Raw genomic sequence first — 72,089 nt, 5'->3', positions numbered from 1 at the left:
ATATGGTTTATTAGGTGAAATTCAGTAAGGTGAATGTTTTAAAGCACATTTTAAGGCTGTTTTTCCAGCTGGATAATCTATCACATTCAGCTTTTCCCACTTCAACCAGTGCTTGTTATAGCTTCTCATTTTGTGTCCAAGTGTTAAGATGATGGACAGCATTTGCTGATTCAAATTTATCTAGGACTTAAAGAGGAAAAAAAATATTGGCTATCAACTTGCAGAATCCCAATTCCTTGCACTTGTAGGTGTGCTTGTCATGCTGGTTTTGGCATGGCACTCTAGTTCTTCAAATGAATTACAATGTACAATTTTAATCTGTGAAATATTTGAAAAAGGATGAAAATGCCTTTCAAGGACAATTCACATAATTTGAAAGAAATGTTTCCAAATAGGGATCATAAAGCAAAGTTTAGCAAGATAGTCCTACGAACGCTCAATAGGAGCAACAATAAGTTGAGAGGGCGGGCTGACTGAATAGTGTTAGCGATTCTGGGGCCCTGGCCAAAAGCCAAAGAAGGGCCTATCACAAAACTTTAATTCCCACCCAATCCATTCTGAACAAGAATAAAGTGCTGCATTTTTGCAATGCATATTCCTTCCAAAAGCTGTTTTTACTCATTTCCCACCACCCTTTTCTACTACCTTGTTAAAACATGACAAGGTCAGAAATGTGAGGGAAAATATATAAATCTCATTCCTCCTCCCCTCCCCCATCATATAACTCAAGGCAGCTTCCATAAGAATTTTGGGAGGTCTTCTCTAACTATGTGCTTGTATCTTATGGAGCATTTCCACTTACTGGAGGATCCCCAAAGAACTTCCTTGGTTCCCACAGCAGAACTTCCAACCACCCGTTATTTTATTCCTTTGTGGGGGGCTCCCCCAGCAGCATAGTGGGCATCTGGAGCTGCAGTAAGAGGGGGAAAGCCAAAAAAGTCATGCTCTGCTGGCAGAAATCCTTCCATCAGTGGAAATGCTCCATGGGATTCAAGCCATTGTCCTCAGCCAGCCATACTCAGAGCATAATAGCGCAACCTTACTGCAGCTATCAGATCATTATCTGGATCCCAATAGAAATGAATTAGCTAAAACATGGGTTACCGGAATGATGCAGGGAGTCACATTAGTTCTATATAAAAAGAACAGCAGAAGGAAACAGAGCACAAGAATCTTATTACCACATTCAGTCACTGTGTTTGTACAATATGACCTGATGGCATCAGGCCTTCCAGTTTCTCAACCACTGAGAAGCAGGCAGGCATTGGCTAAATGTGTGTTAATATCTACAAGTGCAGCCTGGGTGTAGAAATACAAAGGCCTGGCCAGACAAGTAGGATCAGTTATTTCAGTGCTCTGAGCCCTAAGGCACACCTTCCTTCTCACTTCTCAGGTTTGCAATCAGAAGGGATGGTTCGCTCTGTGTCATGAACATTAAATGAACTCTCTATCCTAACAAGCAATGGTACCTCAGTGGTTAATAATGCATACAAGTGCTCTGTTAATAATCAGTTTAAGTTATAGAAGTGGAAAGTGCTATCCAGTTGGAGCTGACTGTCAAGAGCTGGGGCCAGGCCAGGCGAAGTCCAGGGGCAGTCCAAGGTCTGTAGCTGGTGAGCAAAGAGGGTTCAAAGTGCCAAAACCAAATCACAGTCCAGGTATCGCAGGTCAGAGGTTCAGAAGCCGAAGTCAGGGGGTCCAGACGTCAAAGCCAACATCAAGGGGCCAGGAAGCCAAAGTGGATGCTAGAACGTCAGGTAAGTGACTAGTTGCTTCCACAAAGCCTTCTCCCAAAGCCCACAGCTATATAGTCCTCTGCTGTCTGTTGCCCATTTGGACTAATTGCTGACTCAGAGGGCGGCCAGGATCCTGCTGAGACTCAAGCATCCTCACTCCTAGAAGGGCTAGAATCCTTTCAAAACTCAGGGCTCAGGGAGCGTCTTGCTCGTGAGCGTGCCGCCCTCCTCCGATCCCTGAGGTCCTGACGAAGGCGGTCACGCACACGAGCCACCCGAGAGGGTGAGGCAGGAAGGCTTGGATCTTCTCCAGTAGGAGGCAGGGGCACTGGTGCTGGTGGCAGGGGCACTGGTGCAGGTGGCAGGGGCTCAGCTTCTTCTGCAGGCTCAGCTTCTTCTGCAGGGTCCCCAGCACCCATGACACTGACATGGTGAGCATGTAGCGCTTTCAAGGCAAGAGACAAACCGAGGTGGTTTGCCACTGCCTTCCTCTGCATAGCAACTGTAGACTTCCTTTGTGGTCTCCCACTCAAAGTACACAGAGGAAAGCAACAGCAAATCACATCTATTCATCTTTTGTCTTGAAAACTCTATGGAGTCACCATAACCCCAACATCCTCTATGTTCCCAGGGGAAATCAGCTCCCTGGAGAAGAGCTCCGGGGGATGAAACAGGAGCTTTGACAACTAGAGCAAGTTTGGTAGTGTACTTGTGACAAGGTGGCAAGAACATCTCATAGGACATTGGTGAAATCCTATGAGATGGCAGTGAAGGCTGTGGAGGGGGAGATTTACTCAGCCTCCATTGTATCCACATGCTCACACCAAACTAAATTGTTTAGGATAATTTGGTCTTTAACATCCCTCACGACACAAGGTTCAAAGAGAGGTAACAATTCAGCTATTGATTCTGAGGCATTTATGAGCTTTTCTATGGATAAAGTCTTGTCACTCCATCACAGCCTGCCTGCCAACGTTGATACGAGTGAACTGGAGGCCCCTTGGCCATCTTTGAGTTCAGTCTGTGACTCTTTCACTTTGCTCTCTTCGGCCAATGTTGACAGGGTCATCAGGTTTGTAATTTGTTTTTAGCTAATTGGTTTTAATGATTATTGTATGTATTTTATTGTTGTACATCGTTTAGAGCCCAGCTTCGACTGGGATGAGGCAATTAATCAATAATAATAATAAGAGACGAAGAAGGCTGTTTTTATTGCCATTTTCCATGGCTGGACTGTGGCCTTTAGTGTTTGGTGAACTGTGGTTTTGTGAGGAAAACATTCAGCTAGATCATATGCTCAACTAAATATACTCTTCCCAACCACAAACTTACAGAAAGCGTAGTCTGGAGGAAATATACTGGCATAGGGAAGGGAAATGCAAAGAGAATTGTACTCCAGCATATGAAGTGGAAGAGCCTTTCTGTACTGGGGAATAGAAAATGAGCAAATTAATTCTTTTAATACATTTTAAAAGTCTTTGATGTTATTGTGCATGGAAAAAGGGCTGTTTTCCCCATGGGCTTCAGATAGTTGACTGCCACAGGGGTGGAGTGGGTGATAAGTTCTAAAAACCTAGTTAAAATCTTTTTTTCCTTCTTAAGAGATTTCTTGGCTTCATAAACATTTCCAGCTTCTTCTGTTATGCATGTTTTTCCTCAGTGCCTGTAGATAAGAGCAAACTGAATAGAAGTGATTGTGCAAAGCTTTCTGTTTTATGTTGTAAAGGAAGTTCTCAGTGCATCTTTGAATATTCCCTTTGGTGACAAAATGTAGTCAGCATATATCCCTGTAAAAAAAAGATAAGATGAAGGTATACCAATCTGATCTATGTAAATACCGTCCAAACTGGCACAAATAATTTGCCATAAATATTTTTCAAGTTGTCACCTTTTGTTACTTCCCAGATTTTTCAATAAATTTAAAATAAAATAAAAAATTGTTCTTTGCTGTAGATATATGCATCACAGGGACATAAAATATAGGAATTACAGAGATTACAGTAAAAAGAATTAAAATGAGATTAAAATACTATAGAAAGCCATTGCTCAAAGGCAAAAAAACCCGTATGATAAACTAGTGTGTCAGATTTTAAGGGTGGCTGCTAGCTCTGATTCTCATGGTGACCGGGGCATACAGTGATACCTGGTAAAGGATGGATTTATATAAACTAGCAGAAAAAACTATTTTCTCCACTATTGTACACAAGTTTAGACTGGTTAAAATGGCCACCAGGAATTTAGGTCAGGACTTCAAGTTGAGGGAATCAATATAATGGAGACGATCCACCAGTTCTAAGGCTCCACAGACACATACTCTGGACAGTATTCAGATACAGCCTATTAACACAGCAGTTGATATAAAGTGAAAGCTGACAGCTGTGGCAGGTATTGTCCTGGCAACCCCCAATGCTGACACAAGACAAGTGTTCAACTAATTTTCTGTTTTATTTAAATATGGAAATGGCTGGTTTATGTCACTGCTTATTCAGATAAGCTGATGATTTTGAGGGCAGACTGTGCCAGGCATCCACCATGGATTCCATTTGGACAAGTCTCTATGACTCCAGACGTGGCCAGCACTTCCACCACCCTTGCTTATCACAGCCTGCACAATCATTATATGTCAAGAGGTGCCAAGCTTCATCTTGTCCCCTGATGTGCCCGAAAGTTCCTCCCAGATTTGAAATATGTTGCTCAGCACTAAGGGCTCAGCACTAAGGGCATGTCTTACAGCACACTTAGTTTCAAGACATGTGATAGGCTGTTCAGGGCACTTCCCCCATCACACCTGATGCCTCAGGGTGTTTGCCAATTGACCCTATCTACCCTATCTACCCTGAACAATCTGCCCTATTCCTGCCAATCAGTTGTGGCTTTACCAGTTTATAACCAGGCCTGTTTAATTTCAACACCCTGCCCATTTTGACAGCATGGAGTACGTGAAAAAGGGCTTTGCATCATCAGTCCCTGGTATCTACAGTTAAAAAATCTGGCAGTAGGTGATGTGAAAAACCTCTGCCTGAAACCCTGGAGAACCACTGCCAGTCTGAGTGGATGATACTAACCTGAATGGACCAAGGGTCTGATTCAGTATAAGGCCGTTTCATGTATTCATGTGCACTCTGGTAAACCCCCTCAAAATCCCTTTTCAGCCATGGAATAGCAACAAGCTAACTGCATGCTGTCACAGCCAAATGCCTGCCTGTGAGAGGGTGCAACTAACACAGAGAATCATGTCAAAAATAGGCAGGGGAATACAAAGCAATGAGCTTCCATGAAAACCAGCCTCCCAATAAACAAACGAAACAAACTGAATATATATAAAAATTCAAAGTAGAAAACTCAGTCCTCTATGCAAAGCAAGGAACGTATTCACCGGAATCCGGTCCAACTTATTTCTTCAGCAAATTAATGCCAAATTCATACAGGCCAATCCAGGTGAAGTAAAATTCATAACGAGACTGTTCAATATTTCTTAATATGTGCAGCCAGCAGTCCATAAAAGCAACAAGATCGTACTGGTGCCCTTGTTTCACATTAGCTTCTTTCAGCTTCTCACATCATTTTCATACATTGGGTAAGAATGCCAAATTGTTACAGCATTGTTCAGGGTAGATAGGGTCAATTGGCAAACACCCTGAGGCACCTGAATAGTCTATCACATCTTGAAGTGCTATTCAATGCTGTAACAGTTTGGCACTCTTACCCAATGTATGAAAATGATGTGAGAAGCTCGAAGAAACTAATCAATGCACATTAGATCTAGGGGCTTGGCACCAGTTACTTCAAGCCATAAGTCATAGGCCTTCCCCAGCCTATACATTAGCTGCGGGTAGGAAACCTTGGGTTCAAGTTTCACTTCCTTGAACCTCTTGCAGGCTCCTTCATTGGAGAACCCCACCCTCTCACGCACTCTCTGTTTAAACAGCTTGTAGTCTGACCTCTCTTCACCTTCCATCTGCCCAGACACTGAAGCCAGAACTCCACTCAACTTCTCCATATACACTTCTGGGGGAAGCTTGTAGTCCATGCAAACTTGCTCAGAGTTTTGCAGGAATGCTTCAGTGTCCTCCCCTTCCTTGTATAAAGGGTACTTCCGTCTATCCCCTTGCACAGCAACATCTGGAGGAAGCAGTCCCTTTTCAATTTTTGCCAATTCAAGCTCATGAGCCAGCCTCATTTTCTCTCTTTCCAGCTCCATCCTGGCTGCACTTTCCTTCTCCTCTCTTAGCATCCTGGCTTCATTTTCCTTCTCCTCTCTCAGCATCCTTCTTTCTCTAATTCTATTTTGGCTGAGTTCTCTTTCTCCTCTTTCAGCATCCTGGCTGCATTTTTCTCTTTTAGCATCCTTTCTTTCTCTAATTCTATCCTGGCTGCATTCTCTTTCTCCTTTTGCAGCTCTATCTCAAGCCTGGTCTTCTTGAGGTCTGCCTGCTTAATTTGCAGTTGAAGATGCAAGGCCTCCTCACTTGGGCATGTCCTCTCTCTGTCTGGCATTTTCTTCCTGCTTGGGTCTTTGTTCTAGGGACAGGTGTGCCCTCTAGCTTCTCTTTCCCAGACCAGAGGGGCATATACTAACTATCTAGCCTCACTATCCAGTTGACCCAAGAGCTAGAAAATAAACAAAATACCCTTTCAGCACCTTTACCAGACCTTACTTGGTCCTGCCAGCACCTTCAGAAACTGTGATTTCCTTAAGCCAGCAGCAAAAAAAAATCTATCAAGGCCAAATGGCACCCTGCCTCACCAGGGTCCAAAACCAGTCCACCCCATCGCTGAAGCCACCATGTCACGACTCAGGGGGGTCTTACCAATTGCTGCCACCACTCTGGGTTAAGGGTCTCCCTTAAGAAAGCCCAGAGTACCCTCCCAAGCCCTTCCATAGCTTAGGCCAAATAATGGGAGTGAGGACCAGGCAGAGTTAACAAGGGGTGGTGGGAGAAGGTTTATTTAAAAGGTCAGTGCAATATAACAAACAAGGTGTATACAACTGTAAAAGGGGTAAAAGGAAAAATGACTAAATGCCTTAACACATCTAAACTTACTGTCCCTAACTTTCTCAGTCAGACCTGGGCCTACTCACCCTACCTCACAGGGTGAGAGTCTCTTACTGGCAGCAGCTCTTCCTCAGCTCTGCCTCCTAGGAAAAGAACACCCACTTCCTGGGCTTGACCTTTATGCATTCTCTTCCCAGGCCCCACCCCTCTCTAGGCCTGTTTCCCTTCAAAACCCTTGCTACCCAATCAGAGGGACAGAGGGGATCCTGGGAGATGTAGGCTTTTCCCAGTAACTCCTAAGCAGGCTTTCCTGGGGCCTGCAGGCCTTGCTAGGCCCAGGATCATGACAATCGCCATAAGATACCCATCACAGAGTTGATTGGCAGTTACATTGGCTCCTATGGATGGAGAAAAATTTTTATTGTATTTTTTCTTTGTTATTCTGGCCAACCTCCATATGATATGGTACTTGACAGAATAACCAGGATATATCATTTCAAAAACTTACTGAGCACAATGTTTTATTGAATTTTAATTAATGATGTGTGATTCTTATATGTTTTAATGAATTTACGTTAAATTGAAGTTCCAATTTTTTTTAGTACATGTGCTGCTGGAGCACCGATTGAAGTTAAATAAGAGGGTTTTTTGGAACAACTGTCTCTCTTTCTCGATGCAATTGGGAAACCAGTTTCTCTCCCTCGCCAAATGAACACAATGGAAATGGGGAGTGCCTGCAACTGTTCCTGCACTCCTCATTTCCGCAACAGAGGGAAAACTTGCCCAGTGGAGCCCAGAAGGGTAGAACCTGAATGGAAGGAAATTAAAGGCCAAGTTAGAGAGGGGAAGTGTTCTCTCTGGAAAGGTTGCAGCAGGAGGGTTTCCTCACCCAAGGGGTGATGAGTCTGTTGGCATTAGAGGAAGGGAACATTTAGTTAGTCACATCATCTTTACTGTTTCAACCTTTCATTGTTGTACTAATCATGAAAACTCACTTGTTTATTCTTGAGCACTTACAATAAAATTGGTTGTTTCCGGGCTGTGTGGCCATAGTCTTGGCACACGTCAAGACCATGGCCACACAGCCTGGAAAATCTACAACAACCAATGGACTCTGACTGTGAAAGCCTTTGGCAGCATACTGTTGTTATTGTTTTAATTTTTTTTATTTTTATTTCATTCGATTTTTAGTCTGCCCTATCCATAGGACAGGCTCAGGGTGGGTTACATCATAAAAACAATCAACAATAAAAACAATAAAATATTTTTGTTATACTGCCTGGTCTATAAAAGACTGTTATGACGTCTTTTTGGTGACAGATAAAGGTACTTGCTGAGAAGGAAGACAAAGGGCTTGGGTGGGTGCTCTGTGTCCTCCCAGGCTGACCTGTACCAGAGTGGTGATAGCCAGAAGAAGGCTGTGCCCGCTCCCCTACTTGGGAAACCTGGTGAGAGAGGTAAATGTGATAGCACCAGTTGGGACCATAATTCTATTAGGTTTATGAAAGTGGGGAGTTGCCTCAAAAGACCAACAAAATCACATTTAACTTTAGAAGAAGAAATTTCTCTTAAATGAGGGAGCTTGTAAAGAAGAACTGAAAGGAAAGGTAAAGAGGGTCAAAACCCTTTGGAAGTATGGGGACTATTTATAAGTATAATCTTGGAAGCACATATACTATATATACCACATGATAGCAAGGGTACAAAAAAGGCTTGCTTGGTTAACAAAGTAATGGAAGCAGTAAAAGGCAAGAAGGATTCCTTTAAGTGGTGGAAGCCTAGTCCAAGTGGGGTAAATAAAAGGGAACAAAGGTTTTGGCAAATAAAATACAAAAAGACTATGAGGAACATTTTGCACACAAAAAAATAGACCAATAATTAAAAAAAATTCTTCAAATATTTTAGAAGCAGAAAAACAGTTGGGGAAGCTCTGGAGTCCTTGGATGACCAAGGGGTAAAAGGATTAATAAGGGATGATAGGGAAATGGAAGCGAAGCTGAATGTATTTTTTCCTCTGTTTTCGCTGTGGAAGGTGGGAAGTGCTTCCCAATTCAAGAACCACAAATTTCATGAGGACTATTGAAAGACCTGAGTCAGATTGAGGTGATAAGAAAGAAGGTCCTCTGACTAATGGGCTAATGGACAAATTTAAAATTCACAAATCACCAGGTCCAGATGGCATACAGAGAACTCAGAATTCATACAAAGAACTCAGATGAGTCATAGAACAAGCTGGTCATAGCAAACACCCTTTTCCAACAACCTAAAAAGCAACTCTACCCGTAGACATCACCTGATGGGCAACACAGAAATCAGACTGATTATATACTCTGCAGTCAAAGATGGAGAAGCTCCTTACAGTCAGCAAAAACAAGACATGGAGCTGACTGCAGCTCAGATCATGAGCTACTCATTGCAAAATTCAGGCTTAAACTGAAGAAAACTGGGGAAGCCATTAGGCCATTCAGATTTGACCTTGATCACATCCCTTATGAATATAGAGTGGAGGTGAAGAATAGGTTTAAGAAACTAGAGTTGATAGAGTGCCTGAAGAACTATGGACGGAGGTTCGTGACATTGTACAGAAGGCAGCAATCAGCACCATCCCAAAGAAAAAGAAATGCAAAAAAGCAAAGTGGCTATCTGATGAGGCTTTACAAATAGCTGAGGAAAGAAGGAAAGCGAAACGCAAAGGTGAAAACGAAAAATTCACCCAACTGAATGCAGATTTCCAGAGAACAGCAAGGAGAGATAAGGAGGCCTTTCTGAAGGAAGAATGCAAAGCAATAGAGGAAAATAATAGAATCAGAAGGACAAGAGATCTCTTCAAGAAAATTGGAGAAATCAAGAGAACGTTTCATGCAAAGATGGTCATGACAAAGGACAAAAACGGTAGGGATCTAACAGAAGCAGACGAGATTAGGAAGAGGAGGCAAGAATACACAGAAGAATTATACAAGAAGGATCTCAATGTCCTTGACTACCATAACAGTGAAATCACTGACCTTGAGCCAGACATCCTGGAGTGTGAAGTCAAATGGGCCTTAGAAAGCATTACTAACAACAACGCAAGTGGAGATGTTAGTATCCCAGTTGAGCTATTCAAAGCTCTAAAAGATGCTGCTGTTAAAGTGATGCACACATTATATCAGCAAATTTGGAAAATGCAACAGTGGCCACAGGATTGGAAAAGGTCAGTTTATATTCCAATCCCAAAGAAGGGTAGTGCCAAGGAGTGTTCAAACTATCGCACCGTTGCATTCATTTCACATCCCAGCAAGGTCATTTTAAAGGTCATGTTAGGCTTCAGCAGTATGTAGATCGGGAACTACCAGAAGTTCAAGCTGGGTTTCGGAGAGGTAGTGGAACTAGAGATCAAAGTGCCAATATTTGCTGGATTATGGAGAAAGCATGGGAATATCAGAAAAACATCTATTTCTGCTTCATTGACTATGCTAAAGACTTTGATTGTGTGCAGGGCTGGCGCGTGGGAGTAGGCGAAGTAGGCAGCAGCCTCGGGTGCCACTTGGCCTAGGGGTGCCATGAGGCACCCCCGTGCCTCCTGCCCTCCATCTCCCTGCGCCCACTGCCGTCCGTCTCCCCCAACCTCCCCCTGCCTGCCTCCCCATGCCCAAAGACGCTTCCCGTCTCCCCGCGTCATGTACATATCTGCGTCACATCATTCCCCATGTCCACTGCTTTCCACCTCCCTGTGCCTGCCTCCCCGTGCCCAAAGATGCTTCTGGTGAGCACTCAAGCTGGTCCGCTCCCTTTGAAGCAGGGGAGGGCCGGGCTGAGAGTTCGCAGCCCGATGACATCACTTATGGTGATGTCATCGGGTCATGCGTGCTTTGCAGGTGTGAGAAGACACGGGAGGGAAACAGGCCTTGGCCTAGGGGCACCAGAATCCCTAGCACCGAGCCTGATTGTGTGGATCACAACAAACTGTGGCAAGTCCTTCAAGAGATGAGAGTACCAGCCCACCTCACATGTCTCTTGAGAAACCTGTATAAGGGTTAAGAAGCAACTGTCAGAATGGGATATGGAACTACTGATTGGTTTAGAATAGGAAAAGGAGTTTGACGATGTATATTGTCACCCTGCTTATTTAATTTATATGCAGAGTACATCATGTGGAATGCTGGCCTGGATGAAGCACAATCCGGAATTAAGATTGCCAAGAAAAACATCAGCGACCTCAGATATGTAGATGATACCACTCTAGTGGCAGAAAGTGAGGAGGACCTAAAGAACCTCTTGTTGAGGGTGAAAGAGGAGAGCACAAAAGTAGGCTTGAAACTCAACATCAAAAAAAACTAAGATCATGGCATCTGGCCCCATCACACCTTGGCAAATAGAAGGGGAAGACATGGAAGGAGTGACAGACTTCACATTTCTGGGATTCAAGATCACTGCAGATGGTGACTGTAGCCATGAAATTAAAAGACGTTTGTTCCTTGAGAGGACAGCTATGGCGAACCTGGGCAGTATAATAAAAAGTAGAGACATCATCCTGCCAACAAAAGTCTGTATAGTCAAAGCGATGGTATTCCCAGTAGTAATGTATGGCTGTGAAATTTGGACCACAAGGAAGGCCGAGTGCAGAAGAATAGATGCTTTCGAGCTGTGGTGCTGGTGGAGAATCTTGAGAGTCCCTTGTACTGCAAGAAGATCAAATCAGTGAGTCCTAAGGGAAATGAACCCTGACTGTTCCCTGGAAGGTAAGATGCTGAAGCTCAAATACTTTGGCCACCAAATGAGAAGGGAGCACTCCCTGGAGAAGATCCTGATGCTGGGAAAGACAGAATGCAAAAGAAGAAGGGAACGGCAAAAGATGATGTAACTAACACGAATTTGAGCAGATTTCAGAGGATGGTGGAAGACAGGAGGATCTGGCATGATTTGGTCCATGGGGTCTCAAAGAGTCAGACTCAACTGCGCAACTGAACAACAAAGTGGGAACCACAACAAATAGCTGCCGGGGGCGAGGACGCAAGTCAGGCATCATCCTATGACAAAAGCAACTGTTTACAAATGGGTACCTCCAGTAGACAAAATGGTAACGCTTCTTGGGTTTTTCTGAAACACCTCCTGCCCCAATTACATAGAGAAAGCTGGACTGGCTAATTGCTTTGGGGAAGCAATGGTTTCAAGAAACAAAAAGGTGCCAGGAAGCCCACTGTTAGGCACCATTGGGACCCACAGGTGCCACATAAGGGGTCTAATTTATGCAACCTCTAGCATCTTTCAAAAGCAAAAGTGAACTGATGTTGTCTTTTTTTATCTTAAGTGCCCTTCCCCTAGCATTCAGCCACTGCCACTGACATTGACAAAAATTGCATTGTCAGCATGGCCTCATCTGTTCAGAGTTTCAGATATTACTGTGGCAACTGAACTAAAAAAAATTGGTTTTCAATGGCCATCATGTTGCCACAAAAGTATATGTATTAGGCCTATAATACTGACACAAATCTGAATGTGGGGTGACATGCATACTGCAGTTTGCAAGTAGCTCACCTGCCTACTTGGTGATGATTTACCTTAACTGCTGAAAATAGGTTAGCATCTGTCTTTAAAGACATTGAGTGCTGTATTGTGAACTAGAGCGCAAAACAATATAGTACATTTGTGAATGAGAATTTCTTTTAGGATATTTTCAATTTGTGTGATATCTGACTAATGCCTACACATGCGATTGTATCCCACCTAAAAATGTTTCTAAGGGGGGCAATTTTGCCATTGCCCCCTTCTGCCACAGACTGGCTCCCTCCAAGTTATTCCTAAGGGGTGCTTCATTCCCCAAGAATAGCATTTTAGGGGGCAATTTGGACTGTTCTGTCCACAGAAGTTTTAGAGGAGATCCAAGCAATGGCATCTTTTGTGGGTCCAAATGTGAGATCTGAGACTGCTCAGATGATGTTTGGGTATAGATAGAAAGAGCTATGGGGAGGGGAGGGATTGATATGGTAGGTCCTGCTTTTCATCAATGTGCCTTGATTTGGAAGGCCTTCCAAAAGGCGATGTGTGTATATTTGAATGCACACAGGGCTCTTTTCAGACTATGAACTGAACTGGCATGAGCTGGAGGAGAGGCTGCAGCCATGATCTTCCTCCTCTCTATCAAAAATCAAATATATACTCACTGCAGGGCTTTTTTTGAGCAGGAACACACAGTAATACAGTTCCAGCTGACATGGCCAGGGCTCCAGCTCAAAAAAAGGGTTTCCAGTAAAGGGAAGGTACTAAGCAGCCACAGGCTCCCAGACCACATGCTCCATCCTCTCTGCCACTTCCAGCCTCCAATGAGCTTGCGAAGAGAGCAAGAGATGCGGAGCAGCCCATGAGTGCCCCCTCCCAGGAGAAGCTGGGCCCTACCACTACCCGCTCCACCACACATGGCTCTCTCTTTCCGGTCATGTTCGGGAGGGGCAAAACAAGGCCTCTCATTGGGCTGTGTGAGAACATACATCCATGAAATGCAGCTGATGGCACTGAACTGTTCTGTGTCAATATGTGGGAAGTAATCCACTGAACGGGTGATATCAGGGGTGTATGGCCTAATATGCAAATGAGTTCCTGCTAAGCTTTTTCTACAAAAAAAGCTCTGACTCTGTATTCAACATCTCAGAAATATATCCTTGAAACAAGCAATGTGCCAATGGGTTTTGTTGGTTTTGCCATTGCTCTTGTTTATGGCAGACTATTGGGTAAACAAGGTAGGCTGGATCTCCACCACATACAGGATAATGTATACAGATGTACAGGAATTGCAAGCTGCAGAAAGTAATTTGATTAAACATAGAGACCTCAAGTGCTTCCACTTTACAAACAGCACCCCAAGAAGTAGGCAGCATGAGAGCACTGTTGTTTTGCACACTTTTCTATTTTAGTTTTAAATAGACATTTGAAGGTATCTGAATTCCACCCCAAATCCTGGAGAAAACATAGTTGCATCCCCCCATAACCCCTTATGCATAGGTGAACTGTCATGTGGGAAACAGGCCTCCATCTGCCAAGTACAAATTCAGCATGCCGGCAGCTGCACCATGATGCTTCACGCCATTTGTGCACTGCAGTCGTTACGCTGCCTACTTCTCAAGTAATGACAGACTTTTCAAATATCGTTATACTTCATCCTTTTTTACACATCATCTTCTTTTTAATAGAGCTTTTAAAATACAAACATAGTTGGGAATGCATGAAAACCAATTTTGAACCATATAACTCAGAAAGATCTCTATGTTGATAACTGTTTCCAAGTACAAAGATATCATTTGGGTAAATTATCAGTGTTTAACACTCGTGAGAAGTACAAAAAATGGCTTGTTTGTACTGAGTGAACATAATCTACCGTATTAATTGTTTTCTCTTTTTTTTTGTCAAAATGCTGTTAATTGTGATCCACTTATCACCTTTGTTCAAAGCAAAGTATTTTAATTACCTTTGGAAAATGTAATTAATAATAATTACATTATTACAACTGTACAACATTAATTGCAATTACATTACAATAAAGAAATCGAGTTCCATTTGGAAAACGTACAAGTCACTATTAACAAGCTTAAGGCATGACTGAAAGTGGGATTTCATGTTTAAATGCAATACTCACATTGCTTGTTTGTTGCTCTATCATTATCAGACATTTTTCACAAAATACCCACAGTTTCCATTAATGTTTAAAGCTGAGGAGGGTTTGGTGAATTACAGTCTACTCCTATGTGCAAAATGGCTTCTCCTTATTAGCATTCAAATGTTGTACTCCAGTGCAGTGAGAGAGGGAAATTGCTGTGAATTGTCTCTGACCTCTGGGAATAGCATGTTAATTTCTGCCCTGCTACTAACCTAGTAACTTCTTAGGGCATATCTATACTACAGATATAAACTGGTTTATAAGTCACTCCCTCTCCCTAGGGAAGTCTGGGAACTGTAGTTTCAGAAGAAGAAACTCTTGATATTGCTAACAGAAAAATCTCAGCACACTCAGAAAACTAAAATTTTAGGCTCCGGTAAGGAAACTGTGACCATTATGTTGCAGTACAACCAGTACAAACCAATATGCAGGGCTTTTTTTGTAGCAGGAACTCCTTTACATATTAGGCCACACACCCCTGATGTAGTCAATCTTCCAAGAATTGACAGGGCTGTAAGCTCTTGGGGGATTGGCTACATCAGGGGTGTGTGGCCTAATATACAAAGGAATTCCTGCTACAAAAAAAGCCCTGCCAATATGTATCCTAAAATATGACTTTGTTGTTGGGATCTGACAACAAGAAGAAGTCCTCTGTGGTAATCAACTTCCTGTACCCAAGGTTTTAATGTTTAGGATATTTTGAATCATAATGCTAAGCCTACAAAATATAGCAACATGGAGGAACCAAATAACAATAAATTTCCAAAATATAAGGATCACATCCAGTGTTAGTCAACATAGATGGTCTAAAACCTGGACTGCTGAGATTCCTGACCAGATGTCCAAAAATCAGTATATTTTGCAGCATGTTGATTTATTGTATTGTAAAGCAAACTTTCTAGATGATTTTTTTTAACACCCAATATATTAATACAGCTTTACTTTCAATGTACTCGCTAAGGGGAGAAAGTTTACTTCTGAGGGAACTGTTTACCACACTTGAGGCTTTCATAATATTTCTTTCTTGAAGTTATATTCCCAGGTCTAATCTCTCTTTGAAACTCTTCCTGGATGCAGAGCACTCAGGGGGAATCTTTGTGGATTATATGAGTATACAAAGTTGTTTTGTACCACGCTGAGCCATTGGTATTGCTTGCATTGACTGACTCTTTGGAGTTATGGAGCAGAGATTGCTGGAGATTTTTTAGCTGGAGATGCAAGGGATCACACCTGAGACTTTTTGTATGCAAAGTTCCCTGTCTGGGGTTGGAAGTGAGCCCCTGCCCAGTGGGAACCTTCACTTTGAGCCTGAACTACTTTCTGGCAGGAGCCAGGATGCATCCCACCTACCCTGAACAAACCCCAAGGCTGGCCACAACAGGTGGGACAGGAGAGGAGGCAAAGACTATTGTGGCCATGGAGCAAGAAGCATCAACCTGGAAGCAGATGCCGTGGTAGCTGGGCCAGGAGCAACCAAAAGAATCAGCCTCCAGAATCTTGGCAGTGGCACCACTGGGACAAAGGCCCCTGGAGCTCCAGTAGCCCAAGCCCCCAGCCTGCCTCCCAGGCAATGGGTGTCAGCTGGCAGCCTGGATGGGCGTAGGCCAGGTGACAGAGACCGAAGGGAGGGGGAAGTATGCGGGAGGAATCCAGAGGCCAGGGGACCAATGGCAGAGCAGCCCCAGAGAATGGCTTGGGGGCTGCCTAGCAGCTTCTTAGCAGTGTGAAAGGGGGGTGATAGGTGATAGGTGGGGCTTGGGGGAGGAGTCCAAGGGTAAATGGAAGGAGGTTCCAACTGTGAAAGGGTGAAGTCCAGCCAGGAAGAGGAAGAACCAGGTAATGCAATCAAGGCCAACTTATTCATTAGGTACAATATGCCTAAGGGTACTTTTAGGGGTCATGGTACTTCTAGGGGCCCACAAAAACATTTTAATTTCCTTTAAAATTGGAATAAAAATTGGACTCTAGGGTAAAAAAAAGTTTAAAATTTTCCTCACATCAGAAATAAATGAAATTTTAGGGACCACAAAAATTATTAATTTTTGCCTAAAACAGAAAAAAGTTGAAATATTTAAAGTTATATCAATTTTTAAAATATTGGTATCATGATGGTGAGAGGGGCCAATGAAGGCAAAAGCACCTAGGGCCCACTACCATTTCAAAGCTGCTTATTTTGAAGTATTGCTGCTTACCATCATTGTGACCATAGCCTCTATATCAGGGGTGGGAAACCCTTTTTCTGTGGCTGGGCCCCGCGATCCCTGCTGGCCAGCTGGGCCCCACGATCCTTGGATATGTATAACATCATTCGTGTGTCAAGTCTGCAGATTCAATAAGGAGTCGATGTAGATACAAAGAACTAGTTTATTGATGCTGGTTACTTGCGGCCTTGGCCAGAGCTTGAAAAGACTGAAGACCGTATAATAGATACATTACATATAAGAACACTTCAAAGGGATTCCTACGGGCCGGGGAATCTAGCAAAGGGAACATTCACACATAGATGTTACTAATACATTCTCATGTTGATTAGAGGCCCACGGCCTTGGTACTCCCAGGCTTCCTGTCTCCCCCGAGCCTGAGCTGAGAAGGTTCAGATAAGACTTTTCGCACATCACCATTTCAAAGCAGGGACATTCTCTATGGAAGGGAGGGGGGAACAGGGGAGAGTTATCTAGCAGCATTTGGTTACACTTTGGTTCTACCCAGCATGCTCTTTGAGTGAGCCAGAGTTAAAGCCAGACTTGACATCGTGGGCCATAGAAAATTATCAACATAAAAAACAGTGCTTTGCCAAAGGAAAACAATTCAGGCCGGCAAAATTAATTTAAATAATTGTTTTTCTATTTGAAGTCATTTGGCACACACACCCTGACCTGCTGCCCTAGGCAAATGCTTAGGTCTAGGGCTTTTTTATAGAAAAAGCCCAGCAGGAACTCATTAGAATATTAGACCACATCCCCTAATATTAGGTCACATACTCATTAGCATATTAGGCCACACCATCTGGGATAATCAAGTGCAAATTGAACTGTTGGCAGCTGGCTCACACTCCTGCCATCCCTCCCTCCCTCCCTCCCTTCCTTTATGTGGAAACTGCAGCTGCTCACAGCAAACAATTAAAGGCTTCCACATTCCCCAGCAACAGTCCTTCACAATGCCCACCACTCAGGCTCCACAGAGAGGGGGGGGGAGGAAGGAAGGGAGAAAGAGAAAGAAAGAAATGGGAGGAAGGAAGGAGAATAAAGGGAAATGAAATGGGAGGAAGAAAGGATTATAAAGGGAAATAAATGGGGGGAAGAAAGGGAAATAAAGAAATTGGGAGAAAAATGGGGGGAAGAAAGGGGAATTAAGAAATTGGGAGAAAAATGGGGGGAAGAAAGGGGAATTAAGGCAAACAAAGAAAGGGGGGAGAAATAGAAAGGGAAATGAGGGGGAAACTTACCTGAACTGTGACAGTGACTTTTCCAGGCCCCCTAGCTATCCTGGCTGGCCAGCCAGCCAGGCCCCAGGGAGGCTTCCGCGCAGTGCAGCTGGGCCCTGCAATCCCTGCTGGCAGCCAGACCCTGGGGAGGCCACTGCACAGCACGACTGGAGCCCACAATCCTCACCAGCCAGCCGGGCCCCAGGGAGGCCACCACATGGCTTGGCTCAGCCCAGCGATCCGTGAGGGCCAGTGATCTCAAGGGCCATAAACGGCCCTCGGGATTGACATTCCCCACCCCTGTTCTCTTTATATATTCAGCATTGAAACAATCCCAGTTTTCCTTTAGGTTTGTGAAATAAAGATGAAGAATATGCTGTATATGTTAAATACATCTTACTATCACTGTGGTAATACAAGGATAATAGTACATGGGATTTAATGTTCTTTGAGATTGCTTATCCACCTTTTGAACAAGAAGACAGACAAATGGACGGAGAGATAGACAGACAGACAAATCCTATATATATTCTATATATAGCAATTTAGAAACCCTATATATGAAAAGGCAGCTTCTGGGAGAGCTCTCAGCCTCACCTACCTCACAGGGTGTCTGTTCTGGGGGAGGAAGGTAAAGGAGATTCTGAGTATAGGGCGGGGTATAAATCTTCGTCTTCCCCATTTGCCTTTTCATTCTGCATGGCCCAGATGGCTAATTGCTATTTCTATTAGACTTTTTGCATGGATAGCAACAGGGAAAAAAATTAATGTTGCACTGTGTATGCTTCCCCCCTTCCAGGAATTCTAGAGAACCTGCTTCAGGGTATCACCATTCCTACATAAGACAAATGATGCACATACATGGTAGCATCTTGAAGGTACTTGAAGGGCATATTATCTCTCAGTTGGATATGCACAAGAAGTTTTGAGATAGGATATATTTGAATTTGAGACAAATTTCAATATTTTTAAATGGATTTTACCAGGGCCAGCCCGTCCACTAGGCATTTGCCTAGGGTGCCAGCAGAGTGGGGGAGGCAAATTTGCCCCCCCTTCACATGCCCTAAACAAATTGCTAGTTTGCCTCTTCCTCCACCCACCCACCCCTTCCCCTCCTCCGCCCCACCTCCTCCCCGTCGATTCTCCGCCTGTTGATTCTCCACCCACCCTGTCTCCTCCCTATTGCTTCCCTCTTCATCCACCCACCTGCCCCACCTCCTCCCCATTGCTTTCCACTCCTCCCTGTCGATTCTCCACCTGCCTCACTTCCTCCCTATCACTTCCCTCTTTTTCTGCGCACCCCACCTCCTCCCAGTTGCTTTCCTCTTCATCCACCCGACCACCCCACCTCCTCCCTATCGCTTCTCCTCTTTGTCTGCCATGTGGGGATGGCAGGTGGGGGATGGCAGGTGGTGAGTCTGCATGGGGCATCATGCACCCCAGGGCCAGTCCTGAATTTTACAGAACTATGAAATGTATAACAACAAATTGAGAACAGTGTTATCTATTCACAATTGAAACATGCATGTTTGTTGGGATTAACATCATCCAGGAGCTATTATAAGGAAAATTCAATTGATACCAATTTTTAAAGCATTTTTTTTTGGGGGGGGGGTGTTGTAAGATTTATATGAAAGGACTCTGCTGATTCAGTTTGAAGACCATCCCAGATTCAAGCCCCCACTCTGCTATGAATGCTTTCTGGGTACACCCTTGGACCAATCACACAGTTTCAGCCCTAACCTATCTCAATGGGTTGTTGTGAATAAAATGGATAAGAGGAGATGGGTGTACACCTTTTTGGGTCCCCACTGGGGAGAAAAATTAGGTCCAACTGTAGTAAATGACACAAAATGAATAAAATAAATATATTTTTGTGACTACAAGACAACACAGTATATACTCTGTGTCCTAGAATCCAAACATTGTTACATGTGAAGGAAGAATTCCAGAGAGCAAAATGTTGATGCTTGTGCTCAGGAGGTTTAAGCTCAGAATCAAAGAGGACTAATGTGTCCTCTCACATACCTATATAGTTATTGACTGTCAGGGAAAAAAAATTAGACAGTGTAATAGATGCTGCTAATTGAAATGAGTATGAATGGTACGTTCTTTCAGTGTCACTAGATTCTGCAACTAATTTAAAATTCAACAGAATAATATGGAGTCTTTTAGTACTTAATTAAACTTTTGTAATGCCTGTTTTACCAAGATGAATAAAATACATAAATTGCATGAGGTGACATCTAATGCACACAAAAAAGAGAAATGTAAAAAAAAAAATATCGGAACAGTGGGTACTTTAAACTGATCCTTAATAATTGAAACCAATTTAATCATTTGAGATTATTTTATTCTAGCTGACGTAATACTGTAGCAGTTTTATTCTAATTATAACTTGTTTCATTTTACTCTGCCTTTCTAGTTAATTATTACAGTCAATTTGTAAAATGACATGGTTCCACATTTGCATAGGTCACTATTAAATAAATGAATAGCTGAAATTACTGTAGCATTGAAGTGTCAACTTTGGTAGAAGTCAAGAGGATTTCAAATGTTCTTCTAACACCCCTTAATGTGTTAATGACCACTATTAAACTGCAATTAAAAGGCCAGGGGAAAAATGCATGAAACAGTTAATACAAAAATAGCAGCGACACAATTAAAATGCTGCAGCTTTTTTTTTTTTTTTTACTGATACAAAATAAAGTGATAAGCTAAAAAAAGGTATAGTATGAACTGATGGTTAATACATGACGGAACTGACAGTCTAATGATAACAAATCATAGGCTGCCTTTTGGGGAGTAGGAGAGCATTTCATGTCAGTTTAACATTATCATCACCAGTAAACAAGACAATGTAGTGATCTTACCTTGTATTTAAATTGCTACTTATTATGGCACTAAATAATAGCTTTAAATAACTGGTGTCCAGAGCAGTGATATGCCGTATGTGTCTGTAAGTGATAAAGAGAAAGATGGAGCTGAAAGGTATATTAAAAGTTTTTGTCTTGCTAAATAAAGGATACGTGCAGATCTCAGCTGTACAGTTTGAAAGTGTTTTTCCAGACAATCATGCCAATCTAGTAACAGTGATCCATATACATAAGGAGGTTTATTTGCACACCTAGACATTCATCCACAACATACAGCTAGTCTGAATTGTGTTGTACTGAATGGCTACATCTTTGGATGCCAGGAAAGTAACCACCAAGTTTTTTTTAAAACACATCACAAAAATAGTAAATACTTTTTTGAGTAGAATGGTTAAGACAATATTTGAGTTTTTAGTCACAAATTGAATAATGTGATTTTTTAAAAACATTTTTGTATATTTAATTAGTTGAAAACATTTTTGTGCCACCTTTCCACTCAATCAGGGTGAATATTAAAGCAGCTGCACAATTATAAATACAATTAAAAGTATAAAATTGAATTAAAACACATAAACACACAGCACCAGAAGGAAGGCTGTCAGAAGACACCGATAGAGGAAGACAGATGAAGTTCTGATGTTTTGGTGCCATGACAGAGAAGGACTTTTTCAGATCACCACCACCTGTCTAGTCTTAGAGAGTGGGGGCAACTGAAACTCCCTTTTCTACCTCCCTTCCCAGAAAAACACCATGGTCGTTTTCGCACTCACCTCCAGCCGGCGCGACCCCCCTCTTCACCGCGCAGGATCTGCGCGGATTTCCCACTAAATGCCGCGGAGCAGCCTTTTGCGCCGGAAACTGCTTTTTGGAGGTTTACGTTTGAGCGGCTTTTGTGCCGGGAGTTTCCGGCGCAAAAGGCTGCTCCGCGGCATTTAGTGGGAAATCCGCGCAGATCCTGCGCGGTGAAGAGGGGGGTCGCGCCGGCTGGAGGTGAGTGCGAAAACGACCCATAAGTAAGATTGTGAATAAAAGTGTGGAATGTGGTTATACAGCTGTCACTGATATCTATTGGAAACTGTCCATGGCATCATAGCAAGGAGTGGCAGAACTCTTCCTTTCTAATCAATGCTATGGTTGGATCCAGAGGTGTGTTTCCCGGGTGCAAGGTTTTCTTGGATCTCCCTCTCATGACAGGATTTGGGGAGTCATTTCAGGCTTCTACAAGAGCTGAGAAAGTCACGCTCCACAGGCAAAAGTGTTTGCCTCTGTGAAAACAGTACACTGGATCCAGCCCTGTATCTGCAATAATTTTTCTGCCAATTTGAAGGGTTACTTTTATTTTTCAGAAGTGGAATGTTCTGCTATCATGCCAGTTGCTTTCAACAGGATTCCTTTCCCACTCTCTATTAAGACTTCTTAAAAAATTGCAAATATCAGCCATGCTTCCCCTACCCCACTAACCCATGTTTCACTATTAAAGGATCCTACTTCTTATTTTTATGCTTTTGTTCTTTTTCAAATCATATGCTCTGTTTTTCAAGCACCAAAGCACACATCATCCACTGTAAAAAAAAACAAAGCAAGGTTATTTTTCTTTTCACTAAGCTTGCTTCAGCACTAGTTGTTTAGCTTGGAATTGCCTTTATTTGTTCACACAACTTTACTGGATAATCAGACAATTTCACTGACAATCCATGGCATTACAGTGCTATGTACAGTGTTGCTTTTCTGCCTTTTTTGACCTTATTTGTGGTGGGGGGTTTTTTTAAACAAACTGTAATTGCTACACAGGCTGTCTTCGATGGACTGTCAAAGTACTGTTTCTCAAGTCTACTGCCCTGTTCAATTTTCTTATCCTTTCAGCTTAATTAATGACTTCCTTTTTCTTTCTAAGCAAGATGTTTCACAGCCTTCATAAATCCATTGACAATTATTGTTTTCCAAGGATGAAGCGGGGAGACTAAAGTGCTACTTCCACTTTGAATCCAACCAAAGACACCACTCATTTAAAATATTTGTTGTTATTGTTTTATGGTTGTACAATTACAAAAAACAAGTAATAACAAAATAAAGAAATAAAGGGAATATTTCTGGGGAAAGTGGAAACCTTTGCTGTAGAGACTTTCTTTTTTAGTAACTACATATTTGGAACTTGATCAGGGTGATGCATGTATATGGGGCATTCAGCACTCTTACTAAGCGCCATCCAAAACTTGAGTGCTGATTCTACTTTCAGCTTCTGTGAAAGAGTGCAACTGGGCAAAACAATTCAAATATGAATAGTTCTTATACATGATGAGCTCTTTGAGCTGGACATAAAGCTAGCATCAAGAATAACAAGTTTTTGTAATTGTTTGCAGCAGGGTTTGGGGGGGGGTTGTAGAAAAAGCTAAGCAGGAACTTATTTGCATATTAGGTCACAGCCCTGTGCCATCCCCAGCACACCCAGGCTGCCATCGTTGAAGGGAAGGCAAATTTAGAGAGGGCTCGGGAAGTCATTGGGGAGGCATTTAAAGAGTCATGCTTGCTGAGGAAGGTATGGGCAGGCTGGGGAAGGCTGGAACCTTTGGGAAAGCATCCTTAAATGCCTCCCCATGCCTTTTCCAGCATGACCACCACAGTGGACACCTTGGGGAAGGCTGGTGCCATGGGGAGGCATTTAAAGATGCCTCCCCGCACTTTTCGCACTGTGCCCACCACAGAGGACATGCTGGGGATGGCCAGAGCCATGGGAAGGCATTTAAAGATGCCTTCTCACATCTTCCCCAGCACGCCTGCCACAGAGGGCATGCTGGGGAAGGCTAAAGCCGTGGGGAGGCGTTTAAAGATTCTATTTAAAAAGCCCTGATTAGAATGTTTGTTCATTGGGGCATTCAGAAGTCAACTGTTATGGGTTTGGGGGTGGTAAAAGGAGGCTGGTCTTATTTGGGTTGATTGAAGGTATTGAGGTTTTATTCTAGTTCAAACCATGAAGAACTTGGGTCATCTAACCTGTGCATTTTACTGTTTGGTTCAGTTCCATCTAATATGAAAGACTGAAAATGCTGGTTTACATATGTGTAAAGGGATTCATATCAGGGACATACTGTTTCCTAATCTTAATGCTATGCAGTTTGGTATATCAGGCAGAAAGGCATACGACTCCCTGTGAGACTCTGCTGCGTAAAAATCAAGCACAAAAGAAGCCATAATTGCGTATGATTTTGTTCATATGTTGCAGTTGTTTAGTTCCCTCATGCCTTAAGGGCACATGAGTCCCTTCCTCCCTCATCTCTCACGTATACTTGTATTTCCATTATTTTTAGTACTGCCATAGAGAATTGACTCACTTGGGGAGAGTGAGAGAACCATGGTTTTCCTCTGGCCATTTTGGGATATGTGATCTACCAGGAACTGGATGCAACATTTAAATTAGAAATATTCACTTGCATTTGCAGTTTCCAATTGTCAGTGTAACCAAGGGTCTCCAAAAGCTTCTGTCACTGTAATGCATACACAGAAACACAATTAGTTTCGGTCAGATAAATTAAATATGCAGTTTAAGCAATCTAGATTTTTGCCTGTTTACAAATTATACTGGGTAAACTGTGTTAGTCTGCTATGGGGTGGGGGGAACCAGGGGAAAGAATTCTGAGACACCTCAAAGGCTAGTGAATTTATTGTGGCATGAACTTGCATGGACTAGCGCATGAAGAATCTGCTCATTTTCTTGGTACAAGGGTGGGAGGAGGCCAGGAAATGCCATATTTGCTTTCTTCCATGTTTAATGTCTTTTTGGACCAGAGTTCATGTTTATGTGAAAATAGGAACATAAGAGAAGTCATGTTGGACCAACTCAATGGCCTATCCAGTCCAACACTCTGTCATACAGTGGCCAAGACCCAGGTGCCATCAGGAGGTCCACCAGCAGGACGAGAACTCCAGAAGCCCTCCCACTGTTGTTCCCTCCACTGTTGTACCAAGAATTCAGAGCATTACTGTCCTAGACATAGTGTTCCATCTATACTTTGTGGCTCATAGCCACTGATGGACCTCTGCTCCATGTGTTGATCCTATCCTCTCTTGAAGCTGTCTATGCTTGTAGCTGTCACCACTTCCAGTGGCAGTGAATTCCACGTGTTACTCTTTGGGTGAAGGGCTTCCTTTTATCTGTTCTAAACCTACTGCTCATTAATTTCATTGAGTGCCTAAAAGTTCTTGTATTGTGAGAAAGGGAGAAAAGTACTTCCTTTGCTACCTTCTCTATCTCATGCCTAATTTCATAAACCTCTATCATGTCACCCTTCAGTCGTTGTTTCTCCAAGCTAAAGAGCCCTAAACACTTTAGCCTTTCTTCATAGGGAAGGTTTTCCATCCCGTAATCATTTTAGTTGCCCTTCTTTGCACCTTTTCCAATGCTATAATCTTTTTTGAGGTATGGTGATCAGAATTGTACACAGTATTCCAGATGAGGCTGCACCATCGATTTATACAGGGGCATTATGATACTGGCTGATTTGTTTTCAATCCCCTCCCTAATAATCCCCAGCATGGCATTGGCCTTTTTTAAATTGCAGTTGCATACTGAACCAACATCTTCAGTGAATTATCTACCATTAATCCAAAGTAAATTACCACCCATCAGTGGAGATTTATAGTAAGGATTTTTGGCTCCGATGTACATTACTTTGCACTCATCCATGTTGAACCTCATTTGCCATGCTGACGCCCACTCACCCAGCCTCGACAAATCCTTCTGGAACATCTCACAGTCCTCCCTAGTTCTCCCATAGAACAACTTAGTATCATCTGCAAACTTAGCTTCACAGGGTGTCTGTTGTGGGGGGAGAAGATATAGGAGATTGTAAGCCGCTCTGAGTCTCTGATTCAGGGAGAAGGGCGGAGTATAAATCTGCAGTCTTCTTCTTCTTCTTTAAACCTCTTGAGAAACTAATGCCCTCTACTTAAACCCAGAACTAACAACAAGCTCTTATTTATAGTGCTTTACACCTATAACATCAGTCTGCTTTTTATCACCCTCACTGTTGTTTCAGCCCAGTTAACAGCACTAATTAACAAACACAGACCCCAATTTGTGGTTCTTTTAAAAAACATTTCCATGACTCTACATACTAACTCACTGCCCACTTTCTCTATATTTAGGACTGCTTGCCATTGCATTTTTGTCTAATGAAGTCTGCTTAGAGCACACAAAAGCTTACATTCCGAATAAAACTTAAGAACATAAGAGAAGCCATGTTGGATCAGGCCAATGACCCATCCAGTCCAACACTCTGTGTGTCACACTGTGGCCAATATATATATATATATGTATATATACACACACACACACACACTCACACATACATATACTGTGGCTAATAGCCACTGATGGATCTCTGCTCCATATTTTTATCCAATCCCCTCTTGAAGCTGGCTATGCTTGTAGCTGCCGCCACCTCCTGTGGCATTGAATTCCACATGTTAATCACCCTTTGGGTGAAGAAGTACTTCCTTTTATCCATTTTAACCTGTCTGCTCAGCAATTTCATCGAATGCCCACGAGTTCTTGTATTGTGAGAAAGGGAGAAAAGTACTTCGTTCTCTACTTTCTCCATCCCATGCATAATCTTGTAAACCTCTATCATGTCACCCCGCAGTCGACGTTTCTCCAAGCTAAAGAGCCCCAAGCGTTTTAACCTTTCTTCATAGGAAAAGTGTTCCAACCCTTTAATCATTCTCGTTGCCCTTTTCTGGACTTTTTCCAATGCTATAATATTCTTTTTGAGGTACAGTGGCCAAAATTGTACACAGTATTCCAGATGAGGTTGCACCATCAATTTATACAGGGGCATTATGATACTGGCTGCTTTGTTTTCAGTTCCCTTCCTAATAATTCCCAGCATGGCGTTGGCCTTTTTTATTGCAATCGCACACTGTCTTGACATTTTCAGTGAGTTATCTACCACGACCTCAAGATCTCTCTCTCGGTCAGTCTCTGCCAGTTCACAACCCATCAACTTGTATTTGTAACTTAGTTCGTCTTAAAGGTGCCCTTGACTACTGCTTTGTTCTATTGCTTCAGACCAACACGGCTGCCCACTTGGATCTGGCTTTATGTAGATGAACTTATTCTTTATCCTACACCTCACTGAAATAATAGTGGATTGAACGTGAAAGACTGTGAAGTGGGATACTTTGTTTCTCAAAGTACTATGTGCAATCCGAAAGAAAGAATTCATTACAGACTGTTTTCTCATGATTTTAGTTTATGAATCAAAAGCAGACCCTTAATCTTTAAAAAGTGCCTGTGTGCACTTTAAAAGTGCCTGTGTGCACTTTGATTTATTTTCCTGCAGACTGTTTGAATTCATTTTAGTGCAGACTATTTGGGGAAAGAGGTTATGTCTAAGTGCCTGCGTGCACTCTCGCGTCTCATATTGAAGTCTGTTTAAAGGTAGAAGCTTGGGAATATTAAAGTGCCTTTGTGCACATTTATATTGTTCAACTTAGATTATTTGGAAGTAAAGTCTACTCAGAAGTAGAGACCAAAAGGTTTTTCCTATTACATATAAATGTTTTGATAGCTTAGTTTCACCCTGATGTTTCTTCTATTATAGTTATGTATATAAGCGGGGTCATGGTCCCGCCACATTGCCTTAGTATGTAGATACCAATAAAGCATGTTTCTGTTTGAACTCCAACATGTCAAACCCAGTATTTAACAGACATTAGTTGAACCAGCCCAAAATTTCCCAGAACTCCTCTGGAATCTTTTTAAAAGATGGGGGCTACATTAGCTACTTTCTAGTTCTTGGGAATGGAGCCAGATTTTAGTGATAGATTGCATATTTTTGTCAGGAGATCCAGAAGTTCACATTTGAGGGTTTTTTTCTTTAAAAAGTTTCCACCAGTAGTAGGACTTCCTCTCTTATCACCTCAATCCGAGTCAGGTCTTTCAATAGTCCTGAAATTGGCAGTTCTGGAGCGGGCAAGCACCTCTCCTCTTCCCCAGTAAAGACAGAGGGGGGGAAATGCATTCAGTTTCTCTGCCATTTCCGTTTATATGTGTATAACATACACATACACTATGTCAAAGATGAACAGATAGATCTGCCATCTCAAGTTAAGACTTCATGCATCTGATACTTATGCCACAATGACTGTTCAATTCTAAGTAGAGTTATTCTTTGACAGTCATTGGGTTTTGAAGGGTATCACTGATTTGGATTGCACTGCTAATCTATTCATCTTCAGAGTGACATGTAACTCCATTATGGGAGGATCTTTATGATCAGTGACCCAGCAACTTTGGTAATACCCGGACCCAGAGATGTCCATCTGGCCTCGACAAGGGCCAGAGCCTTTTCAGTCTTGGCCCCTACCTGGTGGAATGGGCTCCTCCTGGAGATTTGGGCCCTGCAGGATTTGCTCCAGTTTTGCAGGGCCTGTAAAACAGAGCTCTTTTGCCAGGCTTTCAGCTGAGGCAGTGGATGTCACTTGTTACCGGCCTTCCCCCTTCATTCCATCCCAGTGCTGTAAGATCTACTGGACTTGGACAATAGGCTATGTCTGTGAGGCAGAACCTGTCATTTTAGTCATTCTGTAGTTTTAGATGTTATATATTTAAACTGGTCTTTTATTGTTTTTATTGTCGATTCTTTTTATGATGTAACCCGTCCTGAGTGTGTGTGTGTGTGTGTGTATGTATATATATATATTAGATTGGAGTTCTTTCTGGGCAGGAGACTTTTATGTTGCTTGTGTTTCAAAATAGACTAGGCGAGACATGGCCAATGGCTGGGGCTGATGGGAGTTGTAGGCAAAAAACATCTGGAGAGCTACCGTTGGCCAACGCTGGACTAGGCTGTTGTGGGGGCTAGATACAGGGATCAAATCACCTTAGTGTAGAAAGATCTGCACTGGCTGCCCATCTTTTTCTGGGTATAATTCAAAGCCCTTTAAGGCCCTTAATGAACTGGACTTTGGCACTTGAAAGACTGTCTTCTCCAGTGCTGTACAGCCCACCAGGTAAGTTCCACCTCCTGCATTCTGGTTGCTGTCCTTCCCCTTCAGTGGTAAGGTGGGTAGTGAATAAAAAGGTAAAGGTAGTCCCCTGTGCAAGCATCAGTCATTTCCGACTCTGGGGTGACGTCGCATCATGACGCTTTCACGGCAGACTTTTTATGGGGTGGTTTGCCATTGCCTTCCCCAGTCATCTACACTTTCCCCCCCAGCAAGCTGGGAGCTCATTTTACCAACCTCAGAAGGATGGAAGGCTGAGTCGACCTGGAGCCAGCTACTTGAACCAGCTTCAGCTGGGATCGAACTCAGGTATTGCAGCTTTACCACTCTGCATCATGGAGCTCTTCATACACACACACACACACATATATACATATATAGATACATATACATACACATACACACACACACACACACATATATATACAGGGCTCTTTTTCTAGCAGGAGTTCCTCTGCATATTAGATCATGCCCCCCATTGTAGCCAATCCTCCAAGAGCTTAGAGGGCTATTCTTACAGGGCCTACTGTAAGCTCCAGGAAGATTGGCTACAGCAGGGGTGTGTAGCCTAATATGCAGAGGAGCTCCTGCTAGAATAAGAGCCCTGTATACATATACATATGAAGAAGCAGATTGCAGATGTATACCCCGCCGTTCTCTCTGAATCAGAGACTTAGAACGGTTTACAATCTCCTATATCTCCTCCCCCCACAACAGACACCCTGTGAGGTGGGTGGGGCTGAGAGGGCTCTCACAGCAATTGCCCTTTCAAGGACAACCTCTGTGATACCTATGGCTAACCCAAGGCCATTCCAGCAGGTGCAAGTGGAGGAGTGGGGAATCAAACCCGGTTCTCCCAGATAAGAGTCTGCACACTTAACCACTACACCAAACTGGCTCTTCATATTTCAGATGGTCGGAACAGTTGTTTAAAAACACAGTGCATCATCATCATCAGTGCATAGTTGAGAAAAATGTAGATCTATTTAAAGCAGGGATGACAGTTGTTGAGCATTGTGATGTATCATCTTGACATGAACTGAATGAGGTAGATTAGTGACTGACATGAGCAATGTCAGAATTTACATTGCTGCACACACAAACTCTATGGAAATCTACTATTAGCTGCACTTCCAGTAGGCAGTGATGAGTAATGAGGTAAAAATTGACAATGTCAATAGTTCTAAGCCCTCACAGGCAAGATAATGAACTATACTATCTGTATGTGCAATTCTGTGTGCACATGTGTGCATAGATTATGAAAGTTTAACTGTGGCATCTTTCATTAAACTTCTATCACCCACAGCAGCAAATATCATATGAATAGAGAGGCAATGCAATTAATTGTTGGCTAAAATAAGCAAATCTTGCAATGCATGAACCAAGACAATGTGTCCTTGACATATACACAGATACCAATGATCAAAGCAGCAGTCAAGTGACACCTTTAAGACCAACAAAGTTTTATTCATATTTTATTTATGTTGATTTTGCTTCTGTGCTTTTTCAAATATAAAAAGATCCCTAAAGGATCAAACCAATGGCCTGTTGAACCTGTTGCTTACCCAATTCCCCATGACATGGGACTTGGGTTAAACTAGGGACTTTATTGAAAATAGCTGATCTGCAGTTTATTTAACTAATAACACATGGTAACCCATGTGTTATGAGTTATATAAGCTGCAAATCAGCTATATTCATTAAAGTTCCTAGTTTAATCCAAGTCCCATGTCATAAACTTGCAAAGCAAGCCTCCTCAACTGAGCAATACCATCACAGTTTAGAGCCAGGTCTGGAATCTCTCCCACACCTTTCTCTTCATTGCCCATACCTAAGTGCATACAATGGTTGGAGGAGCACACTATCCACCCATGAGTGTTCAGCCTTAGGGCTTGTAATGTGCCCCTCTAACTGCAAGAAGGTCTTTACTGTACAGTTAATAGGTTCCCAGCTTGATAGCTCCTCCATCTCTGATATCTCAGAGTGTTTACCAATTTAGCATCTCTTAAACTGTGTTTACCATGCCCTTGGAATGCACCCATCCCTTGGGCTTGGTGCTCTTTTTTGGAGTTGGACTTTATTGGCCGAGTTGGACTTTTCTATGCCTGTGGCTCATTGACCAAAATTATCATGAAAAAGGGCCAGTCTAACCTGCCTGGGAATAGGCATGAAAGGTTGACATTGTAAGATAAAAAGTGGGAAGCCCAGGACTTAAAATGCTCAGACTGGAGTTCAGCAGGAAGCTATCTTATCCCACCCCCCCAATTCATTTGGGAGTAAGCCCTAGCAGGTTTGCCAGTTCCAGTTTAGGAAATTCCTGGAGACTGGGGGCTGTGCCTTGGGCAGGGAGGAGCTGAATGGATCCCTCGATCTACCCTTGAAAGTGGCCATTTACTCTGGGTAAATTCTGGAGATCAGTTGTCTTTCCAAGAACTCCAGCTCTTTGACAGCAGCCCTAATTCAGCACTGTGACTTTCCCCCCAGTCATTACTTCCTGTAATATATATACCCAGCCGCCTTTCTCCCCAGTGGGGATTCAAACTGGTTCACAATATTGTTCTGTCCTCCTTCATTTTTATCTTCACAACTTGTGAAGGTAGGTTAAGCTGACAGTGACTCTGGGTCTTAAGCAGGTCTACTCAGAATCCTACTCTGGTCTATTCAATGGGACTTACTCCCAGGAAGTCTGGCAACATCAATGCATATATTCTCCATGGTAGCTGAAAGCACTGCCTTTGTGCATTCTTCCTTCCTTCTTTTATTTAGTTTTATTTACTGTAAGTGTGGAGTAGTGGTTAAGAGTGTCAGGCTAGGTTCTGGGAGGCCTGGATTCAAATCTCCGGTCTGCCATGGAAGCTTGCTGGGTAACTTTGGCTTGGCCCAGTTACACACACATTCTCAGCGTAACCTACTTCACAGGATTGTTGTAAGGATAAAATGAAGAAGAGAAGAATGATGTAAGCTGCTTCTGGTCTTTACTAGGGAGAAAGATGGGATATAACTTAAGTAAATAGACGATACAAAAAATGTGCAAACGTTTGAGGTTCACTGATAAAGAATTCTGGAGAAAGCTTGAGCAATGCTGGGAGTCATTTGAGTTGAACCTAATAAAAAGTATAATGTGGCTATTTATGAACATATGAAGCTGCCTTATACTGAATCAGACCCTTGGTCCATCAAAGTCAGTATTGTCTTCTCAGACTGGCAGCGGCTCTCCAGGGTCTCAAGCTGAGGTTTTCCACACCTATTTGCCTGGACCCTTTTCTGGAGATGCCGGGGATTGAACCTGGGACCTTCTGCTTCCCAAGCAGATGCTCTGCCACTGAGCCACCGTCCCTTGTTTTTGCATCCTAGATGAGGACTGTCACCTAGTTCAAAGGTTCCTTCCTTCCTTCCTTCCTTCCTTCCTTCCTTCCTTCCTTCCTTCCTTCCTTCCTTCCTTCCTTCCTTCCTTCCTTCCTTCCTTCCTTCCTTCCTTCCTTCCTTCCTTCCTTCCTTCCTTCCTGTCTTGCAGCTCTCAAACATCTGACATTCATGTCTTGTGGCTCTCAAACATCTGACATTTATTCTTTGTGGCTCTTATGTTAAGCAAGTTTGGCCACCCCTGCTTTATAGTCATTAGTAGACCATGTTAAAAGGCTAGGGGTCATGGTTCGCATTGTGATGCTGAATATCTGGAAGACATCAGTCTCTGTGAATCCACATGCCCTCAGTGTGCTTCTAAGATCAATACTGGTTAGTGTTGCCTTCCCTGAGAGTGACAGAGTTGGCAACCAGATGCTCAGGAACTTTTTCTGTACTGGCCCCACTTCTGTGGAATAAGCTCTCCGTGGAGCTAATAAGGATCACATTGCTGTTGGTCTTCAGTAGCACAAAATTGTTTTGTTTCTGTGGACATTTTAAATGAAGGGGGAGGGGGGTTTGTGTGTTTTCACACCTGACAGGTTTTATGTAAGATGTCTTTAGAAATATGTTACTGATTGCCTTAGGAGGAAAGTTTTAAAATACAAATAGAAAGTACTCTGTAGCACATAGAATACTCTCACCTGAATATGAGACACCTTTTACAAGAAATGGGGCACATGTGACTCATACCAATATGAGAACCAATGTTCAGTGCGGGTTTAGAGCACCTCCTTCCTATAGAATATGTATGCATACTTACCTTTAAATAGGATGCATATCTGTTGAAGGTTATTTCTATCTGCAGTTGCAATCAGGGTAGGTAAAGAGTCACAAAATGGTTGATGCTCCCTCATCCACACTTACTTTCCAGTGCATGCCAGATATTGTGAATTCTGTTCTGTGTTAGTCACTATGTGCTAACTATTCATCTTCAACATGAAATATAAGCATATTCTCTTATATGTGGCATATGGTAAATTTTAAAATAACTTTCCCAGTCCTCACCAGCCATAGAGTCATAGGATCCGCATTGCTGTCAGATGGCTAACCAGCTTTTGTTTAAAAACCTCCAAGGAAGGAGAGCCCACCACCTCCCGAGGAAGCCTGTTCTACTGAGGAACTGCTCTTAGGAAGTTCTTCCTAATGTTGAGCCAGAAACTCTTTTGATTTAATTTCAACCCATTGCTTCTGGTCCTACCTTCTGGGGCCATAGAAAACAATTCTGCACCATCATCTTTATGATAGCCCTTCAAGTCCTTGAAGTTGGCAGTCCTATCACCTCTCAGCCGCTGCCTCTCCAGGCTAAACATGCCCAGATCCTTTAACCTTTCCTCATAGGACTTGGTCTCCGGACCCCTCACCATCTTCATTGCCCTCCTCTGGACCCGTTCCAGCTTGTCTATATCCTTCTTAAAATGCGGTGCCGAAAACTGAACACAATACTCCAGGTGAGGACTTACCAGAGCAGAGTAAAGCAATACCATCACTTCACGTGATCTGGACACTATACTTCTGTTAATACAGCCCAATATTGCATTTGCCTTTTTAGCCACCGGTGCCTGCAAGCTGCAGCGGGAGCCACAGGCAGTGGGGTGGGTGCTCCAACTCTTGAGATAATTTGTGAAGAGGGCCTCAAGACTTCAACTGTCTATGGGCCTCCACAGGGTGTAATCCGGCCCTGAAAACAGGCCTAGTTACACTCCCCCAAATTAATCCAGTAAAGCAGGAAAAAGGGCCCAACTGCACTGCCAATTTGAGTGAGAGCCTCCCAAATTCCTGCTCAGCTCCTGGTAGGCAACCAGCTAATCCTGTGGGGTCTCAGAAAAGGGATGGGTGGGGGACCTTTGGCCATGCCACAGGGCAAGGGAAGACTGTTGCTTCCAGGATTGCCTCAATGGCCAGTTCCAATGGGAGCTGTCTCCCCCACATGTTTCTATTTGAACCATGGGAGGGGGCGGGACAAATACCAGATCCCACACAATCAAGTGGGAACCAGTCTTGCCCACCCATCCTTGAATAAAAACACGACACGTAACTTGGATTAAAATAGGAACTTCGTTGAACATAGCTGATGTGCAGTTTATTTAACTCCTATATGGTTAAGCATGCAAATAGTACAAAGTTAGAATCCAAAGGCAAAATAGTGAAATTGAGAAACTGAAAGAATAGCAAATTTGGTTTGGATAGCATCAGTCATGTGGGAAAACAGCAAAGGCAATAAACATGTCAGAATTGGAGACTGATAATGGCAGTCTACCATCACAGGACAATAATGTAGAGTCTGTTAATTGCTCTATTTCTCCTCAAGCATGGGTTAAACTGAGAATGTTTTATTTTTAGACGTGTTTCTGTCCACCTGATTTACTTTTTTAACATATAGCAAAGTATTATAAACATAATTCCAGTTTGCCAATTCAAAAAAGAATACATTAGAATACTGTGGAAGATGGGTTTAGCATATGTAATGAGATGTATAACCAATATCCCTTATTCCAATTTGTCAACACAAAGAAGGCACTATTTTGATACACTATTCTAAAAGAGAAATGCATTTGAATACAGTAGATATATAACTCTACTTGGTGAGAATGGATTTAGACTATGTAATGGCATAAGAAACCAATATCCCTATTCAATCAAAGTTCAGCAGTGTGCTTATGTTCATGGGCAACTCTTTTTAAAATTAAAAAAAAATACCTTTCTAAATGGATGGCATGCTGCGACAGTGTGGATGCTCTTAGTGGCAGTCATTTCAGGATAAATTTAAAAATATTTACTCCTTCAACCTGCACTGAACTTATGACTTCCAAAGGATGTGGTAAGGCCTACTGGTTTATGATGGCTTTGAAAAGACATTTATGACTGGCAAAATATTGGTTGATGCACCATTTGTAATTCAGTGGGTGACCTCAAAGTAGCTGTTTTACTGCAAAGGAACTACAAGAACAGAATGGAAAGGGAAATTGCTGAATTACAAGTTATAAAACTTGGAACAAACACATCCCCAGGACTGAACACCGCCAATCTGCTTTGTTTGCACTCTCCCATGTAAGTTGTCCGGAAACATGGGAGGAATGCGCTAGGAGCCGTTGCCACCAGATTTCACCTGGTCACTATTTACTCCATCTTGGAGTCATCAAAGAGTGGGTGAATGTGAGAGGGGAATGGCTGACAGTTGTGCCTGTCTGACTGTGCCCTTTAAATCTATTTGGGACAAGTGGCTATGTCAGGCCAAAATGCCCATATGAGCGCAGCCCCTGAAAAGCTTTTCAAGTAAGAGATGAACAGAGGTGGTTTGTCATTGCCTGCCTCTGAGAAGCAACCCTGGGATTTCTTTATGGTCTCCCGTCCAAGTACTAATCAGAGCCAATCTGGTTTATGTTCTGAGATCTGATGACATCAGAATAGCCCATCCAAGTCAGGTACTGTTGTGTCTTGCATTTCAGTCCTGAAATTACAACACAGCGGACGCTACGGAGGTGACCAGTGGAAGTCCACTGGTCCCCCGATGTAGCTCCGCAAATACGCTCTGCCAATCAAGATATGTGGCGGGAAGTTTAACTGGCCAGGATTGGACCTGGCCAGACGGAGGGTTGTTCCGGGGTATGTATATAATCGGGACCCGGCCCACGTTGCCTTGCTTTGTGATGTACTCGCTAATAAAGCATGTTGCCTTCAACACGTCTCGTCGCTCAGTACATTACAGGTACAATAACATTTTTTTTAAAAAAAAAATTGGGATTATTCATACGCAATGCTTTTCTTAACAATTGCTAGCATAGAATCAAGCTTTACCACTGCCACAGCACACCTCTTTCTCATGCACAAACCTGAAGAACAATCAGCACAAGATTCTGGTGATCACATGGCTTTCTAGATTGTGACTCTTCCAAGATGAAATCCACAGGAAAATTAGGCATCCTATTTCAAATTAATGGCATTTAAGAACAGAGTTAAAAATGCAAGGATACCTAGAAAGCAAAAGCCAAATGCCACATTCAGCACTATCATGTGATACATTTGTTCCTAGTTTGTATCAACTCAGACTGCAGGTGGGTGATTGTGTGTTTGAAAGCTCCTGTACAAGGCAAAAGCCTCTGCATGTGGAAAACCAGCACAGCAGGTAAAGCCTATGCTAAAGCTCTTCTTCCTAACTGCCAGCTTGTCATTATCATCATCATCTCTGTAATCACAATACATTAATAATAAGTCCAACTATATGTCTTTGGAGACAAAGGGCATAATCTACAAATTTGACTGCCAGTACCAGGCCTGTGGTAATGGAAAGTGCTGTCAAGTTGCTGATGACTTAGGACAACCCCCGCAGTATTTTCAAGGCAAGAGATGAACAGAGGTGGTTTGCCACTGCTTGCCTCTGCATTGCGACCCTGGACTTCTTGGTGGGGGAGGGTTCTCCTATTCAAGTATTAACCACAGCTGACCCCGCTTGGCTTCCAAGATCTGATGAAATCAGGCTAGTCTGGACTATCTAAATCATGATTACAATGCCAGTTTGGTGTAGTGGTTAAGTGTGCGGACTCTTATCTGGGAGAACCGGGTTTGATTCCCCACTCCTCCACTTGCACCTGCTGGAATGGCCTTGGGTCAGCCATAGCTCTGGCAGAAGTTGTCCTTGAAAGGGCAGCTGCTGGGAGAGCCCTCTCCAGCCCCACCCACCTCACAGGGTGTTTGTTGTGGGGGAGGAAGGTAAAGGAGATTGTGAGCCGCTCTGAGACTCTTCGGAGTGGAGGGCGGGATATAAATCCAATATCTTCTTCTTCTTCTACTGGTAGCCATCCCATAAAATCTCAAGCATGCTGCAATCTGGAAGGAATCAAGATTGCTACGGACTTTTTGGAACATCTCCAGTCCAAGAACACATCCATGGTCAATCATTCATTTCATAAGAACAAGTGCTGTGTAAGCGGGTAGAGTTCTAAACTTACACAGCAATCCTATATAGAGTTACTTTAGAAGGTTCTATAAATCAGCTACAACTTGACAGCACTTTCCACCATACTGTAGCAGCTTACAGTATTCCTGCTGAAACTAGATATGACCTAACTAGTTAGAGAATACCACCATTCCTCGGGACACCTGGAGCAGGGCTTCTGGGCCAATTTCCCTTCCCAAAAATTCCTGCTTGGCTCCTCAAAAGCTGACCAGTTACTCCTACATTGTCTATAGTGAGCATGGGTTGGCAAGAGCTTGCTGCCAAGAGCAGGGCATGGCTTCTCCAGCACCCTTTCGATTGGCTGCTTCACACAAAGCAGCAAATGGCTCATAAGGAGCCAATAGCAGACAAGTGCATTATTGAAAATTGGGACTGGCACAAAGCAGACTTGCAACTAAATTATGTCTGAGCTGAGTTACTGAGTCCCTCATAGGATTATGAGTTGTGCACAAAGCTTGCAAATCTTTACATATTTATTTAGGGAAGTTATTATATGCTGCCTCTCCAGAGACCTGCTCGAAGCAGATCATGAAGGATAAACAGCACAATGCAATCATCAAAACAGCAATGTAAGAATTACCAGTATTTAAACAAGCCATAACCCATTCAACATTTATCGAAAGTAGGAATTTAAAAACAGAATAATAAAAATAGATTATCTCATTAGTACTAATCTTAAGTGTTTCATGTGCACATTTTTATATGTGTGGACCAGACAAAAATTGTAATAAGATCATTCATGTGAATTTTGCCCTTAAATGGTCAGAATTATTGCATGAAATGAATGCCTGAACAAAATCTGTGCCAGCAGAATCATTCAGTAACATCATTTTCATTGGTACTGATTTTCCTACTGTCATGATTTTGAGAAGCAGAGAACCAGATCATTGCAATGCAAGAGATGCATGTCCATGAAAGGCGGCCTGCCTTGTGCCTTGTGACCCTTCTCTAAATCCCACTGGGGTGCTTTATTGGGTCTCTTGAGGGGAATGGAGCTGCCAGTTTTTCTTAGGCCTGAGTAGTTGCTGGTGTTTACAGGTGAGTTCAAGCCTCATGTCTATATTATGTGGCATTCACTCCAAGAGTATAGTGTTCACGGTATCCCTTTCTGGAATTTAATTGCATACAGAAATCTTTTGCAAGAAGACTCATTGCTTTGCACATATATCCCTTTAGGTCCATGGGACTGCTCTCCCTTCAGGTAAACTGGGACTCCCCTGTGTTTGTGGGAACCCCTGCAGGTGAAAGACATTGCTGGGCAAATATGCTAAGGTGTCCCTTTTTTATCTCATTAACCTTACAATGTCCTTGATTCTTAATTCATGTTCCTGGTCTCTCCCGGGCTTGCCTGCAGCCATGTCTGCTCAGTCCAGAGTTTGATAGCTTTAAATGGATACCTTTTCTTTCAGTTTAATGACCACAACTGCTTAATATGTCATAACTCATTTTTCTTTTTGTATCGAGCACTTTATCATCCAGGAATCTTTTAAGATGTTATATGCTTCAAGGGGGTCCAGTTCTGGAGAGTTTGTGTGATCAGACAGAAATATAATACAACCATTGGTTGCAGATAGGCATAGTTGCCATAAAGTATTGAATAGGTAGATGGCTGCAGGCCCTGTTTGTTTAAGGCTCAGATCAATACATAATGCTATTCTCATGGGACACTGTCTTATCCAGCCTATACAGGCCCCACTAAAGCAGTAAATTGAGGGTGGTGTAAATTGGAGGTCATGCCAGCACTGAATATCAATAAACATTGTGACGTAGTTACTATAACCCAACTTAATGAAACAAATCCACCCCAATAGAGGCATCAGGATGAAATATATTTGCTTAAATCCAGATGAAATCAATGGTGCTTAAGCAGGCGTAACTGTGCCTGGGATAGCAGCTGTAAATTGTAAGATTAATGTCACAGTGGCAAACTGGTCAATTCAAGTAGGAAAAGAACTACTTCCTGGTAGTTGATCAGAGGTGTAAAATGAGTGAGTGAGGTGTAGGAGGAATCATCCACTGTTACTTCTTTCTAGAGCCCCTTGTTTTGGGAGACTATAGTATTTTGGCTCCTTCAGGAACAGAAGTCGTCCCCTCCAAAGTTATGTCAGAACAGACATTTTCTGGCTTGATGCCCTGCTGCTTTGAACAAGATGAGAAGAGCGCCTAAAAAGCAGTTCTGAAGTGCAAAGAAAGGGAACTCCTATTCAAATTGAGAAAAAGTTTGTTTCCCTTTCCTATAATGTACACAAAAGTAGGTTGGCCATAAATTCATCTGCCCTCTGATAGAAACTTGATACAACAGTGAAAAGGGGATTTACCACTAAAAATGGGAATCCCATGATGGGCTTCTCGCTTGGTTTCATAAAGGTCCTTGTTTCATGCTGTCCAAGAGATAAGAAGCGCACAAGATAAAGCAGTTTCAGAGCAGCACAAACTCTTTGTCTAGACAGGTGTGTTCAGCTCTATTCCTTCAACCTAGGAGGCAGATTTCTCACTATAGTCTGAATCTCCTCTTCCCCGCTGCTGTTCAGCAAGGCAGTGGGTGGCAAATGGGGGAAATTTCCCACTGAGCATTGATGGGATGTTACTTATCCCTATCTTCCAAATTTACCTGCTGTACTGCCAGCTAGGGTTGGCAACCCTTTAATCTGTTTATATATCACATTTTAATCCCACCATTGTGGCTCCCACTTGCTGGAATGGCCTGCCTGAGGAGATCAGAAAACCCCCCAGATTTCTATCTTTTTGTAGCATGTGCAAAACAAAATGTTCAGGAGGGCATTTTGATACATGCAACAGGGTAGTACTTTTCTGTGAATTTTTAGCACTTTCATTGCATCGTTTTTTAGTTTTATAATCCTGGTTTATAGTATGAATTATACAGGTTTTGCAATGCATTCTTTAATTTTGAAATTGAGTTCTTATTGCAATTTTAATATAAGCTTTTATTAAATTGCCGTATATTGTACATTGTTCCATTGTTTTCAATTGGGTAAACACATAAACATAAAATACAATACATCCACATTTTCAAACTAAATGAAGTGTAATTATGGGAAAGTGTGGTTTCCTTGTCCTGATCTAAGAAGACAAGGATGGGATGGGTGCAGAAGTTCACAGTGTTATGTATCACACACTTTTATAAATAAATATTGAGAAGGAGAAACTCAGTACAAAGATACAGCTCTCAGTGGCAACCCCATTCTCATTGCTATGTCTAATTCTACCTTTTAAACCTCTGAGGGTGATGATGCTGATGGGCTCTTGGCATGTAGAAAGACTTCAGGACTAGACAGTAGCCTTTTTAGTGAGATGCAAAAATAAAATTTTCAAAAATCTCTGGTTGGGAAAACAAACCAAACCAATAAACGTTTCTGTATCTGGGCCTTTATTCTTAGCTTTTCTGCAACAGGGCCCTCAAGACAGTCAACTAAACTAACTGGGGGGATTTTTCATTCACTTTGCAGCTTTGTTTATAAAACCTAATTTATTCTGTACATGCATTTGATATGGTAAACTGGGAATGGAAAAATGTGCAGACATAAGTGCAGAAGATTTCCTGAATGGTGGAAATAGATTATGCACTAATTTATATACTTACCTGGGAATGGTGCTGCATTGGCAGTACAATGTTGCTCCCCTAAAGCACAGATAGGCGCCAGTGTGAAACAGGTATGTAGCATGAGTGCATATCACCACAGGTTCCTGGGAGGAAATGAGGAAGACAGTGCTAACACGATTAGCAGCAACTGTGTAAACAGTTTTGACAGCCTTCAGGTCAGGGCTGGAGATCTTCTGGAATCACATTGGATTTACAGGCTACAGAGGTCGGTTCCTCTGGAGAAAATGTATGATTTGGAGGGTGGGCTGTATGGGGGACAGGAGGGACACCACTAAGGTCCCTCCTCTCCCCAAACCTTGTCCTGCCCAAAACCTCCAGGAATTTCCCAACCCATAGTTGGCAATCCTGCTGCTAGATCTTCTAATTGGAGACCCTGGAGATCAAACTTGGGACTTTCCGCATGCCAAGCAGATGCTCTACCACTGAACAACAGCCCCTCCCCCAAATGGATACAGTTCCTTCTTCTGGTGGTTTTCATTATTAAGCCTCCCCTCTGAGGTGTCAGTTACTGATAACAAATCCTAAAACAATATTTAAAAAAAAAAAAAAAACAGAGGAAAACCAGTTGTTGTATCCACAATGCTAGCCAATGCTATAATGGAATACAATGGATTATGTTTAATATCTTTAATACGTACAGTATCTTTTGAAGCCAGCAGCTGGTAAAATTTAATTTTATGGTGCGCTTGGTCAACCTGTGTGGCTCATCAAATTATTAGGTCATCAAATCACCTATTAGGGCCTGCTTCTTTTTTTGCAGGCCAACTAATTATATGGCCATTAATATAATTTCCATGCAAGTTAACCCTAATCAAATCTCAGATGTAAAAATACAAACAGATGGCTGCAAGGTTAGCAAAAAATGTCTTCCCTTCTCATCTTCCTGTAATTATTCCATCTGTAACCAGATTTGGCTCCTCGTTTTCATGGGCTACCGTATAACATGACAAATCCAATAGTAAAATGCAATCCCAGTGCCTTTATCTTGTTTCTTTGGGAAATGTATCTATTTTAAAATCCTTCAAAGTTGTCCAAGCAGCTTACAAACAAAACCAAAAAACTACCCACAGTTATAAACACTATTACTAGCATACGACATAAAACCCACACTAATATAAAAGCTGCTTAGGGGAGCTAAAGCAGTTGTTCATTTTTCCAAAGAGCAGAAAGGTCTTAACCTGATTTCTAATGGTAAAAAAGGTCACCATGCAAAGGACTCTGCAGAACACATTCCCCATACCATGCTAACATTCCCCACACCAGGAAAGCACTGACCTTAGTCACCATCCTCTCTCCTTGTTACCCATTATCATTTCCTAAATTATTTTCTTCCTAATACTTTCCGTTCTGTTTTTTCTCTTCCAGATTTTTTTTAAAAAAACCTCTTCATCTTTTATCTCTTTCTCCAATATGTATTTTCCACTCCTTTTTAATTGCTTTTAAAACACTGCTTTGCTTTTCATAGCCAGGAATAAATAATCCAATTGGTAGGCCACGAGAGCAGTCAACCGCCATTTAAAAATAAGAGGATGAATCAGGTATGAAATATTTATCTTCATACATGTTTTGATTTACTGGAATTCTTAGGGTCTCTGTGAGAAATATTGTCAGTGGATCTCCCTTTTCCTGGCTTGCATTATGCGGAACACCTGCACTGAAAGGCGGGAAGAGATTTTCATCCTTGCCTGCACTGTCACACCACAGTCTGCAGAGTTTTTGACTGGATCCTAATTTATTCACTGTAAATTCCACAATCACCCTTTATATGTGTTGCCATAGCCCTAATCCCCACAGGTGGTCAGGAAATGGTTCATCTGAGTTTGGCAGGAGCTTCCCTCCACCCTGCCTGAATATATTGACTTTGGCTTCTTGTCAGATAGTAAAACTGTGTTGATGGCTACATAGTGACCCTGTGAATTTAAGGTGAAAAGAAATAAAGAGACATTTTACAGTATTGACATTTGACCAATAATTTAACATCACATTTTTTGTGCTTTATAATACATTTGTTATCATTTGTTTCAATGGGGAACCAAGATAAGGATCAAAGCGTAGCTTAAACTAATGGTAAATTTTGGTCCTGTTCACTCCAAAAATGAAGCTCTAAGCACTAGGTTCTTGCAAGTCTCCAGTGAACTTGTTTTCTAATCAATTAATTCCATTTTGTCTTTGTCACCCATCTAGGTTGCCATCTAAAAAGTTAGCCTGGAAGAATTAAGCAAAATCACTTGCCTAAGAGATAAGCAAATGTCTCTAAGCATACATCTCCATCAGCCTGGCACACAACCAACCATGGTTTAAGATTACTCTTTAAAATATATATATTTATAAATATATAATATATAATATATATATATATATATATATATATATATATATATATATATATATATATATATATATATATATATATATATATATATATATATATATATATATATATATATATATATATATTTATTTATTTCAAAAATGGCATGTATAAATGGTTCCTGTAACAACATTCAAACTAACTCAATAACTGTTTACAAAGTCTTCTAGAAGTAGATCAGGTTATGATACAGTACATTTTTTGGTAAAATATCTTGTTCGGTTAGATATGTCATCACCGGGTACCATAAGTTTATAATCGTCTTTCCATATAATGTTGGGGGCATGTCTTTGTTTAGGTAAGCCAGCTTGCTGAGAATAAAATAGTCCCAGATACTGTTTCTCCACATGTTTACAGTCGGACTATTGCAGGAATTCCAGTTGTACGCTAAAAGAGTTATCAATTGCTAAAAGGATTGATGATTTCCCTTTTTCTTGTAGGTATTGTGGAATGAGCCCAGTTTTCCAAGAGGATCACTTCAAGGTTATAAGGTAAGTGCACATTCGATATGCTATTAACTTCAGTAACAATCGTTTTCCAGTAATGTTGTATAGAGGGACAGGAGGACCACCATAGATGCATATAATTTGCCATCTGCCCACAATTTTGGGGCAATTTAGATTATTTGATGCTTTAAATCTATATAACAATGAAGGTGTTAGGTACCATCTCACCGTGACTTTGAGGTGTTTCCCGGTGAGGACCAAATATTTTTCCATTCCTCATTAGTAATAGCTCTATTTAAATCTATGGCCCATTGCTTTTGATACAACGTCCGATCTTCCTCCTCAATACTATTTAATAAATTTAATAAATTATTAATAAATTATAAAGAAACATAGTCCTTTCTGATGTTCTTTTCCTGCATATAACAGTGATTCCAGCGGAGTTAGGTCCCTAGTGAGAGCTTGTTTAATTTGCTTAGTACCCAAACAGTGGCTCATTTGCAAATACTGATACCACTGTACCTTTTGTTTTAATTTTTGTTCTAATTTTTATCTATCATAGCGCCCTTATCCCACAGATTTTTAATACATATAAGACCAGCTTTTTTCCAGCCGCTAAACGTCGCCTGATTTATACCCGGGTTGAACCATTGTTGATTTACATAAGAGGATAATGAAGAAATTTGTGTAGCTAAGTCTTTTTGTCTTCTAAACCATAAGTATAAAAAGTGGTCTAGAAAATTGTTACATTTTTTCCTCTCTTTTCTTTGCTAAAGTAGGATTCCCTAGCATATTGTATAACATATTACTGCTTAATGGTTGTGCTTCTATTGAGAACCATTCAGGTGTAATTGGTGTAGTGGCCACTTTAATAAGGGTGCCTATATTTATAGCCTCATAATACAGTTTCACATTTGGAGTATCTACTCCGCCCCTGCTTGATGCCCTAGTAAGCATTTTCATATTGACCCTGGGTTTTTTTATTAGCCCAGAAAAATTTACTAAAAATACTTCGCCAAAGTTTAAATGTTTTGGTGGAGATTTTTACTGGCAATGCTTGAAATAGAAAAATAAATGTAGGTAATATGAAGGATTTTAAAATATTAATTCTTTCTGCCCAGTTGCATGTCTTAGAGTTGTATTTATTAAGAGTATTTTCTATCTCCTTCTGTAATTTCACAAAGTTAGCTGAAAATAAATCAGTAGATTTATTGGGAATATAAATCCCTAGGTATCTCCAGGGTTTAAGATTACTCTCAGGATCAAATTAGACATGGCTCTGTATAATCTGAAAGTCAGATCTCCTCCAGCATTTTTAAAGGGAAATAGATCAGAGCCATGGTGCAAGAATGTTTAATCCGGGGCTTTTTTTGTAGCAGGAACTCCTTTGTATATTAGGCCACGCACCCCAATCCTCAAAGAGTTTACAGGGCTCTTAGTACAGGGCCCACTGTAAACTCCAGAGGGCTGGCTACATCAGGGGTGTGTGGCCTGACATGCAAAGGAGTTCCTTCTACAAAAAAAAGCTCTGATTTAATCTATTTATATTCTGCTATATTGTACATGGTTCTTCCTTGGCCACAACAACTTCTGAAATAGTATGACTGGCCTAAGGTCATCCAGCAAGTTTCATAGACAAAAGGAAATGCGTTCCTGAGTCTTCCAGATTTCATTTGATATTATAACACACAGGTTAAATGCTTCCCCACCAAGCAGTTTCAGTCTGTTATTGGTCCTGGAAGGGACAAAATATCAGCAAAGAGAGCAAGCCTGTTTGTTTTCCCTTCCAGGACTAGGACAAACTTGGGAAGGGCTAGTTTTAATTAGGGTTGCCAGGTCTGGATTGGAAAATACCTGGAGACTTTGGAGATGGAGCTGGGAGACGGTGGGTTTAGGGAGGGGAGGGGCCTCAGCATGATACAATACCATAGAGTCCACCCTTCAATTTAGCCATTTTCTGCAGGGGAGCTGATCTCTGCCAGTTGGAGATCAGTTGAAAAAGTGGGAGATCTCCAGGCCCCACCTGGAGGCTGGCAACCCTAGTTTTAACTGAAAAATCTGGACAAGTGGAGCAATTAAACCTATACTGTGGTTTAATTAAACCTCTTCCACTATCCTATGGCCCTGATCTGAGTGTCAAGTGCCTTGCCATGATTTAATGTTGTTTGATATGCTGAGTATACTGAACAGGATGTGAAACCTGGTATTGTTCATGTTGCTTTGCTTCCCCCACGCTTCTCTTGCTATTATTTGTGTAACATATTGTAGAAGACACTTTACCGACTTGACACAACACCTCGCCATTGCTAAAGCAAGAGCGATAACTACCTGCATTCCCAGAACATTGGTAGGGAGGGGGCACTCTCCCGCCAAATATCCCCACCAAGCTTTCCCAATTTTAACTGAATATGTAACAGTTTTATAGTGCATATATATTGGAGCCATATTGCCTAGGGTCTTTAGCCTTAGCAAAAGCCTGCTGCACCTATGGACTGTCAGTAATAAACTTAACCTGATGTCATGATTGGTGTGAGTTACTGAACTGCCGGGGTTTGACATATTTCTAAGACTCCTTTATCCTTAATGGACTACCCACCTCTGAAACAATGCCAAAGGAAGAGAAAGTCAAATCTAAGGACATCCAAACAGATCCTGTGGAGCAGGAGACCCCAAAACCGGAGGGCCTCCGCTCGTTCCCCCAGGGTTGATAATCAGGAGATGGGAGAGAGCCTCTGGGAGCCTACCTAGACTGGGCCTGCTCGGCATGAGGAAAATCCTGTACCCTTCCCGTTCATTGGCACTACATGGAGTGTTTCAAACCTGGGGGTTGGACAAGGAGGCGAAGGACACGGCCCACTCCCAATGGCAGTGGAGGTCAGACAGGACACCTGACTGGATGCAGGAGGCAATGCTCTCACAAAGCCAGCAAATCCAGGAGGAGATGCTCACCATGCATGACTTCTTCATGCAAGAGCTGAAATGTCTCACCTGTCAGCTACAGGACTTGGCTGTTCAGATAGCTGGAGCACCACCTGCACTACCCCCTCCTGTGGTTCCCCCACCTCCCCCAGCCGAACCCCCGGGACGGGGGGTTCCGGAAATCCCAGTGGAAGGAGAAGCACCCCCACCGCTGCAAGTGCGACTGGAAGAACCACCCAAGACTCTGTTCATCCTGGGGGGACCCAAGGGGAGGGAGGCCCGCTTCGATGGAGACCCGGCAAAGTTGGGCTACTTCATGGTGCTTATACGTGGCCACCTCAGGGTCTGGGTGAATAACTTCCCCACTGAAGAACGTGATTTACATAGGGGGATGTCTGGAGGGAGCTGCAGCTGACTGGTTTGTTACTCTGTATGAAGTGCAGTCCCCAGCGCTAGAATCCTCGCAAAACCTGCTATGGCCTTGAGTGTACAGTTCGAAGACCCCCTACAAGAGACCAATACAATCTCAGCCCTGCAGGATCTTTGCCAAAGAACTGTCAGTACATGAGTACACCACAGAGTTCCGTCTGTTGAATTCCAAAGTCCACCAGTGGGACGATGGGTCCAGGATTGAGCAATTAAAGAGGCGGTTTAACCCCCCTCAAACTCATAAACAACTACAGAGTTTCCTTGGTTTTACAAATTTTTTCGGAGGATTTATAAACAATTTTCCACAGTGGCTCTCCCCCTCACAGAACTATTGAAAACTAAGGAGAAGGGGCCCCAAGCATGCAAGCCTAGTGCTCGACTTGAGTGGTCACCAGCTTGTCAACAGGCATTTGAGAGGCTGAAGCAGCTATTCACTTCAGAGCCCATGTTTGTCCACCCTAACAAAAGTAAACAGTTCGTAGTACAATGTGACGCAAGCAACGTGGCCTGGGCAGCCGTCCTCCTCCAGGAGCGGAGGATGGCAAACTCCACCTGTGTGCATATCTGTCTCAAAAGTTCTCTGCCTCTGAGCATAATTGGTCAGTATGGGACAAGGAGGCCTCTGCAATAAAACTAGCGTTAGAAAAATGGCACCATTATTTGGAGGGAGCCTGTGTGCCTTTCGAACTGTGGACTAACCACAAAAACCTAGCCACTCTTGTGGTGTCCAGAAAGTTAATGAACAAACAAGTACACTGGGCCGGGCTCTTCCACAAATTTAAATTCTGGTTGGGGCATATCCCCGGAAAACAAAATTTATTAGCGGACGTATTGTCCCGCCTCCTGCAGCATGAAAGCAAGAGGGAAGTAATCATTGACTCACTCTTCTCCCGCTCCCACCTAAGTGCCCTCATCATTACTCAGCGCTAAGCACAACAACAGAGAGAGGAGGGGCATGACCCACCTTTTCTGACATCTCTCCGCGAGGCGGTACTTAAGCAATATCCGGATGTCTCCATGGAACTAAGTCTTTTGCGGGATGGACTGTGGTACAAAGAAGAGAAATTGTATGTCCCGGAACCCCTTAGGGAAGTGGTTCTGCAATGATCACACAATTCCAAGCTGGGGGTGGTGGTGGTGCAATTTAGATTTGTAAAGACTATGCACCTCATCCAAAGGCAATTTTGGTGGCCAGGTCTGTGATGGGATGTCTCACAATATGCAGCCACTTGCCCTACATGCCTAATGGCCAAGAAGAGGAAGCGCAAAATGCCCGAGGAATTACAATCGCTGGCTATGGCCACTCGACTCTGGGAATGTATTTCCATGGGTTTCATTACTGACCTGCCTCCTTCCCAAGGAAAGTCAGTAATCTGGGTGATTGTAGACACTTTCCCCAAGCAAGCTCATTTCATCCCGTGTTAACAAATACCCATGGCAAAAAAACTAGCCCAATTGTTCCTACAATACATCTTCTGCCTACACGGATTCCCTAATAAAGTCATATCCAATTTTGGGGGGCAATTTATTGCCAAATTCTGGACACAGCTATATCAATTAACTAACATTGAGCAAGGACTGAGCTCCGCTTATCACCCACAGACGGCCAGACGGAACGCACTAATTCTACCTTAGAACAATTCCTGAGGTCTTTATTTCTTTCCAACAAGATAATTGGGTGTCCCTACTCCCATTTGCAGAATACGCTTATAACAACAGTGTACACAGCGCTACCGACTCTTCCCCATTTCTCATTGCACATGGATTTGAGGGAAAGCCCTTTCCGGAACTCCCATCACCGCAATCCTCTCCCCCTGACTTCACTCAATGGTGGCAGAACATTATAGCAGCTTGGTCCACTATTAAAACACAACTTGAAAGAGCCAAACAATCCTACAAAACCCAATTTGATAAAAACCATTCCAAACTTTGGGATTTACAAGTGGGAGATACGGAATATATTTCTACAAAGTAGAAACGGTATATATTTCTACCAAACTTCCAGAAGTCCAAAAAATTGGGACTGAAATATCTGTGTCCGTTTCATGTAAAACAGGTGATTAACAATGTAATTGTTCAACTTGAATTGCCCAAATTCTTACGGAATGTTCACCCTTGTTTTCATGCTAGCTTGCTAGCCCCAGATGCAACCTCCGCCTCCTACACTAGTATGGGGTCAGATACATCATGAGGTCGATGCCATTCCCTACTCCAGGTGGAAACACGGAAAACTCTATTTAATAAAGTGGACTCATTTTCCTATCAGCCAAGCCAAATTAGTTGCTTTAAAAGACACCCAATGCCTCCGCCTTATTAAAGGTTTTCACAAATGCTTCCTGACAAACCGGGGGGAGGGCATCTTAAGAGGGGCAGAATGTCAAGTGCCTTGCCATGATTTAGTTTTGATATGCTGAGTATACTGAACAGGATATGTAACCTGGTATTGTTCATGTTGCTTTGCTTCCCCCATGCTTCTCTTGCTGCTATCTGTGTAACATATTATAGAAGACACTCTACCAGCTTGAGACAACACCTCAAGACTGTTGCTAAAGCAAGAGCGATAACCACCTAAATTCCCAGGACATTGGTAAGGAGGGGGCGCTCTCCCGCCAAATATCCCCACCAAGCTCTCCCGCTTTCAATTGAATATGTAACGGTTTTACAGTGCGTATATATTGGCGCCATATTGTCTGGGGTCTTTAGTCTTAGCAAAAGCCTGCTGTACCTAAGGACTGTCAGTAATAAACTTAACCTGATCTCATGATTGATGTGAGCTACTGAACTGCTGGGGTTTTGACACTGAGTACCATGCAGGTATTATTTTCATTTGAAAAATTCTGAGATGACCTGTTCACAGATCTAGGTATATAACTTCTGGTCTGCGACTAGAAAAATTGCATCCTTTCTACATAAGGAAGTTTTTGTCAATATGTCCTGGAAAAGTATTTTGTCAAGCTGTTCACTTTTTCTTAGATGTCCAGTAGCTGTCTTTGTGCCCCATGATGAAACAAACCTTCAGAGAATGAAGGAAGAGAAGTGTCTATAAATATGTCTCACTGAGGACTGCTTAAAAAGTGCATAGGGAATCACTGAAGAGAAAATAGACATTTGCTTTTACAACACAGATATCTTATTAACATAATAGTGTGTTATCCATTTGATGGATTTGGTGCAATCTGAGATTTATGAGAGAACTAATTGGAAATTCTTCTGAGATCCAGAGCTGTCTTCCTTGGAAAACAAACCTCAGGATGTAAAATTACACAGACTTTCCAGTAGACTGCCACCACTCCTCTTACAGGACTGGGGCCTCAGGAGAGAAAAAGGAGAACCCCCTCCCTAGCCCATACCAGGGTTACTAGCAGCTTGCAGCCCTGCAGGATAGAGCACTTGCAGCCAAAGCTACACAGGCAGTGTTGTGACCAAGAGCATAAAGCACTGAATCCCCAGGATAGCTCTAGTGGGCAAACACAGAGACGTGCTAAAAACAATAAGGCTTTTTATTTAGAAAAAGCAAGCCAAAAGTACATAATTAAGGCAGTGCAGTAAAATTAAAAAAAAAAATGCTAAACATAAAAAGACTAACTAAACACATCACATTGGACAGGCTAGTTTTACCATGTTGTTGTGTCTTGCATTTCAGTCCCTGAATTCCCAACACAGCATGACTACGCGTGCTGAGGTGGGCCACAGGAAACCATGGGTCACCTGACTGTAAGGGACTGAGGTTGACTGCCAATTAAGATCTGTGGTGTGAACTTTAACAGGGCAGGATTGGACTGGGCAGGGGAGAGGGTTGTTCCAGGTGATAGCATATAAGCGGGGACCTGGCCCCGCCATGTTGTCTTTGTAATGTGTTCTACAATCAAGTATGTTGGCTGTTGAACGTCTCCGAACCCAGTACATTACACATGTGGATGGTGGCCTCACATAACAACATTCCAAGCTTGTTCTGGAAGAGTAGCAAGAAGGGCAGCATACCTTCTGCCACACCCCTTCCTAGTGCATCAGACGGTGGGTAATTAAAAGATCCCAACCCTCATGGGCATTCCAGACTGCCCAATAAGAGTTTCTGTCCTATTACCTCGTTAGGGGATGACTCAACATAATTGCTCTGACAGTAGTAATTACCTTTGACAGCAATTACACTGTAACAGCTGTCAAAGCTACAGACCTAAGTCCACACTGACCTAAGCAGCAATTGGGCGTACCTTGCAGGTGGGAAAGCAAAATCAATTTACCTTCCAGCCATGTTCTTGCTGTTGGTAACCTTGCACATATAAATAGGCCACAAAGCCTGATTATTTAGGGATCAAGAAAAGCCAAGGCTAAGAGGATCAAGAAAAGCCAAGGCTAAGAGGCTTTTTCTTGCCAGAAACACCCACCAGTGGCAGTGAGTCAGGATTCACACTTATGGAATAATAAAGGAAGAAGTCATCATAAAGATGTTATGCTGTGGAAAAGATTTGGCTGATGAGATAATCAAGAATGAATGGATGAGGGAAAACCTGCAGGCCTCCTCAGCCCCAAAAAGATGGCCAAGGGAAAGGTAGTATTACTGTAAACAAGAAAGGAAAATGTGAAGTGAACAATGGATAGAGAGCATCATACAGTTGTCAAGAGAGCCTCTTATGTTCTCCTAAATTGATGTAGGATTAGATGATACTATTTGCTATGATATTATGAAAAACTAGATATACCATAACAGCAACTGGTACAAAATTATCATTCATCTAATTATGAACTTCAGACCTCACAGACAAAACTTACATCAAAGAAAAATCAGGTGGTGAGGTGTGTGAGGTTAGAGTGTCAGTTGAGGACTGGGGAGGTTGGGGCTATAATCCGTGTTTCCTGCCTAGTCAATTTTACAGACCTGTTGAAAGCATAAAATGAAACATAAAATGTCCAAAGATCCTAGGAGCAAGAATGGGATAACGTTAAAGTGGATGTTTAATCACAAAGTGAATAGTTTTTGGCTCTCAGTGTATCATGGTGTTGAGGAAAAGCAAGTGAAATTACTCAGATTGAACTGTTCCATGCAAAGGTTTGTGAATTTTTGCATGAACAAGTGATACCCCATTTCTCTATAAGGTCAAGAAATGCACATGTTGACTTCCGGTTTTGGCAGCGCGCTATTGAAAGTGGCTCGGACAAGCAAGTTCATAAAATAGACTTAGAAGAATATGTTAATCAGAATAACCTTAGCAAATTTACAGAACAAAAAAAAAAATTTGAATGAGCCAATAACAATAAGGGAACTTGGAGAGGCAATGACATCTCAAAAGAATGGTAAAACTCCAGGTCCAGACGGATTACCTGCAAAATTTTACAAAGCTTATGAAGAATCCTTACTTTTACCATTTAAACACCTTATTGAAAAGATTCAAGAGGAGGGCCAAATTCCAGTTTCATGGCAAGAAGCTACAATATTTTTGATTCCGAAAGAAGATAATGATTTGAAAGATATTAAAAACTCTCGTACAGTTTCCCTTTTAAATATGGATTACAAAATTTTTGCTGCAATATTGGCACAACGTTTGAAGAAAGTTTTACAATCTATAATACACTATGATCAAGCAGGATTTCTTCCTAAAAGATATTTGAAAGACAATGTCAGAACAGTTTGTAATATTTTGGAATACTATGAGAATCTTCCAGAGAAGCAACTGACTTTAATTTGTTTAGATGCTGAGAAGGCTTTTGACAATGTTCCTTGGCATTTTATGTTACAGCGACTAAAAGACATGGAATGTGGTGAAAACTTTTTGAGAGCGGTAGAAGCAATATATTCCTCACAAAAGGCTAGGGTGACAGTGAATGGCAAACTAACAGATGTAATCAATATTCAAAAAGGTACAAGACAAGGCTGTCCATTGTCCCCTCTACTTTTTATTTTATCTTTAGAGGTATTGAACAATCAAATAAGGGAAGATGCAAGTATAAAGGGAGCTGTGATAAAAGATGAACAATGTAAACGCAGAGCCTTTGCTGACGACTTAGTTTTCATACTAGAACAGCCAATGGACTCAATAGATTATAAATAAAATCAAACAATTTGGCTATTGGGCAGGATTAAAGATTAACTACCACAAAACAAAATTTTTGATAATGAAATTTTTGACAAAGTATATGACGATGGAACAAATTCAATCCTTCTAGCAAAAATCAGGATTTTTGTATGAAAAAAGAAGTCAATATCTAGGTGTTGTTATTTCAAACAGGTGTAGCAACTTAAAAGCAGATAACTATGACAAACTACTTAAAGAAATTAAAATAGATTTGGAAAAATGGCACGATTTGAATTTATCTTTAATGGGAAGAATAGCCTTAATAAAGATGAATATACTACCAAGGTTACTATTTTTGTTTCAAACTATCCCAATACTTTTAAATAGTGGATTTTTTCAAGAGCTAAACAAGATGGTTGCTAAATATGTGCGGCAAGGCAAAAAATCTAGAATTAAACTAAAGACATTGCAGGACTCTAAATTAAGAGCAGGTATGGGCCTTCCAGACTGGCAATTGTATTATAAAGTATCTGCACTTCTTTGGATAAGAGATTGGATATTGTTGAAAGACAAGAGACAATTGTTGTTATGTTTCAAACAATTTTATTAGTAACATATGGTAATAAATTTCAATTTCTTACTAAATTAATAATTACTTTTTTATCTATCCCATATATTACTTTCTACCCACCCCTCCCCCCGTTACTTGACCCCCGCCAGTGTTATATACTTAAAATCTTAATATTAAAGGTACCCTTAATTAATAAGAACCAAAATTAATATCCTTCTCCCTCTTGTACTTAGTCATTATCAAAAATTGTCCAATGTCCTTTTATTTTCCACTCTTTTTCTACGTATCTTCTGAACTTTTTCCACTCCATCTTAAATACTTCTAAATCATAGTCTCTTAAGGTTCTTGTTAACTTGTCCATTTCACTCCATGTCATAACTTTTACAATCCAATCCCATTTCTCTGGTATTTTTTCTTGCTTCCACAACTGCACATACAATGTCCTAGCAGCTGAAAGGAAGTACCAGATTAAAGTTCTATCTTCTTTTGGAATTTTTTCCATTTGTAATCCCAACAGAAAAGTCTCTTCAACTTTGTTAAATTCGTATCCCAAGATCTTAGAAATCTCTTGTTGAATCATCTGCCAATACTTTTTCGTTCTTTCACAAGTCCACCACATATGGTAGAAAGAACCTTCATGTTTTTTACATTTCCAACATCTATCTGGCATCTTATTGTTCATCTTTGCCAACTTTTTAGGAGTCATATACCATCTGAATATCATCTTAAAACAATTTTCTTTAATACTCTGACATGTTGAGAGTTTCATAGAGTTCTTTCACAAACATTCCCATGTGTCCATCCGTATTTCTTTATTTATATTAATTGCCCACTTAATCATTTGAGATTTCACTACTTCATCTTCTGTAGACCATTTTAAAAGTAACTTACAGATTTTTGAAATTAATTTTTCATTATCTCCAAGCAGAACTTTTTCCATTTCTGTTTGTTCTCATCTTATTCCTTCAGTTTCAACATCGCTTTCCACCAAACTTTTTATTTATTGCATTTGAAACCAATCATATTTATTATTCAACTCTTCAGCAGTTTTCAATTCTATTTTACCGCTTTATATTTTTAGTAATTGGTTATATGACATCCTTTTTTTCTCTCCTGTCTCAGCTGTTATTCTTATTACTTCTGCTGGCACTATCCATAGTGGTTTTCTCTCATCGCCATATTTCTTGTACTTCATCCATATATTTAGTAGATTATTTCTTATATAATGGTGAGAAAAAAACCCATCCGACTTTTTCTTTCTATAGTACATATAAGTGTGCCAGCCGAATTTATTTCCATGACCTTCCAACGTTAAAAGTTTTTTATTCAACAGCATCACCCAATCTTTTATCCACACTAGACAAACTGCTTCATGATATAATCTTAAATCTGGTAGTTGAAATCCTCCTTTTTCTTTAGCATCTGTTAAAACTTTCATTTTAATCCTTGTTTTTTTCCCGGCCCATACAAATTCTGAAATCTTTCTTTGCCATTTATTAAATTGTTTACTGTCTTTCACAATTGGAATAGTTTGAAACAAATACATTATTCTTGGCAAAATGTTCATCTTAATTGCAGCTATTCTACCAAGCAGTGACAAATTAAGCTTGTTCCATTTTATCATATCTTCGTCCATTTTATGCTATAACTTTTCATAATTGTTTATACAGATCAATATTCTTCATTGTTATTACTTTAGGGGTAACTTCACATCCCGTTAATCTCTGCAATTCCTTTTGTTTACTGATTTGCATATTTCTCACAAAATTTTTGGCTTTTCTTTATTAACATAAAGTCCTGCCAATTCTCCAAAATCTTGTATTTTGGCTAACAACAAAGGTGTTACTTGTGTAGGATTTTCATTTATAAACATTATATCATCTGCAAATGCTCTATATCTATAAGAAAATCCTTTAATTCTCATTCCTTCAATTTCTTCATCATCTTGTATTTGCATCAATAAGATTTCAAGAATCATTATAAACAACGATGGTGAAAGCGGACACCCTTGCCTTGTACCTTTGCTGATTATCATTTCTTCTGTAAGATCTGCATTTATACATAAACTTGCACATTGTTCAGTATAAACTGCTTTTATCATTCTTATAAAGTTTTCCCCCAACTTTATTTTCTTCATTACTGCAAACATACCCAATTCAAATTATCAAAAGCTTTCTCTGCATCCGCAAAGAATAATGCAACTTCCTTATCTGGATGTCTTTCATAGTATTCTACAATATTTACAACAGTTCTAATATTGTCCCTTATTTGCCTTTCAGGGAGAAAACCCGCTTGGTCTTCCTTTATAAAGTTTATTAGATATTGTTTAAGCCGTTCTGCTAAGATTCTTGTGTATATCTTATAATCATTGTTTAATAATGAGATTGGTCTATAGTTCTTTACATTAGTGACATCTCTATCTTCCTTTGGAATCAAAGAAATTACTGCTTCCTTCCATGTATTTGGTATTTTCCCATTTATTCTTATCACATTCATTAATTTTTGAAGTTTCAGTATTAATTCTTCTTTAAACTTTTTAAATTTTTTTGCCATAAATCCATCTGGTCCAGGTGCCTTTCCAATTTTCATTGCATTAACCGCTACTTCAATTTCTATTTTTTCAATTGGATCATTCAAAACTTTTTCCATATAATCAGTTAAGGGTGCTATTTTATTCTTCTGCAAATACGCTTCCATCTTTTCCTTCTTTACTTTAACACCTTTAAATAGTTTAGCATAATATTTAAAAAATTCTCTCTTTATTGCTTCTTGATCTACCATCTCTCTTCCATCTGCCACAATTTTATTAATAATTTTACTTCCTCTCTTTTTCTTCAATTGCCAGGCCAAATATTTTCCAGGTTTATTTGCTCCCTCGAAAGATTTCTGTTTTAATTTTTTCAAATTCCATTCCAATTCTTTATTTAACAGATGTCTCACTTGTGCTTGCAATATTGTAATCTCCCTTATAATTTTCTTTTTTCCTGGCCTTTTCCTTAATTCACCTTCTTTTTTCTTAATTTCATTTTGAATGTCCAACATCTGTTTATCTTTCGTTCTCTTGTCTTTATTATTCAATGTTATTAGTAATCCTCTCATTACTGCCTTGTAGGCATCCCATACCATCTGAAATTCTATATCCTCTCTGTCATTTACTTGGAAGTTCGCTTTGGTTTCATTTTCTAGAGATGTCACTATTTCTTTATTTTGTAGTAAATCTTGATTTAATCTCAATCTTCTTGACTTTTTTTTGACAGTTTTGTAATCCACATTATTGGGTTATGATCAGCTCCTATTTTAGGTAATTATTTTCTTTGTTATAAGTCCTAAATCTTTAGTACCCCACAACATGTCAATTCTAGAGAAAGAGCTATGTCTAGCTGAAAAGAAGGTATAGTCCTGTACTTCAGGATTAAACTTCCTCCATATATCTTCCAAACTCTCCTGTTTAACCAGTTCAAAAAAAGACTTTGGCAATTTCCCTTCTTTATCATTTTTTTCTTCTTCCCAGATCTATCTATCGTATTCTGAATTGTTCCATTAAAGGCCCCCCTCAATAAAATTTGCTCATAGATCACTTCATCAAGATGTTGTGTAATATTTTTAAAGAAAATGTCTTTAGCACCATTTGGAGCATAAAGTCCCAACAACAACTTTTTTTGGCATTCAAAGTAATTTCTACTGCTATTTATCTTCCATCTTTATCTTTAAATACCAATTTCGGGTCTAATTCTTGTTTAATATAAAAGACTACTCCTCTCTTCTTCTGTTCAGCCAATGTAAAAAATTCTAGTCCTAATTGTTTATTCCATAGAAATTTATAATCCTTTTGTCTAATATGCACTTCTTGTAAACATACTATATTAAAATTTTGTTTTTTTTTATCCAATGAAATGTTGCCTTTCTTTTTTATGGTGAATTTAGTCCATTTACATTCCAAGATATCAATTTGTAATCCATCATGGTGCAAATTCTTTATTTTCTTCATAAAATCTATGCAGTTCCTGTGTATTTGTGATTGTAATCCTTTTCCCTTGAAGTTCAAAGCTCAAACCTTCAGGTATTATCCATCTATACCTCATTCCATTGTCACGTAGCTTTTTTGTCAATTTTTTATATGCCTCTCTGTCAGTTAGCACTTTTCTTGGCAGTTCTTTCATAATTCTTACTCTACTGCCTCCCACTGTCAATGACTTTTCAAAGTTTTTATTCATGATCTTTCCCACCATTTCTTTTGTCATAAATCTTATGACCACATCTCTTGGCAGATTGTTCTTTTTTGCATAGAGTGAATTTACTCTATACATATAGTCATACACATTTCTATTCCCTTCAGGAACTTCCTCCAAACATTCTGCAATTATTTTTATTATGTATTCTTTCAGGTTCTTTCAGATGATTCTTCATCTTCAGGTACACCTCTCAGACAGATCTGAGTTTCCATCAGTTTGCAGTCATGAATTGTCACTTTTTCTTGTAATTTTAACAAGGTGGAGTCATGTGTTTTCACTCTCTCTTCCACTTCTTGTACTTTCTTTGTTATTACCAGTGTCATTTCTGAGATTCTCTATTTCTTTTTTTAATTCTTTCTTTGAGTCCTCAATATCCTTTCTTATTTCTCTTTTAGAGGCAGTTATCATTTCTTTCACCCCCTTCATTATCCTAGCTTCCATTGCATCTAATTGGGCTTGCATTTTCTCTATTGAAGCAGACCTAGCACAAGTTTGTTTTGGGTCTGACATGTAAAAAAAAATCAAAAATGTTGATCTCACCAGATTAAATTTGATAAAGTGAAGTTTGCCCTTTCCAATGCACCCAATTTCGCTGTCCTCTGAGCTTCCCAGGCTCAGATATTAATGTTTAAAGTTTTTATTTCTCCCAAAATGGCGGTCACAACTTTTGCTTCACTTTAAAAAAAAAAATTCTTTTTTCCCTTTTACCAGTTCAAATCTTCTTATCTACTATCCAACAGTAGTAATTTTTAATTGCCAAATCTGTTAACTCCACCAATTTTTAATGTCCCAATAATTTTAAAAACGATGTTAAAACTTAGTCCTCCCAACAACAATGGCCACCGATGTTTCTCTCTGGTATTATAATCCTAAAGTAGGCTGTTTACTTCATTGACTTCCTTCTTCTTCCTCCTCCAATATTTCCTGCTTTTCTTGCCTTCAAATCTCGTTTCACTGGTAGAGAAATCTCACGATATCTGATGTATTTCCTGTGTTGACTGTGAATGCTGCAGATCTGTGACGATGGGGCTGCCTCCTCAACCACAGATAGACAAACCATAAATTCCTTTCTTCTTTTAAAACTGTCTTTTAAGTTTACAAATTTCAAATTTAGCCCCTTATCTTCTTCTCCTTTCAAGCTTTCAGTATTTCCAACTCCCACCTTTTACTTTTGTTTTGTTTAACTTTAATTAGTTCCGGAATGAAGAGATAGCAATCAGTACCTTTTTTCCATAGTTTATCCAAATCAACACCAGTCCTTTGTAGATTAGATGTTTAAAATTGTAAAATAAGGTTTGGATCCTGTCGAGTTTATGCCAAATTGATGACCCTGGAAACTTCTGCAGACGATGAATATGCAACTTCTCTCTGGAGATCCCTCAAAGGAGCCCCCCCCCCTCGGACTCCCTTTCAGCCAAGGTAAGTCTCCTCAAAGTATCTGTGCATATCTTGGACAATTCTCTAGCTGATAAATATAGGCAGAAGGCATTAATTTGCCTTTTACTACCCTGAACAGAAGTACCAGCCTGCCCCCATTAGGGAAGGCAACTCAGCTCACCATTTTCCAACCCCAGAAGTCCCGAGACAATTGTTGTTAGAAGGACATGACTTGACTATGGAATGGCATGCATATTTCTGGTATCAAAGACTTGAAGGCCACGCCTATTTTAAGAATCACTGGTTTCAAAAATCCTTGTACCATACGTGGTCATGGTTAAAGACTAGAATTTACCAAAAAAGGGGCAGGGTGTACCAAAAAATGGTATTTTGTCACCTTAGATAAAGTAATATGTTTCTGTACGCTTCTTTTGCATATTGGTATCATCTACAAGCCAGTGTAACATCCATTAATCTATAGCTAGGGGCAGGCTAGCCCTTACATCCACCAGGCAATTTTCCAGTGGGCCGCTACCTTGACTGGCAGCTGGCAAGCCCCGCGATTCCCAATAATGGCAAGCCTCGAGATTCCCAATAATTAAGTCTTTTGTTTTGTTTCAAATAGACTGATTTATTTAGGAATTCAAAGGTACTCCAAGGAACATGGTCCTTGGAAATACTGAGATATCAGAGGTTACATGCTTACTATTTAGGGTATCATAAACCGTTACAAAAAAGCACTTCATTCAAATCTAAGGTTCAAAAGTTACAGCAGCAACTATCATTTCACTACAAAAACGTTCTCACACTACATTGCGAACTGATAAGGGAGCCTGTGAATTTTAGGGAGTGCATCCTTGAAACACACCAGGCTTTTCCACTACCATAAACATTCTTCTGCCAGATGGTGATGCCTACATGTTCTCTAGGTTGTAAATAATGGGGAAAGTCCAGAGTATTAACCTGACATTTGGCCAGCCATTTTTTTAATAAAATAATGGGCTTGACAACTTCCCCTGTGGTGTTACAAGTGCCACTGGAGCCATTCAGCTCAGCTTGTTCTTGGACTGCTTTAACATCCCAACCCATGCCTCCTTACCACTTTATAATGTCAATAATTGTATAGGACAGAAATGGCACCCATACACACAGGCCTTCTCATACAGATTAACCAAACAGTTACATATCAGCACATTTCACACAGAAGAAAATATACGAAGCACAACAATGTCCTTCTTCATGTAAACAGTACAGCACAGATGGCTGAGCAGGAGAATATCTTTTTACTCCATATTTACAGCAAAAGCCAAGGGGTGTTCTACCTACACTTCGTGTGTGGTCAGTATAAACCGAGCCGAAAAGATACCCAATAAACACCTTATCACTATTTATTGGGTATTTTCTCAGCTGATCATGGAGGGGGCTAGTGATTTGTCTATCTAAAAATGGCCACCCTGAAAAATCCTGAAAATATTAGGGATTTTTTAGGATCACAGGATAGTTGAAATTCTGAGTAAACCTGCCACTTCAAGAAGGCATTTAAAGTGACTGCAAGCGCTTTAAATGCCTTTGACGTTCACTTCTGGCTTGCAAAAAGCATTTAAAGGGTCCACTATCCCTTTAAATTCTCTCCCCCTCCTTGAAACAATAGAGATTGGATCAGATCTGTTGAGCAGTCCAGCTTAAACCAGACTGCCCGACAGAGCCTGTGGGGAGAACTCTTCCAACAGGATCAGCTCCAGGGCTGACTCTGTTGAGCAGTCCAGTCTAAAGAAGAAAAAGAAGACTGCAGATTTATACCCTGCCCTTCTTACAGAATCAGAGACTCAAAGCGGCTTACAATCTCCCACATCAGGGGTGGCAAATGGTAGCTCTCCAGATGTTTTTTGCCTACAACTCCCATCAGCCCCAGCTAGCATGGCCAGTGGATTGGGCTGATGGGAGTTGTAGGGAAAAACATCTGGAAAGCTACCATTGGCCACCCCTGTCCTACATCTTCTCCCCCCACAATAGACATCCTGTGAGGTGGGTGGGGCTGAGAGGGCTCTCACAGCAGCTGCCCTTTCAAGGACAAGGGCTATGGCTGACCCAAGGCCATGCCAGCAGGTGCAAGTGGAGGAGTGGGAAATCAAACCCAGTTCTCCCAGATAGGAGTCTGCACATTTAACCACTACACCAAACTGGGCTGCCCAACAGAGCCTGTGCAGAGAAGCCTCAACTGGGTCTGGCTCATTCTTTGCAGCTTAGTTTCAATCAAGCTGCAAAGAGGAGTCAGTCAACTATCAGCTGAGGCTGTGGGAAGTGACAGCACTGCATGCCTCAGCTGGGGCTGGCTCCTCTTTGCAGCTTGGTTTCAACTGAACTGCAAAAAGGAGCCAGCCCAAAGTTTTGCAAAACATGGAGGGAAAAAAAATCCTTTTTTCCTCCATGCCTTTTGCAAGCCACACTGCAAGTGTACTCCAAAGCATAAAATTCACCTGGGAGGTAGACGTGGAATTCACTCATGGTGTGGCTCAAAAAAGGCATTTAGAAGGACTGTGCCACCTTCTTCAGGAGCCCATAGAATTGGACACCCTGGCCCAATCTTTTTGAAACCTGGGGGTGTCTTTTGAGGAGAGGCTCTAGCAGCTATGCTGCAAATTTGGTGCCTCTGCCTCAAGAACAGTCTCCCCTGATCCCCAGATACTTCTGGATTGATTCTCCATTACAGCCTATGGGGACCATTGACTATAATGGTCCTCATAGCATAAAATTGAGCCAAAAAATTTGCCAAGCCCAAATGGTTCCCAAATCCCATTACCATGCTGACACTGGGTTTGGGGAATATTGGGAAATATTGATATTTTTGGGGTTCAATATGCCCAAACCTGAAAAAAACCCCTATTTTTTTTTACACCCCTACCCTACACATATGTATGGAACTGAACTCCAATAAGGATACTTCTTGCCTCAGGTCACTTCACTGATTCTGACCAGTTTTTGTCTTTCTCTACACAAGGCTTTAGCTGTGTTTTCCTTTCATGCTTTTGTTGTTGCTGTTGTTCCTCACATTTGCTCTTTTTTCTTAGCATTGTCCTATGTTTTTATTTTTCTTAGTTCATGCTTCTATGTTCTCCCACTATACTCACAACAATGCTATGAGGTGGATTCTAGGGTTATCAACCTCCAGATGGTGTCTGGAGATCTCAGATTTCATCTGTTCTCCAGAATACAGTGATCAGTTCCCCTGGAGAAAATGGCTACTTCGGAGGATGGACTGTTTGGTGTTATACCCTGCTGATGTCTCTCACATCCTCAGACCTTGCTTTCTCCAGGCTCCATCTCCTAATCTTCAGAAATTTCTCACCGCTAGAACTCAGTTGGTCTGAAGAGAATGAGTTACCTAGCGAGCTTCATGTCGAGTGGTTTCTCTGTCCTTTCCCAGCACTCTACCAAAGATGGTAGGGTGAGAAAGTCCTTTGATTCTCCTACCACTTGCCAAGTTAGTAAGGGATGTCTGTAATCCATCACATCTCTCTTTCCTTCATCTTCCAGGTCAGAATTATGCATCCTTCTTAGCCATTCCTGGCTTCCAAACATTGCGAAGGCTGTTGGCATAGCTTGACTTGGCCATAAATATTAAAGAGGATGAGCTAGACCAGGGTTTTTTTTCTGGATAAAGACGTCCCAGAACTCTCAAGAGGGAAATGAAGGAGAAACACACAGGTGCCCTTCATGAACTTTTAAACATTTTTTGAGAAATTTGTTTCCATGAAGAGGGTTCAGAACTCCATTCCAACAAATTTGCACAGAAAAAAAGTCCTGGGGCAGATGATAACACTAGGCCAAAGCATCAGTATTGCACTGGATGCCATCCTGAAATGTGATACCACTGTTGTATAGTGTCTATTTTCTTCTGGAGCAGCCCTACAAATTCCTTTTAAATGAATAGACAAGGGCTATACATTGCCAGGCCAATCCACATCCCAGTTAAGCAAAGAAAATTTGGATTTAACCCTGCATTGACTCTGGCAAGCATTTCCACTTAGTTATTCCACCAATGTGCCAATTTTATAGTGTACATGAAGAGATTTTCTTAGTGGCTGTCCCACAGGTCAGAAACGTCTTTCCTCTGGACACTCACCAGCACTTGAGCACTTATTAGAAGTTTTGCAATACCTTCTTATTTGGGCAGGCTTCAGAAGAATTAAGCCTTTTGGGGATTTTGTAGAGGTGAAGCAACTTTAGACTGTAGCCATCAATATCAACACTATAAAATAATGTAGGTAGAAACATAGGCTGGAAACAGAAAGACTTTGTGAATCTTTTGAATGAGAATTGCAAATTGATGTATATGCTACTGACAATCAGCCATTTCATAGGCTAAATTTCCACGGTCTTGCCCATATTTCACCTGCTGCAAACATTACCACAGATCTGCATAGATGCTCCTATTTCAGATTCCAACTAATTTTGCATCTAGAACAGCAATAACCCTTTAAGATGCATCTGTGTTATGTGATCAAGATCTAGTTACCTTTGGGTCTTCCATGGGTGGGTCTTCGTTTTTAAAAATAAATATTGGCCTAGCTCACCATGTACACGAGACTTCAGATGCTATGGAAAACGTTAGACAAAAATAATGTCTGTCCCAGTTGCCAGCTTCCCAATGAAATCATCTGACTGAAACCTGAACAAATAGGTGAATTTATGACTGTCACTTAATGGTTTATTGAGAAATTAAATTCTATAATCCTGATAATTCTGATAGGTAAGATTTCTTTTTTTGGGGGGGAGGGGGGTCCACGTCAGAGATTTAGGAATAATATCATAGGCAGAAATGTAGCCTTGAAACTTTTGCAAAATGCAATTAAAAACATACATAATTACCAGCGAAGTCACTTGGCAAGAGAATGCGCACTGGCACTGCTTTGGGAGCCTGCACTTGATTTCCTATGAAAATTAATCGGCTATCAAACAATCTTCAGCCGCTGAGGATGATTATAAAAAGGGAAGAAAATGCCCTTTGTGTAGGTGAAATGTGTCGTGGACTGTCATCGTAATATACCTCAGTGAAATGAAGGTTAATTCTGATGTACAACCTGCATGACAGTCATTATCAGTGAATCATGAAAATAAATTAAGCTACTGAAATAGATACGTTCTCCTCTCGTACACAGTGGGTATCCTGTGAGGAATGGACAGATGAACTTTACGGATTATTATTGGAAAATAGTGTGGAATTCAATTAATACACCTAAAGACACTTTTATAGAGGGCAGTCATAATTTAAATGACAGCAGGAAGTAATTTTGCTGGATATAAGTCAAATTTCCAGAATTTCATGTTCCACATTATTAATTTAAAAACATCTTTTTTAAAAAGGAAGAAACCTTGCGCTGGTTCCTAAAAGAAGACGACCCTTTTGTTTAAAGTTTCCTTAAACTGAAATAATTCTACATAACTATTCTGGCCTTTTCATTGCAAAATTAAGTCTCCTTCCTCATTGAGAATTAGAATGAACCAGGGGATGTGTCCCTTAAAGATTCCCTGTGTTTTTCTGTATTTAATGCCTCCAGGTTCCTTCCCGATAATGAAATTGGTTCTCTAAATTTGCTCTGAAAAGCAAATAGATGATAATTTTTTTATGTGGAAATTCTGGGAAGAAAATAAATTGAGGCACTAAGAATAGAGTAAATGGCAACCTTCAACAAGAAAGGTTAGATTTAATCCAAGCAGGCATCTGACAAGTTGCTGCACACGTTGAATCCATATCAGTGTGACCCTACCACAGACCTCCTTTATCCATTAATCTACACTTCTTTTAGCAGGGAGTTGAATTAGCTCACTGTCAGGGCATTGCTTGCTGATTAGCGTACATCATTCTATAGAGCAGGAAGAGAAGAATCACCCTCCTTCGTTTAACTTGACTGTCCTACAAAATGGTGCTAATTTCCCCTCCCCCATTTCCCAAAAGCAACAAGTTCATATTTAGAATACTCATTGCAGTACTGCCCTCTATATTTATATTGAAGAGAATCTATCCACCTTTGATGGGCCTTCAGAAAAGAGGGATTTTTTTTCCTGAAAAGAAAAAAAAATTGGCCAAGAAGCTAGACACAGTAATAGGATGCACACTTAAGAAAGTAGCTTTTGAATTAAATGGACAAGCTTAAGCTGTTTGCATTAGCATTCTTCTATTGTAATCTCCTAACAAAAACCAAAGCAAAGATATATTTATTGTGACACAGTGAATGACAGTGGTTTAAATTATTCCCTATTGTTTACTTCAAAGCAAGGTTAGTGAAAGGTTGAGGGCTTTTTATTTCTCCTTTTTGCCTTCTTTTTTTTTGATGGAACACATTTTAAAAATATTATAAGCTTCATCTGTGCGCTAGCCTGCTCTTTATTGAAAGGGCATGTTTTAAAATTGTGCCAAGGGAAACAGCAATATTGGGGAGAAAAGGAGGGGGGAAGGTAGGGAGGTAATTAAGTAATGCTGAAATACATTCGCCAACCAAGATTATTTGAATGGAGAAAATAGACACATTTTAAGTTTGTATTTAGGTAATTCCTAAAATATAAAATAAATATACACTAGGGGGGGGGGGAATGTATTTTTGGAAAGAGATGCATGCTAAATAAATTGAAGTAAAACTACTGTATAATGTTTGAACAGATCTCACATGTGCTTTCTAATCCGTTTCATATTGTAGCTTGTGTTGCTAATCGCAACATTTCATAGATATTTTTAAATGTTCTCAACCGAAAGAAATGGGTGACCTCTAAAAGTCACCAGTTAGATAATAAACTTTACACGTCAAACCCAAGTATAATGAAGAATTTAAAATCCATTTCATCTTTGCCTGACAAAATGGAAATATGATTTATTTAGATCAACAAATGTTAAAGGCATATGATTAGAAGTGCCCTAAGGCTGCAGTGTGTTAACTCCTTATCCAGGTAAAGTTTTTTTTTAAGTGCATGCCTAAATAAGGGCACCTGTAGAAAACTTTACATGCATAAATTATTATTATTATTATTTTTTAAAATCTAAATCTAAAAATAAATGAAATTATTCCCTGAAGAAAGGTTGAAACGCTTGGGACTCTTTAGCTTGGAGAAACGTCGACTGCGGGGTGACATGATAGAGGTTTACAAGGTAATGCATGGGATGGAGAAAGTAGAGAAAGAAGTACTTTTCTCCCTTTCTCACAATACAAGAACTCGTGGGCATTCGATGAAATTGCTGAGCAGACAGGTTAAAACGGATAAAAGGAAGTATTTCTTCACCCAAAGGGTGATTAACATGTGGAATTCACTGCCACAGGAGGTGGTGGCGGCCACAAGTATAGCCACCTTCAAGAGGGGTTTAGATAAAAATATGGAGCACAGGTCCATCAGTGGCTATTAGCCACAGTGTGTGTTTATATATAAATTTTTTTGCCACTGTGTGACACAGAGTATTGGACTGGATGGGCCGTTGGCCTGATCCAACATGGCTTCTCTTATGTTCTTATGCAGTATAACCATGATCCAGCAACAGGAGTCATGTGTGATAGACACAGCATGTTATAGTTCACTGTTTCCCCCTTTCCAACTTCATGATTTTTCCCACCTGCTGACTTTCTAAAACACTTTACAGTTTTAAGAATTATATTGTGGATCAGACCAAATTCTATCCAGTACATTTTTGTTCTAACTGTAGCCTGCTCAACAGTAGCCCTGCTCCTTCATTCCCTGAATCCACTAATCAATAGAAAGTCCCTGAACACAGATGATAACATCATTGTGGCTATGCATAGGACCTGTCAATAGATGTCTCCTCAATCAATTAGATATGCTGTCGATTTCAATATAAATTGAAAATTGTATGGTACCATGTTCTCGTACAGCGTCTAGTCTTTTGATTATTTTCATATATATGAAAGAGACATATCAGAAGGGACATGCCTGCACCCTGCAGCTGTAGTTCAATGGGATTGGCCAGATGGGTTTGTCGAGGATAGGAATGGAACTGAGGGTAGTGTAAACATTATGTTGCTCATATCATATCGACCAAGTTGGTCACAATATAGATCTGGGCAGTAGGTTCTTATTTCAGTATTTGCCATCAGGTATCTCAGGAATGGATGGCCCAGGTTAACCCAGTCTAATTAGAAGCTAAGCAGGGTTGGCTGTGGTTAGTACTTGGATGGAGGTCACCAAAGAAATCCAGGGTTGCCACACAGATGCAAGCAATGGCAAACCACCTTTGTTCATCTCTTGCCTTGAAAACCTTATGTGATCACCGTAAGTTGATTGTGATTTGACAGATGCCACCTCAAGACTTCTGTGTCTGTTTAATAAGATTGCCGAGATATCAGCATCCTGGGTGCTAATCTACATTCAGTATGCATTTAGTGTTTCATTTAGACCAGGGGTGGCCAACGGTAGCTCTCCAGATGTTTTTTGCCTACAACTCCCATCAGCCCCAGCCATTGGCCATGCTGGCTGGGGCTGATGGGAGTTGTAGGCAAAAAAACATCTGGAGAGCTACCGTTGGCCATCCCTGACTTAGACATTTGCTCTATCACTTTAAATGAAGAAAAAGTGTATGATTATAGCAAACGTGATACAGGTTACATCTACAATGCCAATTACAGATGGACTGGTCATGTCATATATGAATATCAAGGATTTTGTGGCAAATATGTTCAACAGTCAAATAGTTCAGCCGATCATGTCCAACTGTAACAGTTATGCACGAGCTGGTTTGTTTCATTTGGCACCCAGTGACTTGAATGTCTTCTGAGCAGCCCTGCCCTGGTTTTTTTGCAGAGCTATTCACATGCAAAACACATTTGCAATCCATCAACCTATGTGAGAACATGCATGGATGAAAGTTGATTGTGTTGTACAGTACTGTTTGGAAGATATACACTACAGCAGCCTGCCAAACAGTTACAAAACAGTCAACAGATGCACAGTCCATTAAAAAAAATCAGATGCCTGATTGAGATTGGTGAACAGGACATGAGCTGAATCAGCAAGTATTCAAGTATTCCTACTGGCAAGATAACAGATGGATGATGCAATTGCGTGTGGGTGTGTTTGGTCAGCGATGGTAACAACACATATACAGTAGGATTGGTTTGACAACAACTTGAATTCATGGAGGAACAGCAGCAACGATAATAACGGAACAAAGCTTGTTCTTCCAACACTTTAAAGACAATGGACATGTCATGCAAATAGGCTTATGCCCAGTTAGGTGTTTGATGATATGAATTCATTATATACACTTAAACCAAATTAAAATGCTATTGAGTATATATACATATATGGGTATAAAATAAATGAAAGGTACACAGAAATTGATCCCTTTTCTGCAAACCTGTATTTTCTTAAGTCAACACACTGAGATCAATAGCCCAAAGGAGCTGTAGAGCCCTTAAGAAAGAAATCTATTGTCAGGTCTATGTTTCTATAGGTGAAGAGCATACATTTGTCCACATGAAAAGCATTACCTATTGCACCTTCATCATCATAATGATAACAATAATATAAATGTGATCTCTTAAAATGATTCGATATGTAGCCCTCTTTATTTTCAAAGGTCAAGGTGGCAAACTCAGAATGCTTCTTATAGAATCATACAGTTAGAAGGGACCTCCAGGGTCATCTAGTCAAACCCCCTGCACAATGCAGGGAATTCACAAATACCTCCCCCCACCCCTGGTGACTCCTGTTTCATGCCCAGAAGATCACAAAAAATCTCCAGGATCTCTTGCCAAACTGAGAAAAATTACTTCCTGACTCCAAAGTGGTGATCAGCATTTCCCTGGCCATGAGAACTAAGCAACTCTTCCTGCCCTTCTTCTCATGATCAGCATTGTTGTCAGATGGCCATCTAGCCTCTGTGTAGAAATCTCCAAAGAAGGAGAGCCCACCACCTCCTGAGGAAGCCTGTTCCACTGAGGAACCGCTCTGTCAGGAAGTTCTTCCTAATGTTTAGTTGAAAACTCTTCTGCTTTAATTTCAACCTGTTAGTTCTGGTGTGACTTTCTGGGGCAACAGAAAACAATTCTGCACCATCCTCTATATGACAGCCCTTAAAGTATTTGAAGATGGTGATCATATCACCTCTCTGTTGTCTCCTCTCCAGGCTAAACGTACTCAGCTTCCTCAATCTTTCCTCATAGGACTTGGTTTCCAGACCCCTCACCAGCTTTGTTACCCTCCCCAGAATATGTTCCAGCTTGTCTATATCCTTCCTAAATTGTGGTGCCCAAAACTGAACACAATTCTCTAGGTGAGATTGTACCAGAGCAGAATAAAGTGATACCATCACTTCATGAGATCTGAACACTATACTTCTGTTGATACAGCCCACAATCACATTTGCCTTTTTAGCTACCACATCACACTGGTGACTCATATTCAATGTATGGTCCACTAAGCCCCCAGATGTTTTTCACACATACTATTGCCAAGACAAGTCTCCCCCATCCTGTAATTATGCACAGGGCTTTTTTTAAAAAAAGAAAAAGCCTAGCAGGAACTCATTTGCATATTAAGCCACACTTCCTCATGTCACCATTGTTTTTCACAGGACTTATCTTGTAGAAAAAGCTCAGCAGGAACTCATTTGCATATTAGGCCACACCCTCTGACACCAAGCTAACCAGAACTGTTCCTGTACATTCCTGCTCAAAAAAAGCCCTGATGGTGCATTTGATTTCTCCTAGCTAAATGCAGAACTTTATATTTATCCCTGTTAAAATTCATTTTGTTTTCTTTTAGCCCAGTTTTCCAGCCTGTTAAGATCATCCAGTATCGTGACTCTGTCTTCTACCATATTTGCTACTCCCTCCCAATTTAGTATCATTTGCAAATTTAATAAGCATTCCCTCTATTCATCGAAATCATTTATAAATACGTTGAATAAAATAGGTGCCAGATCCCATTCATATCTGCTATCCCTTCCTATTCCCAGTCATTTAAAGATGTATAGCACTTTTGGAGTGGACCAGAATTTGACAGGAATCCCATTTTGATTTCGATTTCCTTCAATGGGTTTAGACTGGAGTAACTTTATATAGGATTGTACTAATAGGCTTTCACTCTCATTTTACTGAATTGACATGGTAGCTGCTGAAAAATTATTCATTTCTTGTTGAGTCTTATGTTTGAGATTCTGAATTATGTGGGATGCCATAGAATATACGTTCCTTCCTTCTCATACCAGCACCAGCTTCTCAGGTGCCAGTTTGGTGTAGTGGTGAAGTGCATGAACTCTAATCTTGGAGAACTTGGTTTGATTCCATACTCCTCCACGTGCAGCTGCTGGTACGACCTTGGGTGAGTCATAATTCTGTCAGAGCTGTTCTCTCAAGAGCGTATGTTGTGTGTGTTGTATGTGTTGTGTGAGTGTATGTTGTGGGGAGGGGAAGGGAAAGGAGATTGTCAGCTGCTCTGAGACTCTGTGAAGGGTGGGGTATAAAGCCAATCTCCTCCTCTTCCTCCTTCTCCATCATTGTCTGGCAGTGGCATGGGAAAGACCATTCAGAAAATAATTCTGGGTTTCAAGTTCAATTACCAATTTAACTCCATGTCTACTACTTGGGGATGAAGCAGAAAAAAATGCAGAACAAACTGTAATTCTATATTTCCTCTTGAGCACTGAGATATTACAATGTTTAAAATGTGGTTTGTTACAATTTGAATTATAAACTGAGAATGTGTAAAGGGGCAGGAGGAAAAATGCACAACAGAATGTAGTATCTGAAGTGTGACTTTTCAAATATTGTGTCTCTTCAGGATATTACTGAGGTCACATGTGAAAATATCATAGAAAAGCAGTTTTTCAATAATAAAACTTCAATAACGAGCATCAATATTGAGTCTAAATATAACCATCTTAGATGGTTAGGCCTTAGATTCAGCAGGAGCTCACAGGAGCACAGCTCGTGAACCTTTCTGAGGGTTCCCCCTCTTCTTCCCCATCTATCCTGTCCATTGAATAGTAGGTGCAGCTGCATAACAATCCCTGGAATAGGAGAGCAGGCAGTGCCATCCATCCATCAGGGGCTTTGCCACATCCCCACCAGCACTCATTAACCCCTGGAGCAGCCCACACCACCCTTTCTCCACTTCTTATGTTATTTTGGGCAGCAGGTGGCTTGCCAGCCTTTTAACTGGGGTGGGGGGGTGGCCCAGTAGAGCCCCAGGTGAGCAAGGCCCAAGCAGGCCTCACTTGCCTGGGGCTCTCCTTTCTTGCAGGTTGCTTTTGGCTGGACGGGGCAGCATATGCTAATGAATTATGCTAATGAGCTCTGCCACATATATATATATATATATATATATATATATATATATATATATTACAAAACAACCCCTACACATCAATAGGGCATCAACATTTTGCTTCAGAAAATGGAGGGGTGCACAAATGGACAACCTGCTACCTCTGCTTGGCCTCTGTGTTTCAGTGGCAGCAGCCCTACTACTCATCTGATGGCAGCATAGTATTAGCTGTTCACCAGAGGTAGCCAAGTAGAAATTTTTATGCTCTTTGCTTTGAGCCCCTCCCCCCCACTGCTGCACAACATTCTGGATGGTTAGCTGTATTAATAGTTATTCCCTCTTAATAGCTCACACCAGCTAGTTCAGTCCAGATAGCAATGATGTTGGAGACCGGGAAGGGGGGGGGGGCAATGAGAGAAGCATTGTTGTGGTCTTTGTATCTTAACAACCTCCAGAGGCCATGTGGCAAGGTCCTGAAGGCTATGCTGACTCACAGAGAGGGACACTAGTTTTGAGCAGTTCATGGTTTGTGAAGCGATGTTTGTGAATTGAAGAACCAGCACGAACTTTCACAAATTTTGATGCGGTTCATGGCAGTTAATGAAGAGCAGAAAGCAGGCATTTACACCTCTGCTTTCTGCTCTTCATTAAAAACAGTGAGCAGTGGGGAGCTCCCTGCTCCTCAGGTACTTGGTTCCATTTTTTGTTCCCTGTTAAAAGTCATGTGGAGAAGAAAGCTGAGCTATTTGATTTAAATGGCCCCCTGCTTTCTGTTCTCCGTGGCTTTTCATAAGGAGCAGAAAGCAGACACGGCTCCA

The sequence above is a fragment of the Heteronotia binoei genome, chromosome 8 (assembly GCF_032191835.1).
Source record: "Heteronotia binoei isolate CCM8104 ecotype False Entrance Well chromosome 8, APGP_CSIRO_Hbin_v1, whole genome shotgun sequence".
Taxonomy (NCBI): domain Eukaryota; kingdom Metazoa; phylum Chordata; class Lepidosauria; order Squamata; family Gekkonidae; genus Heteronotia; species Heteronotia binoei.
Note: the sequence above shows the minus strand (reverse complement) of the source record.